Here is a 72,089-nt window from a genome sequence, read left to right as displayed (position 1 = left end):
ATGACTGGAAGTTCTCAAATTGATTAAAAAAATAAATAAAAAAAGACCCACGAAGACTTCTTTTCATTTGGCAAAATAGGGTATGCAAGCGGCCATTCCTCTTTTTTAACTGCAGGTATCAGATGAAGCATGAGAGGGGATCAGTCTCCAAACCCACTTTTGTTTTTTAAACATTTGAATATGTCAACTTAATTAAGTGTTCCCAGCAAATTGACTCTTTGTAATTCCAACTTATGGCCTATTTGGATGGAGGGGGGAAGGAGGGGGAGTGGTGGAGAGTAGAGTAGTGTTGGCTAAAAATAAGTTAATTTTGTGCTAAATTTATTCTACTCTACTCTACTCCCTCTTCCTCCCTCTCAATTCAAACGGACCATTAGTTCTTGTCTTGCCTTCTCAAGAATTAATAAGTTTATGGGTTCCGATTCTTCACCTGTTATCGTTCGTTGATTTCCCAATCTTTAGAGCTAATCTTCTAGACTTTTAACGGATAGGATTGTATATATTGGATTTGGATCTTTAATCATGGAAGAACTTTGGTAGATGCGCAAGGTAAAAGAAATAACTTGTAGCCAATGAAAAAACAAGGAAGTCATTTAATAGTACCAAACAAATGAAACCCCTTTGCATGCTTTAAGTTAAACCATACCAAATTATATGGGAAGAAATTTTGAATAGTTTCTTGCTTTCAAGGAGATGATTTCTTCTGCTTTTTAAAACACCAACAAAACTTTTTTTTTATACCCATTATTTGTCCTTTCTAGTCAGAGTAGGGTGGAAATTTATGTTAGTGGGTGTTGTTTGTGTTGTGTTGAGGTAAAAGTATTTGAATATATAATTCAACCCTAACTAGAGATGGAACCGTGTGTGGACTAGGGTCAACCTCCTCACTCCCAATTTTTATTTAAAAAAAAAAAAAAAATTCACCACTTTATATAAATACAAACACAAAAGTTTTGCAATTGGGCAGAAAATTTTATTCTGGACACCTCCTCTCCAAAAAATTTATAAATTGACCCGAGAAACACCAAAACAAATTATGATATCCCTTTTGATTTCTGGATTTGTGATTTTTGTTTGTTTATTTGTTTGGTTTGTCTAAAGGATTCTCTAATTCTTGGGGCTTTAAACAAACCAAAAGGCCAACACAACAAATCAAAAATCCGGTCTAAACAAAATTGATACCAAGAAAACAATCATAAATCATAAATAATTAAATGTAAAGGGCAATGTGTGTTGGGTACTGTAATTGATCAATATTGGAATCATTGATATTTTCATTGAAAACACCGGAAAACACCAACTATTTGAGCTATAAGACCTTGGCTGAGAGAACTTAGACTAGTTATTTTTGAATGCCTTCCCTCTGACTTTGCTGTTTTAGGTTCTTTAACGTGGCACCTAGGATGAACTTACGCAAGTAATTTACTCCTCATTAAGAAAAGAAAAGAGAAGAAAGAGTAAAGTTCCTTTTTAAAAAACTTTTTATTTCTTTGAGAATAAGTACTTTAGTTAAAGTTTGATGACAATTATACTTTACACATTCAACGTTGAGGAAAAGAAAATAAAGATTAACTTCTTGGTGGCCAGCTATAGGTCCTGTTTATATTGCTTTTAAAAAAAAAAAAATTATGCATGTTTATATTGCTTTTTGACGGGTTATAAAGTTCTATTTGTATTGCTTTCTTTTTATGTCTATTCAAAATAGAGATGTCTAGAGATGTCACCGTGATGTGTCATGCATAAATGCTTATTAGTGAAATATGCAAACTTTATGAGTAATTCATCCTTTAATTAATTTTGTTTAAGAAAGGGTACAGTACATAATTACTCAAAAGCAACTTGAAACAACGCAGCATTCTAATCTGTTATTTTTCTCTTACTAGACTGACTATTTATTTTCCCACTAACAATAGAACCTCTTTTTATTTTCCTTTAAACAGAAGTAGGTGTGCAAGTCACCCTTTTCTTCCAGGAATTGTCCTAGCAAAAGCAAAACTACGACAACAATTATTCTTAAATGGTAGTGTCTTATAGCCAAGTAATTTACTAAAATATAAAAGAAAAAGAAAAAAGAGAGAGTTCCTGGTAACCGGTATAAAGTTTTTTTTTTTTTTTTTTTGTGTACATTTTATTTTTCTTTTTTGTAAACTTTTTTTATTATTTTTTGGAGGAGAAGTACTTTGGTGGAAATTAGATGGAAATGAAATAACACTTTACACATTCTGCATTCAGGAAAAGAGAAAGAAAGATTACTTCTTGGTGGTGGTCAATTATAAAGTTCCGTTTATATTGCTTTTTGACACTTAAAGTTGTATTCCTATTACTTTCTTTACGTTTATTCAGAATAGAGATAAGTCATCGTGATCTGTCATGCATAACCACAAAACGTCAAACCCATGTAAATCAATTCTAAAGTTTCTAACATTTTCCTCAGATCATAGCAGGTGGGCTGGATATGAATGTCACTGGGTCAACACCGAATAGGCCCACCAATGTGGCACACGGGATGAACTTACGCAAGTAATTTACTCCTCATTAAGAAATGAAAAGAGAAGAAAGAGTTGGTTCCTTTTTTTAAAAACTTTTTATTACTTTGAGGATAAGTACCTTAGTGGAAGTTTAATGACAATTACACACTTAACGCATTCTGAATTGAGGAAAAGAAAATAAAGATGTCATCATGACGTGTCACACATAAATACTTATTAGTAAAATCTATAAACTTTGTGTAATTCATCCTTTTAATTAATTTTGTTTAAGCAGTGCGTAAATTAGCTGAAGAAAGGGTACAAGCAATACATAATTAATTACTCAAAAGCAGCTTGAAATAACGCGGCATTCCAATCTGTTGTTTTTCTCTTAAAATAGAACCCCTTTTTATTTTCCTTTAAAAATAAGTAGGTGTGCAATTCACCCTTTTCTTCCAGGAATCGTCCTAGCAAAACAACGACAACAATTATTTTTAAATGGTAACGATTTTACTTTAATATACATAGAGGAAATTATTTATAACTGAAAAGATAAACCCATCTCAATGTAATTGGTTGATTAAAGGGCTAAGCATTCACGAATCACACCCTCTAACTGTTATGGGTCAAGTCAACGAATCTTTCTTTTCCATTTTCTTTTGTCAACATACCATTTCTTTCGGCATCCTCCAGTCAAAAGGATGACTGGAGGTTATCAAATTGTTAATAAAATAAATAAATAAATAACTAATAATAATAAAAATAAAATAAATAAATAAAGACAAGACTTCTTTACACATTGTGTGTACAGGAAGAGAAAATAAAAAGAAATACTATTTCTACAATAATTTTATAATATTTTTACAATAAATTTTAAGTAGTAAGTTATTAAGGGTTGTAATTGGTTGGGTAAAAAAATAATTTTAGTGGCAGGTTTAAATTGGAACCAATAACAACTAACCACCTATAATTTGTTATTAATTAAAATACTATAAAATAGTGAAAATATTATAGACGTAGCAATTCTCATAAAATAAAAATAACTTCTGAGTTGGAATGAGCATCCACTTGGAATTATATATACTTTCATCTTTGCCATTCGCTTTCTTTGCAGATCATTTTCAATCAATTTATAAATTAAATTGATTCTCAAAAAAGTTTATAAATTAAATTATATTCAATAATGTAAGCAAGTAGTTAAATTATATATCTGTTTTTTTAATATACAATAACTATCAACTTGAGGTGTCCTAGTTGCATTGGACAGACCTCCAACTGCCCTTACTAGTTTATAAAATATATTATTCATCATCTTTAAGCTTGTCAATTCATCTAAGCTTAAAAAATAATCCTAGCATGTACAACCAAAGTCACCCACGCAGCAATAATGTCCCATCGCAAAAGGGTATGAACCTAACCTAAAAACAAGGACTATATCTACTTATAGGTCAAAATAGCCAAATACCACGTTTTGGCAAAAATTTTGACAATTTAACACTATTTCGGAACTAATTAGTAATGTACCACTTTTTAGGTACTCAAGCTCACTAAACTCGAGTTCTAAATGGTACTCGAGTTTAGTAAACTCGAGTTCAGTAAACTCGAGTTCCTAGCGAACATTCCACCATGGTGCTGGCTGAGCTGGCATTTGGGCATTAAAAAATGCCACCTAATACTCGAGTTTAATAAGCTCGAGTATTGTGTTATTGTGGTACCCGAGTCCCTTATACTCGAGTATGGCTCGGGTTAATTACTTCCACGATGCTGACTCATACTCGAGTTCATTGCACTCGGGTATGGCCGAGCTACTTAAAACACTTTTTCAATCTTACTCCCACTCAGTCTTACTCTCTCATCTGTATATATAAAAAAGTCTTACTCTCTCATCACTCTCACTTTCTCAATCTCCCTCTCACTCTCTCAATCTTGCTCTCACTCTCCAATACACTCTCGATCTCCCTCTCAATCACATTGCACATTGATCGCTAGGTTTCTTAAGGCTGGAAAGTACGCCGAGTGTGTTGGTGTCAGTGCTCCAGTTTATCTCTTCACCGTGCTCGAATATCTCACTGTTGAGATAACTAAACATTTTGGCTTTTTTTGGTGTTTTGTGGGATGGGAATTTTTGATTTTGGGGGTTTGGGTTTTTGGTTATTTGGGTATGATTTTGATTGGTGGAATGAAATTAGGGTTTTTTTTTTTTTTTTTTTAATGATAAATTTGGTTTGTTTTGATTTGATGAATGTTGTTTGAATTTTCATTTTCAAAATTAGGGTGAAGGATGTTGATGACTTGATGGGAATATATATATATATATATATATATATATATTTTGGGTAATATTTGATGTGAAAATTTTGATTTTTGACAAGGGTGATAATATGGGAACAAGGTAAGATGGTGTCGTTTTAGGAATGTGAGAGAAGACAAAGGGTTCGGCTTAATTGTGTTAGGGCTTCATCACATTGATGCATTATATTATGTTGTTGTTCTGATTAACAATTTCTATATTTTATTCAACTATTGTGATTTTGATAACATGATAGGTTTGCACTTTCTTCAGTGATGGTTGCTCTAATTTGTTTGTTAAGAGAAATTTTGTTGGCAAAATTCATTGTCCACTACTACGGGAAGTGAGGGAGTGGCCAAATTCGTATATTTTGAAAAAAAAAAATTATAATTTGGGAAATTTGTTGGGATTTTAAAATTTTAGATATGCATCAGTATCTCCTTTCAATCATTTTGGTTTCAATGTTTATCCTGTATTTGGGTTGGCTTCTAAGATGCATATTGTTGTATTTGATTGCTTTTAAGTACAATGGGTCATTAATCACCTGTAATTTATGCCAGATATGGACCCACATGGAGTGAGACCCTCTATCTAACCTTTGTTGACGAGGCAGTCTGTGCATCGTTCAAGTTTGCTTTGGGATGCTCCTTCGACAGGCGAGGTATGCACTTGTCCAAAATAGTAGTGTAGTAGAAAGATTTTTCTTACAATGCACTTGTCCCTAGCATTGGCATTTAAGTTTAAAGCATGTTTATTACGTGCTTAGTGAATGCTATTACTAATACAATGTTGCTTCATTTGCAGGAAGTACCAGGTGTACTGACTTGTTGTCACTGATTTATTAGTGTGCTAGAAGGTGGGTTAGATCCATGGATTTCCGCTTATATCATAGATGTGGGGTTAGAGGGGCTACTTCGAGTCCCAAATATAGACCTTGACCATGCATTGATCACAGTGTTGGTGGAGAGATGGTGGCCGGAGACGCACTCATTCCACTTGCCCCACGGTGAGATGACCATCACGCTACAAGACATGGAAGTTATAATAGGGGTACTTGTAGATGGCTTGCCGGCGGTGGGATTTACCCATATGCAAGATTGGGGCAACCTCTGTGCCGAATTACTAGGACATAGGCTGCTGAACAGACAAGTCGGTGTTGGTAAGAACATTGTGGTGATGGAAGGGCCGAGGGTAAAAGCTAAATGGCTAGAGGAGCAGTTTAGCAACCCTCTCCCGGCTGACGCCATTGAGGAGCTTGTGCAGTAGTATGCTCGGTTTTACATACTAGGGGTGTTGGGTGGTATGCTATTTATGAACAAGTTTGGCGAACGGCTCTCAATTATGTATTTGCAATTTTTCAATCCAATCAGCAACGGAAAGAATTATAGTAGGGGTAGTGTAGCACTAAGTTGGCTATATAGACACCTCTGTAAGGCATCAGAGAATACAGCCAAGCAGATTGGCGGTGCACTGTTATTAATGCAATGATGGGTGTGGGCATGGTTTCCACACATATGTCCTGTGATGAGGCATCCACACCAGGCACTGCCCCCCCAGGTCCACTTACTATTAGGTATGTAGGATCTTAGATGGTTACCATTTTACATTTCCACATTAACTTTTTCGCATGGGAATTATGTAAGTAACTAATATGAAGGTTATGTTTGTGTTGTTTGCTAGATGGAAAGGGGCTGAGATAACAACTGAACATTTAATGCACGCCCTACGTACCTATCGTGTGTCGCTTGCTTTGCTATAGCCAAATCAAGTATCGTGCCTTACAAGTGGGAACTGCTTTGGCATGTAGTTGTTGTACTTACAATTCACTTTGGAATGAATAAACATTTATTTTATTTTATTTCGGAGTTAAACATTATTACCATGTATTGTTCACATTCGTTACACATTTTTTATAATTATATTATTAATATGGTTGTTTGCATCTGTTGTATCAATGCAGATTGTCTGGGAGCCATACAAAAATTATTTGGCTTCCCTGCCCACATATTGTAAGGCAAGCCAACACATATGGAGGTTTATCGTGCCGCTCATACATTTTTGGGTGGTTAAAGGCCATCACCCCGAACGTGTTCTCTGACAATTTGGGATGAAGCAAGGCATACCGGTCGATGTTGATACTTCAACTGAACTTCACAAGATAACACTCTAGGGCAAGTAAGACAGAAACTGGGCTAAAGTACATGCCACGCATATTACTAGATGGGATGCCCATGCTGCAATTGCCGATGCGCCACCCTTTCATGGGGAGATGAGCTACAATGATGAGTATATGGTGTGGTTTCATCTCTGCACTCTACGCCATATTACAAAAGAGACCTCGTATTGGGACATTTTGGTAAGTTTACAATGGTTGTTCTATTATAAATGTACATTTCTTCGCATAGTTTAGTTCAACCTACTAACACTACTCTTGTATACTTGTGACAGGTTGAATCACAGTTGAAGATTATGACAAAGTGCGAACCAGGGTCTGAGATCTACATCGACTGTATTAATGCCTTGAAAGCTATTGAAGAGATCAGTCAGTTGACCTTGGACGATGCACGCATTGCGGGCAACACAAGTGAACCGGCTGTAGGGCATGGTCAGCAAGCAGGTGGACATCAAAGGCATGGAGGCCGTCAATCTAGTTAGCGTCATACATCTAGTTGACGTCCCATATCTGGTCAGCGTCACACATCTGGTTGGCGTCACATATTCGTGCATGACCACACTATGGAGGAGGCAAGTTAGATAGCAAATAAGATTTGTTTGGACACTGGTTATGACATGGGCTTCATGGCCCACAATGATGTGGGTCCATCGCATACATTTGCCCATGGGGACACATCTCGGTCCCCATCCATGGTTCGCGATGATACCTGCCCACCCATATCCTCTACTACATCTCCATTGCCCACCACTCGTATGTCTTCCCCACCGACTACCGGCACTGCACCCGTAGATGTATGTGGTAGAGATGAGATGAGATTCATGCCCACCTTTGGGCGACCCACCATTGGTGTTGTCTCCCCTGAGTTTATGCATAACAAGTTCATCCAGACAAAGATACCGGCACCCCCCACCCACAAGAGGCTCACAATTAAGGATCGGTCACAGAAAGGCCACAACGGACCAACAGATTAAACACCTCTGTTGACTGTTTGGGAACTGGACATGGTACTAATACTTCGATCCAATACCAATTATATATACATCTCCTTATAGTTAAATGATTTGCATATTAGTATTTGCTTATGTTCTTTTCAGGCAAGGTGAGACTAGTCAAGGAACCAGTAGGGAGAAGAAAACGGTGATGATTTTCGATGGTCAATTGGCATAGGTGGAACCAAAAATGGTGCCCTCCAAGTGGTGTGTTTCTCTTAAGAATACAATTCTGAATTCAACTGTGGGCATTTCTTAAAGGGGTAGAAAAACCATCTTGAGAACATATTGATGTCCTTTAGTCATATCTATGCAAAGTTGAGATGATGTTACCCATATGGGTGAAATTAAGTGATATCTTTCTGTCAAGTAGGAAATAATTGAACTCAAAGATTCCCAATTGTAAAAGTTTTTGACATCCTCATTCAGAGTTGGTGCATACTCACTCAAGGCTGTGAATGTTTTAGCTTTTCTAATTCACTTTTACACCCATTTGATCAAGTTGTGGGGGTCTTAACAACAAGCAAACCATAGTTTGTAGGCAAGTGAAACTGTAGGAATTGATAAGAACTTTGCAAGAATGAGGAAGCATAAAACAATGTCTTAGTAAGTGGACTAGACTAGAAGCACTCATGATGGGTGTGTTGAAAATAGTAATTTGAGAGGCAATATCTCATGGCCAAATAGTCAATTGACATTTAAAGATACATTTTATAGCTGTGTTTAGTACTAGGTATTGTTTTTTCCAGTTGCAACAATATCTATCTCTTTTCAATTATGAAATTGGGAAAACAAAACTTTTTTCTAAGACATTACAAAGAGGAGCAGTTACCTACCTAAAGAGCTGATAAGTTTGATTATTAACTTAACTAGTCGCGGACCCGCGTGTTGCACGTGATTATTTTTTTAAGGGAGGTCTCATTGTTATCATTATTTTGTAATTTGAACTAACTTAATGAAGAGAAATGCATTTCATAATCATGTTCATCGCAAAATAATTTTTTATTATTGTAGAATTGTTTTATTTAAATTTTGAAACCTTAATTCTACCATAGTTGGTTGACTAATTTGTACATCTCTAAGTCAATTATACACATTTTACATGCTACATGTAAACCCTATTTTCCATAAGGTTGAGATAATGTGGGAAACATTTGATTCTATGGAAGTTAAAAACTAAAATTCTTATATCTTGTCTTAATGTTGCCTCAATAATGTTAAATGAAATGTCAAAAATAGGATTTTGAAAATTTCCATCTTTATTTTTTATATATCTCTATTATTATTGAAGAATATCTTCTTTTTAGTTTTGATAAGAAATATGGTTTTCCATATTAGAGTTTGATTAGTTTTAAATTTAAGGACAAAGTTTAGCTACAAAACCAGTTGTAGCCTAAGGCTACAAACTGTTCTAATAAAATGACATGTGTAAAAAATAGCATGTGCATTGCACATGATTACTTAAGTAAACTTAACTCAACTAACCCTAGTTAACTACACCACCTATTAAAAAAATATAAAATAAAATAAAAACTAAAAACCCTAAAAAAGTCTATACATATGATCTCTCTCTCTCATGGACTTCTCTCTCTGTAAAATGTAACCCAAAACCTAGCTCCAACTTATCACCCATAGCCTCCTATCTCCACTGCCGGCCGGCCAACCCAAATCCTCTTGTCTCCACCGCCGGCCGGCCAACCCATAGCCTCCTATGTGGAATCGTTTCTTATGGAATCGTTTGTAGTTCACAAAGTAGTTTGGGAGTTTCATTTTCTGTCAGTGGTTCATCAAGCTCTACGGCAGTTGAGATTCTGATATAGTTCCTGCTCCAGGGTACCAGCAAGGTTCTTCCAAAGAACATGACAGACTTGAAGATGATTTGAAATTGATAGGTGAAGCCCAAAATTTTGGGGAAGGAACAAGGGTTGAGAATGAGAGGGTGCAGAAAGGAGTGGCTAAAGGGAGAAGTTGCTCTAATACCTTCAGGAATGATGGAGGGGAAGAGGAACTTGAGCTTACTGGATTTGAGGTTGTGGGTCGGCGATGGAGATAGTACAGGATTTGAGGTGGTGGGCTAGCAGTGGATACAGTACTGGATTTGAGGTTGGCCGGCGGTGGAGACAGAGGGTTTGGGATGGTCGGCCAGCGGTGGAGACAGGAGGGTTTGGGATCGGTGGGAGCTGGTTTTCTTCGTTGATTTTGGAGCTCCTCAGCAGCTTATCTCTAATAGTTAACCCAATGTCTGGGTTTCTTCGTTGAGAGAGAGCGAGAGAGATTATGTTTTGGTTTTTTAGGTTTTCAGTTTTTATTTTATATTTTTTTAATAGGTGGTGACTAAACTAGGGTTAGTTGGGTTAAGTTTACTTAAGTAACCATGTGCAATGCACATGCTATTTTTTACACATGTCATTTTATTAGAACAGTTTGTAGCCTTAGGCTACAACTGGTTTTGTAGCTAAACTTTGTCCTAAATTTAAATTTTGTATGATTGTATTTAATTATATGATTTAATTAAGTGAATGTAACAATTGATTTTATTGACATTCGTAAGATTATCTTTAATTAATTTTTTACTCCTATCAAGCTCTTTGTTTTCCAAGTAACGGTTACTAATTGACATTTGATTTCTTGATGATAATTCTAATGTACTAAATATGCATTGTAATGTTTATTTTTATTTTATTTTTTTTCATTCCAATTTACTGCCATTAACTTAGTGTATCCATAACTATTAGTTTGTTAATGATATGTTTGGTATGATGTTCTATTGTTGTTGTTGTTGTTATTATTATTATTATTATTATTATTATTATTATAAATTTAGTGTTTCTAAAATAGCATGTGTTTGAAGGCGACTCAAAAACAATTATCAAAGCCATCAACTCTGACTTTACGTGTCTTGCTTCCTTTGGCCATATTGTTGATGATGCCAGAACCTTGGCTTTATTTTTTAATTCCTTTTCTTTTATACATGTTAAAAGGAGTGGTAAGAGCATTTGCAGCAGTGGAGCTAAAAAGCTATAATGCTATTTTAGCTCCACCAATATAGCAAAATAAGCTCACAGCAGTGGAGCCAAAGCCATAAAATTTGGTTGATTTGCTATAGTGCACATCTATTGATAGATGTGCACTGTAGCACTCATCTAAAAAAAAAAAAAAAATTTAATCATCAGCCCGATTAAAATAATCACTCCCACTCACTTTTATTCATTCTTTTATTTTATATCTCTCCGTCCCTTCACTCTCAACTCCTTCTCACTCTCAACTCCTTCTCCCTCACTCTCAACTCCCAGATCACTCCTCCCTCACTCATCACTGTCGCTGCCACAGACCAGCCCAGCCCACGCCGTCCCTCGCCGTCCCAACCCAGCCCAGCCACGCCGTCCCAGCAGCATCTCCCTCACTCATCTCTCTCACCCATCGCACTCCAGATCACTCATCTCCCTCACTCATCACCGTCGCCGCCACAGACTAGCCCAGCCCACGCCGTCCCAGCCCAACCCAGCCCACGCCGTCGCCGCATCTCCCTTACTCATCTCCCTTGCTCATCGCACTCCAGCTCATCTCCCTCACTCATCACCGTCGCCGTCCGTCGCCGTCACAAGCTTTCATCTCACTCATCAAGCTCTCCACGCCGTTGCCGTCCCAGCCCAGCCCACGCCGTCGCCGTCCCAACCGATCCACTTCAAGTCAGTGCTCTCTCTTTTCTTTTGTAGTGAATTTTTTCTGTTATTTGGTCTCTGTGCAAATGAATTTTTTCTGTTTTTCTGTTTTTTCTGTTCTGGGTTTAGTGTGATTTTGTGGTCTCTGTACTGGGAATTTTCTGTTATTTTGTTGTGTGGATTCTGTGCTCTCTGTATTGGGAATTTTCTGTGTGCAGGAATTGGTTGTGTGGATTATGTGTCTCTGTATTGGAAATTTTGTGTTTGGAAATTTTCTGTTATTTTGTTGTGTGGATTCTGTGCACTCTGTATTGGGAATTTTCTGTTTGCAGGAATTGGTTGTGTGGATTATGTGGTCTCTGTATTGTGAATTTTCTGTTTGCAGGAATTTGTTGTCTAGATTATGTGGTCTCTGTAATTTGTGCGGGAAAGCTATGTTTTGTTGTTAGTGTAAATTGTTGTGTGCACAAAACCATGTTCCTATGTTGCATAAAACCAAAATTGACTCATGGCTCATATAAATGTCTCTATAATATAACCTATCAAAAAAAAAAAAATGTCTCTGTAATATAAATGTAAGTTTATTATGTAATTTGTTGTGTCGATATAAATGTTAGTTTGGAAATTTTCTGTGTGCAGGGAAGTTTATATATATTTTTTCTAATTTTATGGAGTCACGTAGGGACACGGAGTTACGTAGAGATCTAACATTTATCACGGGTATCATGAACGGGGATATAGAAATTGACTCTCAATTTTTGGGAACGTCTTAAAATACTCCTGTGTCAGTTTTTGATTCTCCACCTCCACCACCACAAGTTGAAAATACCTCTTCTACAAAAGGAAAACGGGGCTCTAACTTTACTGTAGAGGAAGATAAACTCTTAGTGGCAGCATGGCTCAATACTAGTGTTGATGCCATAAGCAGTAATGAACAAACACAAAATACCTTTCGTCAAAAAGTTTGGGAATATTTTATGCAGTACAATACATCCGGTACCACACGCACTGTTATCTCCTTACTAAGTCGTTGGGGTACGATTAGTGAAAAGACAAATAAGTTTGCTGGGTGTATGGCTCAAATTAACGCACTTCATCAAAGTGGTATAACCGAAGAAGATAAGGTATAAATTATATTACAATAGTATTAAAATGTTCATTCACCTATAGTTTGAAGATATTAATCATGTTATATTTGTTTTAAATTTTTTTTAGATTATCAATGCGAAGGCTTTGTATTTAAAGAAGCACAAGAAACCCTTTCTTCTTGATCATTGTTGGCTCATGTTAAAGGACCAATCAAAGTTTGCCGATCCTAACAATGCTAGATCGAGATCATCTGTGCCTCCAACTTCAGAGGCAATATCTATTAGTGAAGGGGATTGTGGGTCCGGACTTGGTGACACTTCTAATTTTGAGAGACCTATTGGTAGGAAGGCCGAAAAGGCCATCCGAAAGAACAAAGCCGCCGGAAAAGATGTAGGGGAATATTTGAACAAAAAATTGAAATTGATTGAGGATATAACTCGGTTGGAAGAGGAAAAAATGTCTTTTGAGAGGGAAAAACTTGCAATTGAAAGGGAAAGTAGGGAAGAAAAACTTAAGATTGTTCTTGCTATAATATGTATTTTATTTTATATGTTTTCTTATAAATCTATGGACTACATTATAAAATTCCTTCATTTCATAGTTCACATTGTTCCAAGGTTGCTTCCGGATAATTGAGACGATAATACGTTATCATGATAATTGAAAAATTGTTTTAGTAAAAAAAAAATGTACGAGTATAATTTGGGGTTAAAAAAAAATATAACACTAGACAATTATTTGCTATCATGCGGCGGCGGCGGCGGAAAAAGATTCGTCGGTGGCGGTGGTGGTGGCGGCGGCGGTGGAGGCGGCAACGACGACGACGGCGGTGGAAAAAAAGTCGTCGGCGATGGCGGTGGCGGTTGAAGGTGGTTGTGGTTGTTGTTTATTGTATAAGATATATTATTTTATTGTAGTGGATATATTATTTTATTGTAATGAATATATTATTTTATTGTGATGTTTATATTATTTTATTGTGTGAAAAGCTAAAATAGATCCACTGCTGTAGCATGTATATAGGTAAAATAGATAAAGTAACTTTTGGTGGAGCTAAAAATTACTGCTGTGGATGCTCTAATGGTGGAGGCAAAGCTATATTTTTGGGTCAGTGGTTTTTTATTTGTGCATTCACACTGCTTTTGATTATTTTACTTATTTTTATTTCTATTCTTTTGTGTTCACATTGATATTGTTTGTACGATCACACTTCTTTTACTCATTTTTTTTCTTTTATTTTTCTTTTTTTATATAGCAGTGTGAACGCTATATATTGTTTGTGCGTTCACACTGCTATTGTTATTTTATTCTTATATATTTTTTTCTTTTCTTATATATTGTTTTTTTTTTTTGTTCACACTGCTATTGTAGTAGATATATTATTTTATTGTGATGTTTATATTATTTTATTGTGTTGGAAATTAAAATAAATTCACTGATGCTGGATGTCTGTAAAGTGAGTACGTAAAATAAATAATGACAAAACTTAAATACAATATTTTAGATGCTGTTCCTTAGATTCCTCTCTTATGATTGAGTCATGTAGCTACTTAACTAAAAAATACACTTTAATCCCATGAGAAAAAATCTATATGGCAAAATCTTAATAGGGGAATCTAAAAAATAGCATTTAAGTATTGTACCTAAATTTTGCTAAATAAATAAAACAGTTTTTTGTTGTATCAAATAGCTAAAAAAATAGCTCTACCAACACGTGGATGCTTTAAAAAGAAAAATAGAAAAAGGAAACACAAAAAGAGGCCTAGGCCAGCAGGCCCAGCACACATGAAACGCCTCCGCATTAACTATCAAGTTTTGTTTGGTCCTACGGTGAAATTACTTTTTGGCTTTCCGCAACAACATGCACTGTCTTGCTTACAAAGAGAAAAAAAATTGACTAAACCAAAGTAACTGTAGAAATAGCTATAGACACTTTTTAGAAGTAGAAAATTTTCTAGGTATTGTAGAGAAATTGAGGGACCAAACTGTGAGAGACCATATGATGATTGTGAAAGGGCATGAGATGACAAGATGCTCTATTGATTAAGGAAATTGACTGCAGAGGGCACGTTGTACATGCGATTGTGTCCACATTTCTATTCAAGGCTACTTTTACAGCGAGTGCATCATTACTCGCGATTTTTAATAACAAGTGTTTTAGCACTTATTAGTGGATTTTATTTCCACAATTGTTTGTTGCTTGGATAGAGGACTTGGGTTTTGGAATTTTCAAATTAATCCAAATAATGAGCAGATTTACAGTGAACTTACCTTGGATGTTGGGGCATCTAAGATGAATCAAAGTTGGGATTTTTAATTGGAAAACCTAGTTTATATCATGAGGAATGTCTCCTAAAGTTTGCTTAGGATGAGATGCAAGGTTCTTTCCCAAATAGTACTGATGCCAAGACTTAAGTGGGCTTGCTAACATGCACATATCTTCACCAATGGTTTGGTTTTCCAGATTTCTTTCATTTGCAACAATCATGATTCACTCACTTGTATTTGCAATCATATCTATTTTGGATAAGCCAAACATCATAATATAATGGTTTATCCCAAATCGGAATTACTTATCAAACGACTAGGAAGAAGAAGAAGTAATATTTTTATAGAGAGTCACAGACTAGCAACAGTGGCAGTGGGTAGTGGGCAAACAAAACAAAGCAAATAGCTTCATAAGCTCTATATACCAAAGCTCGTACAAAGAATAAATTCCATATCTTCATTGAAAAATTAGCATATATATAGTCCAAAATATGACTTAGGCCCTTTCTGCATACAAACTTAAAGCAGTTTCAACTTTCAAGCATACCTATATTACAGAAACGAGTATATTTCAATAATTTTATAAATGGCAAACCCTAAACATATGCAAGTACAATAAAAAATAACCATATATGCAATTATAAATGTGCTCAAAATCATAAGCCTTCTATTCGATATGTTGAAATATACAATTTGAATTATTGCTTAAGATCAAGAACACAATTTTGTGTCTTGTATAAATTGCAGAAGTTAGATATTAAGCTACTAATTGTTCATGTTGTTTCACAAGGACATAAAACTGAGATAAGATTATGTTGGCTAAGTATTTATAATACACCATGACATTTCCATGTTCAAGAATGTGCACGTCAATCTTGAAACAAAAATCAAGTGACATATAATACCCAGAATCTCTCAAAAATCCACTAGCACACCCGTTTCAATACAAGACTCAACAACATCATACTCCATCACCCATTTTTAGCATACATCACTATCTTCAGCTAGAGTTTCACCAAAAACAATCAAAGCTATTGATCCCTTGAACACTACAAGTCTTTCAAAGATCAGAAGGAATCCATTTATCAATTCTTTAGCAGCATTATCTCTTGAAATCTCTCACCAGTGACATCAAAGGAAAAATGAATTGGTGGACTCGAATATATGCTATAAAGTGCATGTTTTATTCATTAAACTAATTTTTTTTTGATAAATAAATTATTATACTAATTAAGTTAACTAAAATGAAAGAAACTATAATTTGGTGAAAACAATTTACAACAAAAATGGTTCCAACATTGAATCCATTTCAAAATTGCTTCCCATTGGGTTCCAACTTCAAGTCTGGCACAACGTGTCTCTTAAAATTTCCAGAACTAGCTAAATCCTTAAATAAATCATTCAATAACATTTCTTCTGATCCTATTGGTGCAGCCCCTATTCCAAGACATTTTTCTAGAACAAAGCAATTTATCTTTTTCTCTCCTTGCTTGCCATGCCAACAACAGTTGATGGCCTAGCATGGCCATCAAATCAGTAGCACTGTCAAGCTCTCTACATAAAATTATTTGAAGTTCGAGGGGACTGATCAGGCATACATAAACATTCTAGAATTCCATTTGAATAGAAAAAATTGTGAACATTTCGGCAATGCAATTTCATTTTAAAACAAAGCCTATTAATTGAAATTGCAGTGCAGATAGGGTTCCACCTTCAACTTTTTCCCTAAACCTAAATATGTTTTTTTCTTATGTAACTTTTGCAACCTCATAAGGAAGACTGTAAATAATGTGTTTGTGATTAAATTAGTATTTTACCTTGGGTCCGGTTAACAGGTGTCCTTAACATAATTGTTAATAAACTATAAGAAAGTTTTGACACAGCTTTTATAGGAAATATGAAAACCCATAAAAAAAATTAATTGCTTTTTGTTCCCGATAAAAAGTTTCTAAAAATATTTTCTAAACCAATGCATTTAGGGCATCCGTTAACTTTTCCCTTTTACCTTATATCGAAACTTCCGCTTGTGTCTGTGAATTAAATCACAAATGCTCATCAGTATCCATATCCTTGGTGATGCAAAGGGGCTGTGCAGGCATTCCACTTCTGTGACCAATTCAGTGGCCAAACCACCATTAAGCCCTATAACCTGAAGATTGAAGTAATCATCAGCAGAACAGAGTTTTCCAGTTTCTTTTCAAACCTCTAGTCATAGGGGTCTACAACATAATTGCTCCATTGCTGGTTCAAATGGAGGAGAATACATCTACTTGGAAAAGTATAGATTTACTTAATGAAAATTGGAAATATTAAAGGTATTAATTACAATAAGCAGAATAAGATGAGCAATTTATTCATGACTTTAGCTACAATGGAGAGTTGTGCCAAAATTGTTTGGAGCCAATTCAAAAAGAAATTGTGACTCGTCATCATAACATCTCAACTAAGCTCCACCTTTTTATGCTTGCATAACTCCTAACTGTATATGAAATCTAATTCCAAATTCATTTCCAAATCACATAGAGATGGAAAGAGCAATTTCATCAGACAATTTCAACTCAATAAGGCACAGCCAAGGGAAGAGGTTGGATACTTTTTCTTTTTAGTAGGAAAACAACCCTTACGTTCACATACTACTGAACATACCCTAAACATGAGCAGCAAGTGAAATTTATTTGAAATCATCTAAGGGTGTTCTCTTTAATCACTTTCCATAGTGATGCTAGTTTGCAGCACTGATAGAAATTTCTTTTGTGGGAGGAGGTTCTCTAGCTCAAAACTTTGCGTCATGTGCTAGTTTTCACATGTTCCTCTAGACAGGGAACAACTTGTGAAGTGTACTATGTTCTACAGAGAAGCTTAGCCCCGCTCTACTCTTTGATTAAATAATTTTAAAATTGTAAGTTTCTACAACAGGACATACTTATGCCATCACTCCAAAGGATCCAAAATCCAAATATTTAGAACAAGCATGAACTGGCAAAATTTATGCACAAGATTAAGGCTCCTGGCTAAAGAAAAGTTATTTCTTCCATTTGTTAAATAATGTTATGGGAAAATGAAAGTAGGTTCATAACCACATGCAAGGCATGGGATGATTTATGGTTTGGGAAAGTGATTTCCTGCCACGTATATTACAATTTCTATTAAACTGTCTCTTATAGGGCAAAGCCATTTTTAATACCAAGTTGTGCAAATCAAATCTACAAATCTGAGTATTCTAAAACTATGTAAGAGCTTTAAAAAGTTGTGTGATATACAAAATCCTAAGAAGTTAATACAAAATAATAACAACAACAACATCAACATTTCTAATGAAATTACATTATATTGACATTTCATCATGATATTCCTTGTTCTAGAATGTGGACAACATTTCTAATCCCTCCCCTCCACTCCCCAACAAAAAAAGTAGTTAATAAATGATAGGTATTCCTTTTTTGTTCTATATAATTTAGTCCTCCCACATCAAAGCAATACTTTCATGTCAGCAATAAAAGGAAAGAAGACAGAACACAATAACAGCTTCAGTTAACCGCAAATTACATAGAGAACAAACCTCCTAACAGCTTCATATGATGCAACAACTGTGAAACGACAACTTCGATTTCATAAGGATAGGCACTTGATTAGAAACTCCAACCTACTAATCTTTCTATTCGAGTAAAACCAAACTCTCCATTAAATTACTTGTGAAACCTACCCATAAAGGAAATTGAATTCCAAGACTATTCTCTTCTAGACTCTCATGATCAAATGAGAAAAGGTGCCCATTGGACATCTCAATGAGAAATTCACCATTGTCGGTGCAGCCATAGAAGCTGTCAACCCAACCTAGATTTACAATCTTTGAAGTCCAAGACATGGACACCCCATACTCCCTCATCACCCATATGAGGCACTTAAAACTACTTGCAACAGCTGGACTCTTACCAAAAACAATGAAAGTCAACAATCCCTTGGATACTGCAAGATATCGAGAAAATCCAAGTAAATGTCGAAAAAGTCCATGAAAGTAATTCCACGGCAGCATTATCTCTCGGAATTTCTCATCATTGAGATCAAAGGACAAGATGAAATGGTGTCCCACAGTAGTACATGCTATAGAGTGCAGAGCTCCATTTAAAAATACACAGGGTGAAACATCAATACCACTAATAGATCCATTGAGTCCAGACCCAGTTGATGATTCAACTGATATGACAAACCTTCTCCACGAATCCGTACTCAGTGTATAAACCTCAGCCTCAGCAGGCTTATTACACACAATTCTCAAAACCTTGAAGTCATTGCTTTGAGAATGATACGCAAAACCAACAGCAACCTGAGTAGAAAAGTTGGCGATGTTCACAGTAGCAGCGAGCATCTTAAACTTCCTAATGCTTGGGTTCCACAAATACATTATATGTCTACAGTTTTCCACATAACTAGCAAAACAGAACATGCCATTAGAAAAGCCCATTATCCGAGAATGACTAAAGGGTATTTCGATCCTAGAAATGTTGTTGCTCAATGCGCCATCGCTATTGCAAACAACAGTACACAAATTTCTGCTATTAAGAAGAGGATCCACATGTAGTGGTGTATATAGCAAATAACCATTATGATTGTTGTTGTTTTCTTCATTGGAAAATAGTGATTTGGCTCGGTTGAAGTGTGTGGAAATGAAAATGGGGTTTGTGATGATTGAGTACCCAGATTTGGAAACGCACCTGAATCGGATTAAGGATTTCGCTGGTACCCAACTGAGGATCTCGTCAATGATGTGGTCTGGGAGAAACACAGACGATAATTTAGGCTTTGTTCTCGGCTCAGACATTGCTAATTCATTCGATAATGTGCGTTGTTTGGGATTCTCTCTTTGTGATTTATTTACTGGGTAAAAAGTAAAGTGAAGTGAGGTTGAGACCCTACTGTCCTGCTCACTCCTCACACAACGTCTGGCTTTTATTTTATATACATATATATATATATATATATATATTTTAAAGATATTAAATATATGGGGTAAAGTTCTGCTACAATATATACTAAAAAATTTAGATAGTTACATATTTTAAAAATATAACCGTTAGATTGTATATTTTTATATTCTCAACTTGCATGTTAAATTTTATACCAAATAGATATTATTTATTATTCGATTCATAAATTTATTTTTTATGTATATTTTTGAACATATAATTTTTTTGCAAGAATGAGGGATATAAGAAGCAAATGTTATTCAAATGAGAGATTTGTAAAAATCTACATTTAATAAAACGATATTAAGTGAAATTGTATTTATTGATTGCAACCAAGTTTGTAGTTGTTAGTTCTCCCAAAAAACAAAAAAAAAAGGCTAGTCAAACGGTAATTACCCATAGTAATGCTAATAGTCTGTAGTTGTGCGGGAAATTATTGTATACTCCCGGAGTATCATAAATACGTACTCCCTCCTCTCACATAAATGGTGGATCCCACTAATTAAATTTATGGTGGGACCCACCATTCATGTGAGAGGAGGAAGTATACATTTATGGTACTCCGGGAGTACCTAATAATTTTCCGTGTTTGAAGGAGATTCGAAAGTTGTCCTTTTAGCTTTGAAGATGGTTATGAAATTTGTTGATTTTGAAGGAGATTCTAAAGTTTTTCCTTTTCTCCTCCAAAATCTTTAGCTCTCTTTTCTAGTTATATTAGGTTAACTCTAAGTTCTTTGCTCTTTTGGACTTTGTTTTTGTTTCCAGACATGTAAATTTTTTGTCTAATAATATTGCCCCTTGGGCAACATTTTGTAATTAGGATTGGCCTATTGCCATCCCTTCCCTCCCACTGGATCTTTCTCTCAGAAGTTAGAAATGAGATTGGCCCTTTTACCCTCCTTTATGATATATAAAATTTTGTTTACAAAAAATACTAAACATAGAAAAAAGTGGAGTAATTTGTTTTATATTTTATTTAATTTATAGATATAAATATCAAAACCGCTAAATAATGACTATACTTTATAATTAGACCAAAACACCAATTAGTTTTGTATATGTGAAGATTGAGATTCACATCTCTTATTTAACGATAAAAGTTTTTACCAAATGTGATAATTAGAACCCAAATTTCAGTTAAAATTTTTAAAAAGTGTCAATTGCAGCATCTCTAGGACTTTTATATACTATTGGAGTAAGAGCTTCTTAATTTTTTTTTTCATCTTTGCCAATGTAAATTGTAAAAAAAATAAAAAATAAAAAAAATAAAAAATAAAATACTAACCCCGTGTGAACTTTTATGATGTTGCAATAAAACCTTTTCATTTTCATTTAAAAAATAATAATAATTTGGTGCAAAAATAAGAACATCTATTGCTATAGTACCAAAATTTATATACTAAATTGACGGGAAAAAAATACCGGTCTTACAGCAAGAACTTAAACGTACGTACAAGTGGTCTCACTACATATTACCCAATTGTAAATATAAAATAAGTTCTTTTTTTAAATAATTTTATGTGGGTTTGTCATGTTTATTTCTGTAGGTTTTTTAAATAAAAATGTATTTTTAAATATAAAAATTAGTTAGTAAGTAGTTGCAATATATATATATATATATGTGTGTATGTATGTATGTATGTATGTATGTGTGTGTGTGTATTAATTTTTAGTAATTTGGTACAATAAAATTATACTTAGCCCCTCTTAACAATATCATTTATCTTTTTAAAAACCATAAAAAAAATTATAAATCTAAAATTTAAAATAAAATTAACAAGTCCAAAAAAATTAGCCCACCAACAACAAAAATTACCAATAACAAACTTTCCCAACTAACAACACATAATAAATTTACCATTGCACAATGCACGCCGTGGCATGATAATCAATCTATATGTTTAAGTTCTTGTGGGGTGGGAGGGGAGTCGGGGTCAGAGTTTAAGTCTCTAGAAGAAAGTTTTATACACATATATACTAAGATTATGATAGAGCAAAATTCTACCTGAGAGGGGAAAAAAAAAAAAAGAAGATAAACCGGACACCCAAAAAGAAAGAAAGAAAGAAAGATAGAAAACCCAAGTAGATTGTAACTAGGAGAAACATGCAAGACACCTAAAATACAAAAGGAAAACCTAAGAGCAATCACACTAGTGATTGTAAAATATAAAAAATTATCAATTTTACACATTTTTGCTCAAAAATTACCCACATTAGTGGGTCTAAAACACAATTCCTATGCAAAATTTCTATAGTAACCGTGTATATATACAGAGTTACTATAGCTTTGTATCCCATTTGTTTATTATTATTTTCTCTCACATCCTCTCTTGTCTGATTTCCCTGTACTCTCTTCACCGTGAAGAAGAAGAGAAGATTTAACCTTCATAGTGAAAGAAGAAGAAAAAAAGAGCCAACATCAACCTCCACCAACCCACCACCACCATAGCAACCTAGCACCACCCAACTATCACCACCACAAGCCATTTCAATAGTTGATTTTCCAAACACGAAATCAATAAAATAAAAACAAAAACAACTCAAAAACAACCCAAACCCCACCGAAAAACCCAACCCAAATCCAACTCAAAATCAACCCAAAAAAAAATCAACTCAAAATCAAATCCATATGAAAACCCACCAGAAATGCTGTTGTATGACCTCGCTACTGTCACGGGAGCCCTACCAATATTGCTAGAGTTGATGATATGACCTTGCCATGTGTGTGTGGGTGTGGGGGGAAGGGGTTGGGATGAGAGAGGCAGAGAGAATAAAGTGAGGAGAAGTGTGTTTGGGATGAGAGAGAAATATATAGACATCCTTTTAGAAAAAATCCAACTCTGTAACTCCACTGCCATCAAGAAATCTATTGCTCAAGTCATTGTCACTTCAGTTCACAAACATTAGTCCTCCTGGTTCACATAATAGTTAAATCCATTCCTCAAAACTCATCTACAGGCTTTAGTAATAGTGGTCAACATTTGTGTGATCCTCTCATTGGGTTGAGACTTGAGACCCTTTCTTGGGGTGGCTCCTTCTTTAGAACCTACAATTGTCCCTCTTCTTTGGGACCGTCCTTTATTAATTGGCACTTAGCTATAGTAGTGAGCTATCTAATCACAAATGCCAAAGGGGGTTTGAAAGGCATCAAAGTGTTAACTGTTAAACTATATTATTAATTTTTTGATGGAAAAAAAAAAACTATATATATATTTATATAAAATTTCTATATTTCAGTCATTCTATTATTATTTTTTATATAAAAAATACGGTTGTATTAAATGTCAAACTCAACTATTCTCAAAATAAAGAATGAGTATATGCATCATAATTTTGTAATAAACAAACTTGAAAATGGAACTTTCCATGAAGCAATGGATGTTAAATTAAAATTATGATAAAAAGAGGGATTAAGCCTGATATATTTAATTACATATACCACCCTTTTGTTTGGATTTGACAAAGATGGGAAGGATAAGTCTGCTTTGAAGGTTTTTGAGGAGATGAGAATTGCTGGTTACAAAACAAATATTTGCACCTTTAATGCCCTAAGACGCATGGTAACTGTGGAAACCAAAAATCAGTCGAATAATATCTTTTGCCGCATCAGATATCACAGTAAAAGCTAAGCAAAACTTCCTAAGAAAGTGCAAAAATAGAGCAATATCTCATATTCAAGCATATTAGAAATGAATTTTATTGAGTATTCCATTGCATCTTGACAACATCTCAAAACGTTTTGTTTCAGATTACAATGCGTTGACAGCTATTTTCATGTTCTTTGCGCAATGTCCTGGAAAACCGCAAATGAAATAGTTTCCTCCTTGCACAAGCTTGATCTGATCACTTCCAGATTGAAATGTTTGCCCTGATGATGCCGTGCATGTATCATAACCATTTTTACCTACACCAACCACATTGTGGAATGCTGGGTTGTAGTTGAACACTGTAACATGAAAACAAGAAAAATAATAAACCTTAATAGAAAATCGTCAAACATTATGATAGAGAGTTGATACTGTAGGACGTGAAAACAATCTATACCCATAATTATAATGTTAAAGAAAATGATAAAAAAAATGGTGATTGAAAAAGTATGAAGTTATTTATATATATCTATATATATATATATAGAGAGAGAGAGAGAGAGAGAGAGAGAGAGAGAGAGAGAGAGAGAGAAAATAATGATTCATATTTACCGAGTACATCACCAGCCCTAAAGGTCTTTCCATTAGGCCAACCCACAACATTGAAGGTCCATCCACCAGCATCTCCAACAGTATAGGTTGCTGCCAAAACGTTACCACAGTGAAGGAGCATACCTAATAGCAGAATTGAGACAACAATTGCACTACCTCTTCCCCGGGGTGCCATCTTAATAAAAAAAAAATTCCCAACAAAGAGAAATACTCAAAGATAAGATTGAGTCAAGAATGGAGGATACCTTGACCCTATAGAAATGTGCGTTTTATAGAGTTTTTGCCACCAACTTTTTTGTTGTTTTAGGGATTAGTTACCAAATATGGTAATGAAGGTGACAATCAGAGTAACATAGAGATAAGGATGGATATATAGAAATGTGCATTTCATTGATTTTTTAAACATTTTTAAGGGACCAATCACCTAATGTGGTAACGAATTGAAGGTTTACTTTATATTTGGTTGCTTATTGTATCATGTCATAAATGGATAGTTGAGATATGAGGGATTTGAACTCTGGATAATTACTTTATAGAGTTTTTGCCACCGACTTTTTTTTTTTGTTTTAGGGATTAGTCACCAAATATGATAATGAAGATGACATTCAGAGTAACATATAGATAAGGATGGATCTATTGAAATGTGCATTTCATTGAGTTTTTGAACTTTTTTAAGGGACCAATCACCAAATGTGGTAACGAATTGAAGGTTTACTTTATATTTGGTTTTTTATTGTATCATGTCACAAATGGATAGTTGAGATATGAGGAATTTGAACTCTAGATGATTACATTGAAAAGGATGAGAAGTACCAATCATTTGAGTTATAAGACTTTTGGTTGATATCATATAATATGTAATCTAATAATAATAAAAATAATATAATAAAAGTTGAGTTACACATTGTACGACATGTTTCTATATACATGGACAGTTTCATAAAATCCTCCCTTCTTCTTGTATTTTTTGTAAAAAAATAATAACAATAATAATTTTGGACAAATTTGATGCGTCTGTTATAGGTGTACCTATAACAGTGGTTTTAAAATCGCCCATATTTAGGAAAATAGAAGTACATCCTATACCAGCAATTTTAAACTACTGTAATATGTACTGTCTATGCCTGCGCTTTTAAAACCACCGATATAAGTCATTTAAGAATATAGAAATAAGCCCTATACCAACATTTTTAAAACACTGTAATAGGCCCTTCTTATACTAGCAGTTTCTGAAACGCCACTACAGGGTATTTAAGGAAATAGAAATACATCCTATACCAGTGGTTCTAAACCACTACAATAAGTGTTGCCTATGCTTGCGCTTTCAAAATTGCTGGTATAGGACATTTAAGGATATAGAAATAAGCCATATACCAACGTTTTTAAAACGTTGTAAAAGACCTTACCTACAATTAATTCTTTAAAATACCGTACAGTGCGTTTGGAAGACTCACTTTCATTAAAGGCATTTCTATAAAAAACACCAAGCCACTTATCCACCAAAAAAAAAACACAAACCCTAATACACAAATGCCATATTTCCCGATCGAAATTTCAAACTCACTCTAACTTCCACTTCTTTGCTGCAACTCCATAGACACATAGATTAGAATACCCCGTGTTCCAAACCAACAGGCATATGAAAAAAGGAAATCCAAAAGGAAGCGAGAAAAAAAAAAAAGAAAAAAAAAGAACTTTGTTAGTCTTCTGCAATAGTGAAAACTAAGAAACTTTGTTCGTCCTCTGCAACAACAAGTGATTCAGAAAATAATTCAGAAGGTAGGGATTTTTTTCCTCTTTTTTTGTTTTCTATTCAATTACCATTTGTAGGGTTTTGAAAAGGCTACCTTTTTCCTTAATTTCCAATCTATTTTTACAATTCCTTGAGTTCTGTTTGTTCAATTGTTGTATTTTTTTTTTGTAGTTTTTTGTTATGTTTGTGCTTTTTTTTTTGGATCACCCCTAAAATTTGAATTAATTTATGTTTTGTGCAGATCTATGTTTACCCTTGATTTTAATTGTGATATTTCTAACATGGATTGTTTAAAATCTGAATGCTTGGAGAATACAATCGCCTTTGTTGTTTTCCTTTTTGATATTTAATTTTATTATTATTTCTCTATTGATATTTATTTTCATCTTTTTATTTAATAGAAAGTAGGAATTGCTTTAATTTTTTTAACCCTATTTCCAATAGCCTTATAAAAGGTTGGAAATCTCCTCAAATTTTTGTTCACTATGCTTTCTAATCAATTTCACTTATTTGTGTTTGTGTTGGTTGATTTTTGAGACATTTTACTTTGTAATAGTGAGGGTTGTATAATTGCTAATTACAATTTCAAGCCAGTTTTGTATATTTAGTTTGTGGTCCCTAGCATAAAGTGTGTTTCATGTACAGTAGCTGTTGATTTTTATAATTCACAAAATTTATCATATGTGGATGCACCAACCCTTCGGTGTTAGTTTTCAAGTTTTTATTGAAAATTTAGTTTTGCAATTCAATGAACTGCTCAAATGTATTTTTTTTATTGAGATCCAGGCAGGAGTGTACCAACTATAGGTTTCACAATAGTAACTTTTTGGAATACAGTTTCTAGAATTTTGAATACTACCTAAATTTTAATGGTTGGTTTTAAACTTAATAATTACATTATAGTTTTTGGTTTTTTGTTTTCTCTCTTACCAGTTTTGTTATTTGTAAGGGGGAGTGAAATTGTGGAATTTTGAATATTTGCTCAAGGTCATTTTTTGTTTTCCATGAAGAGTTTGTTAATGACCATATTTAATTATGAGACAAATTCTTTAAGTGACGTGCATGGTTTATGTGAAGGGAGTATTTTCCTACAATTGCATTCTTCATATCTGTTTGGTTCTTTAATCTGCTTCTTCAACTGCTTTTTTTTTTTTTTTTAATTATTATTATATTTAGGGATTCCAATCATAGTATACTTTTGACAGTTTTGTTACTGTTATAAACTTTAGTATGTGTGTAACTAACTTGGTCCTATTTTTTAGTTTCTAAGTTATTTGGTCTCATTTTTATTTTCTTTTTAAAAATTTAAATATGCAGTGTAGCCTATATCCTACTTCTTTACATTTATTTTCCTCAACTTTCAATTCCAAATTTCTATAATCAAATATTTTCTTTTATCCCCTTCTGAGTCTAAATGGCCTTCTGTACTAAAAAGAAGGCAAATTCTAGTGTCTATTTACTCTTTTGAATCTATAATTTTTTTTATGTCTCTGTTTCTCCATTGCTTTATTCTTTGGGGCTTGATTAAATTTTTATTTCATTTAAAGTTTGGTTGAGTGGGCTGTTATATGAGTTGCATTACTACATAATGCTTATCAATTTAAACTTTGCTCCTGCAATATGCCTTAATGGCTATTTCTTTTTTCTTTTTTTTAAGTAGAATTACTTCATGCTTCCTGAATTTCATACGAAGAAATTTAATGACTAATTGATATTACTTGAAATTGATTTACTTAATATTAGATTTCTTCCCTTTAAAATTTGTATGATTTTTATTTTAGACTTGCTTGAATTAGTGTAGGATAATTGTGGCTATCAATACATGAGGTGAGAATAGCCAAATAGGCAGTTTGCTTAGCTATAGGTTATTTGATTAGTATGAACTTTAAGAAAATTGGAAAATTGGAATCATCACTGTAATGGATGGGCATTTGCATGGGAAATTATAGGTGAGACATCATCAATACTTCGAAGCATAATAGAAATGATTATACATGGGGGAATATTACTATAAAACTGGTAGAAGCAGATGGTAGATTAGTGTTATGCTTTATTTCAGTCTTCCTTTTTTTTACATTTTTTCTCATAAACTATTTTTAAAAATACCATTTAGAGGAAAGATGTTAGGTTCTAAGGAATTAGGAACTAATGTATTAGAACTTTATTTTGTAATGTTGGCAAACCATGATCAAAACGTTTTAGTCTTATTTAGACTTGCTCAAAGTATATGCTTTTTATGTAAAGTTGGAATCGAGTTGCTGTAGGATTTACTGTCTAAATTTGCCTGGCTCGATCGATCGAAAGTCGTGCAGATTGTTTTTTCTATAGAATTTCCAACTCAGCCCAAGCCTGTTTGACATGTTGGGTTTTATGTTTTGCCTTAAGTATAAAAGGGAAAACCCTAACCAGGTTTTAGGATGCTCCTTATGCTGTGTGTGTGAATCTTTTGTGAGATCAATAGGTGGTTGCCTTCACACATACTTAGGGTTTCCAAGATTTAAGATTATGTCAAGAACTTGGTGATCGATTTAGTTGCTGTTTCAAGAGATTAAGGATACACAAGCGGGAGTGCTTGTACTTGCTAGGAATCCACGAAAGAAGTAATCCATGGACTCGGAGCTGTCACGTTGTCGTGATAGTAAGTTTCCTACTCAAGGTAGCAATAAGATGTTAGTGGTCTAAGTCGCTATTGTGTAAACTTCAATTCTTTCATAGTGGATTTAGTTTTACCTTGAGGATAACTAAGTTAAATCCTCCCCAGGTTTTTTATCGGTTTGGTTTTCTTGGGTTATAATATTGTTGTGTTCTATATTTTTTCGCACTTGTCAATGATATGATTTATATGTGTTAACCTAGATCTGCATAATTTACCTAAGTTAATCGCTTGACTAAATAACTAGGTTAATCTGATTGTGTTTAAGGGGTCTAAAAACAAACAAAAGAAAAACAGAGTTCTCCTTCCGTTAGAGACCGAGAGGGAGATTGAAGAAGTTTGATATTTTTAATTTGATTTTGATTGTCAATTTGTCACTGCTACAATTATTGTTTCTTTATGTCTTATTGTTATTTCCTTTTATGTATGTTTTGATCTCAAATTGGATTAAAATTATAGGAATAAATAATTGTGCTACCCATGTTCTTAAAATTTTCTATTGTATATGACTAATTGTTAACAGTGTTCTATTCAATTTTTATCTATTTTAGATTAGTTTTATGACATTTTGTATGCTGTTTCTAAAATCATTTCAAATTGTAGAGTGAATATATGTGGAGTAAATTCGAAATTATTTTCTAGGATGTTTAAATTCTCATTGTAATTCTGTTTTTGAAAGATAATTTCCTCAAACGAATTTTCAAACAGAATAACAACTAAAAACATCATCTTTTAAATAACCTTTCTTAATTTTTTGAACTATTTAACTGCACCTTCTTTAAAGAACAGAATAATAATAAAAATACTACATTTACTTTTTTTATAAGAGAAATCCAAAGATGACCATGTGAATGAGAAAAAAAAAATTGTTATAAATTTTATTTCTTAAACCTTTTTGTATAATTGATACTTGCATTTGTAATTAGTATTTTGCAAAAACAGTCCTTCACTTCTTTTGTAATAAAGGCATTCTCTTTGAAGGTGTAAAAACAAAGCCTTTTGGTTGATGTGCTCATCCAAAAGTACGCATTTATAGGCTTTCAATTACTATTAAAAGTGCGACGAAAATTATTAAAATATAGCAAGATGCTAACTTCTGTTTTTTGCTTGACTTTGCGATTCATTAGATTGATTAGAAAAGCTTTGAGGAATTAAAAAGTTTTTTTTGGCTTTTGAAGTGGTGCTTCAGTTTTATTTGTGTCTACATAATTTCAAAATTGTAAAGTTGTGATTTACAACTATTTTGTGTTGGCTTTAATTCCATGCCAAATTTGATTGTAATTTTGTACAATCTTTTGTACCTTGTATTTTATGTGGGCTTTCATTGTAAGGGTTGTGTGTGAGAGAGAGTGTGAAGACTCAAGACAGTTGAAGACCAGAGAAGTTTTCGCGGGTATCTCGCGAGTAGCCTTCCCGCGAAGTGAAGCATGTGCTCAGCACATGATTGGAATGCGAAGAGTCATGACAGATGGTGACAACTGGTTTTCGCGAGTGTATCGTGGGTAAGGCCTTCCCGCGAGATACCCGTGAAACATTCTGTTTTGCCAATTTGTCATATCTAATACACCCTGTCTATACCCACACTATATATACCCACATTACTCACATATGTTGAGGAGTGTTTTTTCAGAGAGAAAACCCTAGCCACAACCTTTGAGAGTTAGAGATTGTTATACCCACAATCCTCTACACAATCAATTATGGTTTTCCTCAACTCCAACCTCTCCATTTCCAAATCCTTGAGAGGTTGATAGCCCAAACACTTACTACACCCATTCTGAGTGTAAAGTGAGGTTTTGGTGTTGCTGGGAAACATTGGAAGAAGCCATTTGTTTGGTGGATGCAATCGGGTTGAATTGCATGATCCAGAGAGCTAGAGAAGACCCTTGGCGAAGTTAGTTGATAGTAGGAGCTTGGAGGGCTTAAATACATGGGGTAGATTAGGCTTGGAGAGTCTTTTGTTATTCGTGTACTCCAACTTATTCTCTAGTAGATCGATTTACCGCTTGGAGGGTCTTTTGTTATTTGTGTACTCCAACTTATTCTCTAGTGGATCGATTTACCGCTTGGAGGGCGGCGGAGAGGTTTTTCGCCAAATTCTATGATTTCCTCTTCAATAACACATCGGCGTGTTATCTTGTGTTTGCATGAAAGTTAAAAGAGCAGGGAAGAAGAATGCAAACACAAGATAACACACCAATGTGTTATCGAAGAGGAAATTGAAGAACTTGGCAAAAAACCTCTCTGCTACCCTCCAAGCAATAAATCGGTCTAGTAGAGAATAAGTTGGAGTACACAAATAACAAAAGGTCCTCCAAGCCTAATCTACCTCATGTACTCAAGTCCTCCGAGCTCCTGCTACCAACTGACTTCGCCAAGCTTTGTTTTCTCTAACTCTCCGGATGACGCAATTCAGCCCAGTTACATCCACCAAACAAATGGCTTCTTCCAATGCTTCCTAGCAACACCAAAACCTCACTTTACACTTAGGATGGATGTTGTAAGTGTTTAGGCTATCAACCTCTCATGGATTTGGAAATGGAAAGGTAGGAGTTAAGGAAAACCATAAGGGATTGTGTAGAGAATTGTGGGTATAACAATCTCTCACTCTCAAGGGTAGTGGCTAGGTTTTTTTCTCTCAAAAGCACTCCTCAACATATGTGGGTAATGTGGGTATATATAGTGTGGATAGAGACCTGGTGCATCACATATGACAAATTGGCAAAATAGAATGTTTTACGGGTATCTCACAGGAAAGCCTTACCCGCGAGACAATCATGAAAACCAGTGGTCACCATCTATGATGACTTTTCACATTCCAGTCATGCACATGCTTCACTTCGCGGGAAGGCTTCTCGCGAGCTACTCGCGAAAACTTCTTTGGTCTTTAATTTGCCTTACGTCTTCACACTCTCTCTCACACACAACTCTTACAATGAAATCTCACATAAAATACAGGGTACAAAAGATTGAACAAAATTACAATCAAATTTGGCACGGAATTAAAGCCAACACAAAATAGTTGTAAATCACAATTTTACAATATCCATTTGGAATAGCTTTTAACTTTCAACTTTAAGCTTTTTAACTATTTTAAAATTTCTAATTTCTAATTTCTAATTTCTAATACATTAAGGTAGAAGTTAAAAGTCGATTGTGGAAAGATAGGTTTTAGGAATTTCTTTTGTTAGTTTGGATTTTTTTTTTTTTTTTTTTTTTTTTTTTTGTGAGAAGAAGTTTGGATGACATTTAAAGATTAAAAATCACAAAAATTACATTCAATAAGGCCATTGCATATTCCCAAATTAGACAATTGCCAAATACACATAAATCTCAGGAGGATTCTGGCCTTTTGCCCTTTTTGCGAAACATATTTGGCATAATGCCCCTGTTTCAAAACTATATAGGTGCGTGCCCCTGTTTTGAAACTCGATCTCCGTAAAGGCGAGTTACTTAAGTAACTCGATTATGAAGAAACCGAGTTGTAGCCAGGTTCTTGCCACGCTGGTGTTCCAACTTGGCTTTTGGGCAATAAAATATTCCCGCGTTACTGTTTGGAACTCGTCAATGGGGAAAACGAGTTATATGCGGAATATGAACCAGTTTTTGAATGTAACGTCTCTAAAACTGTTTGTCTTCCTTCCTCTGCAGTCTACAGTCTCTCTCCCTTCCTCAGTCCGATCAGTAGCCACCGCCAGTCTGTTCAGTAGCCACCATCAATAGCCACCGTCAGATTCTCCTATTTCTACCCGCACCCAAACCAAACCGTTCAGTAGACCTTTTCCGAAGTTAAATCGAAACCCATACCCATACCCACACTTTTTCAATCTCAGCACGGCCGAAGCTCAACCCAATCTGTCTTCGGAGTTAAAGGATTACAAACGTATTAAGGTAATTTGTAAATGCTGAGTTCAAATTTTAATTTTTTCCCTTTGCATGTAATCTGATTTGAGTGTCGCTTCCTAAGTTTTTCACTGTTAGATTGTTGTCTATCTGTATTCATAATTATTGTTGCTGTTTTAGCTTTGTTGGGTTTGGTTTTGAAGTGGGTTTGGTTTTGAAGTGTTTTATGACGCACATCTAGGGCAGAAATTCATGTAAAATACAGTTAACATGACAACGGTGTTCATTGTTAGGGGAAATTGGTTTGTAATTCATATAGTTTGAAAGTGTATCAAATCAATCTCTATTTTTTCCAGAAATTATGTCACAAGTTATGTCATGATTTTGAATTAGGGAAAATTTCTTTTTAATTCAATGCTGAATGATGTTGAATTGGGAAGCTATTGGTTTTACAAGCTTCAAAGTTACTGGCTTTTACAAGCTTCCACTCTGTTTAGTTTTTATTATAATAGATATAATGTGTGTATAATGGATATGCATGCATATATGTACACACAGACCATGGACATCCTAAAACCTTTGCTGCCATTTACTCTGCTTAGGGCTCTAACTGTGCCATATTGTTTTTATTCAACATCTAAGTTTTGGTTTGTAATTTTTTTTGTTTCATGTCATTATCCTTGTAATATCATACGGGAACATATAAACCTACTTACCACCTCAGTTGAAAGTCACTTACATTTTGTGTACAGATGCATAATTGATTGTCTTAAGAGACTAGAATTGTCTTAGAAGTTCTTAAAGAATTTTTTTTGTTTTTTTTTTTTTTTGGTTATTAGTATTCCTAGCCTTTGTAAGAAAGGATTTAGAAGTAGCCTATATAATGAACATTCCAACTTTTTTCAATCGCAATTGCTATCTCGTACCTAAATGTGAGTGCTTAGGAAAGCCTAGGCCTAGGTGTGCTTGGCCAATGTTTTATCTTTGTTTATTTGATGTTCTTTTTATTGTTTAAATACCAAACAGCCATCAACACAATCAATATGTTATCAAGAATCTAGTTTAGTGTTGAAATTCCTAAAAAGGCTACATCAAATTTGGTATTAAAGCCCGTTTAAGCTCCTGTCTTGTGTCAGATTAGCAGCTTCTGTGGGTTATGTTTGGTGACTAAGTACATCGAATTATTATTATTATCATCTATTACATTTGGGGTTGAAAAGGGAACTTAGTGGCCTTAGTGGCCTTTTAGGGTCACCCAATCCTTTCATAATAGGTTGGGTTAGGTTAGGGAGCATTGAGATTTGTGGTGGCTTTTGGGAATGGAAATAGTACATCCTCTAGGGTGCTTCTGACGGACCTAGGGCTTTGTTTATTTATTTATTTTTTTGGTGGTTTGGCCTACTATACTTATTTCCCTAGGGTATTGATTTCTGTGTGTCGGAATTAATTTTTGACTCTATAAAGTGTAGGGTTTTGAATGGGGTTTGATATGTAATTTAATTAATGGAAAAAAATGGAATATGAATTGCCACTAGGCTTTTGATGCAGATGGAAAATTGCAATAAAGAAACAAAAGTAGGAATTAAATTGAGATTTTGAGAGAGAGAGAGGTCATGTAGGTTGGCAGTGATAGTGGGGCAGGGTGGGTTGGTTGCTGTGGGGGGATGGGGGTGGTCAATGGATTGGGAATGAAAAACAGCAAAAATAATTACAAAAAAAATGTTCACTGTGGGTTATCTTGGCTACAACTGGTGGATTGCTGGTCTAATCTTTTGTGTTGGAAGAGCTTTATTGGTCGACTTGTGCAATGGTTTCTCTTGTGGTTTGGAGTGGTTAGCTTAGGGAAGGGAGTTGGCTACTTACTCGAGGGTTGGAGGTGTTCTGTTGTGCTCTCTAAAAATGTTTTATGTGTTTTAAGGCCAGGCCTAAAACCTTTTAGGCCTCTCTTAATTGTGTTTTCCCACCCAACCTAAAATATTTTCAGGAAAACTAGGATTCACCTGCACGAAACACATAAAAACAATGAAAACATTTTTGGAAAGCGACAATCTTTTGCGTTACTGTCAACATATTAGGCTTCACGAACTATTCCTTGTTTATATTTTAGTGTTTTACTTTAACTCTTCCTTGATATGATAAATCGATTGAAAATCAGTGTATATAGATGCATGATGTATAATTCAGTTTAGCAATTATATGTTTTCAATTTTCTGTCAAATCTGTCTTTCACTCTGTCTCTCTGTATTTGTTTCTGTGAGTTTGTTGTAGAACATTCAATTACTTGCCTGTGTTTACTTGCAAAAGCCAAGCTTTTCTTCACTATTACTTGCCTGTGTTTACGTGTCTAACATGATTGCATGCGTGTCAGATATGCAGCAAGTGGGAAATGTGGATCCTGGACCGACGGTTGGTACACAGTTGACGCGGCAGCCGGTTCATCGATCCACGCTACTTTGGGAGACGCCAGCCGGTCAGGTGTGTAGTTGTACTGAACTTTTGACATGTCAAAATCATTTAATTTTATTTCTGTACGGTTCTTTGATTCTTTGCAAATAGACGTTGGACATGGTAGAATGTTTTGGTTTACGCAGAATTGTATTTAATCCAAAGAGAAAATGGCATGAAACATAAATAATCAAGAACATTGTATGGAGCAGAAATGTTCAAAGTCAGTACATGTCATTTAGAAGCTATAGTAATCAATAAGAAATTGAATCCGCTACTATTCTTTTTTCCAAACATGCGCACACAATTACGCGTGGCTACACATAAGACAACTAACGACCTTGATTCCTAATTCCCTACTCCATTTGACATAGTGAGGCACTTTGTTCATTCATTTCAAAACATGATGCCCATCACCTTAGTGCTAATTTTAAACAATGTTATTCATGTTGAATTTGATCCTATCTGCTATTGAGGTAGAGCGAATAAGCAATTAACATTGTAACTAACGTTTTGCAAAATGTTCGGGACTAACTAGTTAGCCTACTGTTTCTTGCATATTATTATTATGTAGCATTGTTATAGTTATTTCGTGTGCACTATCCTAAGACAATGCTCTTTCGTGTGCAGGTAGTGCTAGGCATGTTAAACTGCAGACGCCGAAGTTGCAAGTTACCCGAGCATGGGCTTGACCCACGGATTGCTCGGTACATAAATGAGGCGGGTTTTGAAGGGTTATTCAAGGTTCCAAACTTGGAAGTGGATCATGTGTTGATCACAGCTCTAGTTGAGCGATGGCGTCCGGAGACGCACACATTCCACCTACCGCATGGAGAGATGAGCATCACCTTACAAGATATTGAGGTGATGCTAGGGGTTCCTGTTGATGGGTTGCCAATTACTGGGGCTGTGAAGATGGAGTGGCCTACATTGTGTCTTGAGTTATTGGGTCATTGTCCACCAGACTCGATACCGCATCCCCATGAGAACACCTCTATCCTTGCTAGGGCGAGGCTCAGATTCACGTGGCTGGATGCACTATTTAGTGGTCCCCTAGCTGTGGATGCTACTGATGAGGTAGTGCAGCAACATGCGCGCTATCACATACTCGATCGGTTGGGGACGATTTTGTTTATGGATAAGTCGGCAGACCGGGTGTCGGTGCTGCCTCTACAGTTCCTAAACCCAATCAGCAACGCGAAGAGGTACAGTTGGGGTAGTGGGGCATTAGCCTGGTTGTACAGGCACTTATGCAAGGCATCGGAGTCGAAGGCGAAGCAGATTGGAGGAGCAGTAATGTTGGTGCAGCTGTGGGCGTATTCGAGGTTCCCACTGATATGCCCTGTTATGAGGTTGCCACTACCGCCAGTGGAGGCAGGTCCCTTTGCCAATCGGTATGTTATTTGAGTAGTTTGATACAATTGTCAAGTACTATTATTTTTTTTCAATAAATGTTTGGTATGATTTGTGGTGCCTACATATATTTGTAAGACTGTCTTGCTTTTATGATTAAAGCATGCTATTTTGCGAAAGACAAATTTCTTCACCTTATGTCAATCATTATATTTGCATGATTATTATTTTGGTTAGTCTGATTCCAATTTAAATTCCAATATCTTACTGCATTTAGTTAATATTAGAAATGCTAAAATGTATTGGCAATGCTAAAGCATTGCTGTTTTGGCCAATGTCCTTTTCTGCCTGGTAGTAGTTTTGAATTTGCAAGATAATTAGGGCCATAACCTAGCCAAGAGCCTTGTAGTTTAATTGGCACCTCCTAGTGTTTTTGACGTAGACATGCAGGGTTCAAATCCCCCACTCCAACTATCAAATTATGAAAAAATAAAAAATAGAATCAGGGCCATAACTTAACTTTACCCTATGCTTAACTATTTTTATATGGTAAGACAAATAAGTATATATTACATGTATATAACACCTCTAATACAGAAGAAGAAAGAAGAGATTAAATCATATACTTTCAACAAATCCCCAAGTCAAGAATCTCTCGATCTTTAGATCTTTCTAATTTTTAGTAAAATAAGTGGTGGAAACCCATAATGACTTGTGTTCGATATCATAGATAACCTTGGGTTTTCACTTCTCAGATGGTTTGGGTTTAATATTCCTCCTTCAAATTTCAATCTAATGTGTTTTTGATAATTGTGTTTAGAAATGAAGTATTGGTTTTTTGGTTTTCAAAAATCATTCATCATAGAATATACATAAATTGATATATGAGATGTAAATGAGTCAAGAGCTCCTTGGCACTAATTGTAGGACTTGGCTAACCAATATGCATCACGGTGGGTTAGTAAGAGCTTAGAAATTAATTTAAATCCTCTTAGCTTTTCCATCGATGATTCTTATTCTTGGAATTCCTTTATCGATGTCTCTAGATTGGGTGGTAGAATATTTTTCTGCCGTATGTCATTGTTGTTTAGTCTAAGGTTAAAGACCTCATGAATTATTTGGTATCACTTTTGATGTGTAGCATAAACATTTTATGTGGATTGGTAGTTGCATACATTGCCTGGTAAATGGGATCAGCAAGATAATGGAAGTTCTGGTAAGTTTGAGAGTCTTGGATTTTTTTGGGGTTGATGGTAACTTTGATATGTTAATGAAGCTATAGGCCTATTTCAAATCAAAATTGCCTCTATTAGCTTAGGGACTGGCCTCTTGTCCTAAAAGGGTCCATGGTCATGAGATGCTTACTAATGCCATAGGTTCAATCTGCCTTTTGTAGCTTCTAATGCAGCATTTGAGGAGACAACTGCAAATAGATTTTAAACTTTGGTAGAATGAATTCAGTCCAAATAAATTTTTTTGACTACATTATTTTGAGAAATAAATTTTGGTATCATGCTAAAACACTTACTAGAAAGTAAATATACTAAATGAAATTATGTACGGTTATGTCATTGGAGAATTTATATTTTGTCAATAAATAATATAAAATATTATTCAATATGACAATTTCTCCAATTTCTCTATAATGATCCACAATTTCTATAATTGCTCTACTACCCGGTGAAGGACAAATACCAGACCAACCCCAACCAAATTATCCAAATCCCAACTTTATCCACCACCGTGAACGACCCATATTCCCTAATCACAAGTTGGTTTTGTGATTGTGGGGTTCCATTGTCGAATGAAAATGTTACAAACGAAAAGGGTAAAGAAAATTCAAGAAATTGAAAATACATTCACATGGAGTTAGTCACCATTTCTATCTAGTTTCCAATATGCTGTCTTCTATCCAAAGCTGAACCCATTGAGAATACAGTAAATCAAACAGGGCAGGGAGACAATAATTCCCAATCCTGCAATTGCCTAACATAGAAGGGTACTAATGCACTACTTTACCCCTAACATCCAAATAATCACTAACCCTAGCATGTTTGTTAGCTGCAATTTGGAAAGGATCATAAACTAACGTAAGCTAACCAATTAAAAGACTTGTTCCCACACCATGCATCAAGCCATATACCCTCACCCTCATGCCATCCCCAATTTTAAATCTAATAAATTTATAGGACTCCCAAAACCTGCTCTTATTCCTTTCCACAGTCCCACTCCGTGTGGAAATTCTACTCCGTCTGTAGTCCACTGGGAATCTTGCTCATATTTAATTCTCAGAAGGCATCTCCACAATTGGTCATTTCCCTGAGTAAAACACCGTATTCACTTATCCAACATTGCAAAGTTGAAGGAGCTTAAATTTTTGAAGCAGACCAGAGCGGCCAGTGTGACGAGTTGATTAGTTTTGGTTTTGAGCAGTTTGATTAGTTTTGGCCCCTTTTTTAATTACTAAATTTTTTTATTCTCTTACAAAAGAAAACCTTGTATATTATTTTTTTGATAAGTAACAATCTAATGAAAACAAATATATATATATATATATATATAAAAATAAATAACCCTTATATGTTAGGTTTACACATAAGCTAGCCCAACATTAAAAACTAAAGAATGTCAGGCCCTTGCAAAAACTAAACAATGTATTCATGTTTGAAATTCTTGATGTAGAGGTATTTATTGAGGAGGAAGTATAGTATCCCCTTTCATTTCAATATGGGACTTTCAATAAGTCTTTCTTAGAAAACTGTTTTGTCCCTCATTGATTTTGACTTGTTTTTATTTGTATTTTTTTAAACTGGTAAGTTATAGGTGCACCCAATGGGAATCCAAGATTGAAAAAAGGAGCCACTCTTTTTCTGTCTTTCATTCTAGAGAAGAAAAGTTCCAAAGTTAGCATGATATTTTTTATTTTTTATTTTTTTGATATATAACGTTAGAACTTTTTATTAAAGAATAGCCAACCCAAGTACACTGAAAATGTACTACAGTGGCATGAATATTTGCATGATAATTATTTGGAATATATTATTTGCATGATAACTAATGAGCATTGTTTGAAATTATATGTTTACTAGATGGAAGGGGCCGAAGAGCACGACAGAGCATGCGACACATGTGCTAGTTGCGTATCGTGCGTCACTGTCGAGTATACGGGCACACCAGGTATTCTACCGCTTCATGTCACAAGGATATAATTCTCTATTTTATTTTGGTTTTGACTTTCTAGGGTTGTCAACTACTGCATGTGTATAGTTAATAATGTAACTTTGGTCGATTAGACCATAGATATACAAGGCATTAGTTACAAATTATATTTGAAGGTGGGAAATCACTATAAAGTACCTTCATTAGTAATTTTACACTAATTTGATTCCACATATATTTAGCTGTGTACGCTTCAATTTTCTTCCTCGGTTTTAGCTACTGCAACCAGTAGTATCCGGGTGCATCTAACCATGTCAAATCCAATAAGAGGGGGAAATAGAATAAGAGGGGGAAATAGGTCAAGAATGTCTTACGATTTTTAGTGAAGTGGTTCTTCAATGGTCTTATACATGTGTGCTCACATTGAGGATTGACACAAATAAGTACGTATTTCACTTGTTAAGAAAAAGTGTCGGCACACCCAAATATGCTTTAACATATGATCATTTGCTACTAATTAAACAGCTGCATCCTGAATTAGCTAGACTTTGTGAAACAATTAAAAGTTTGAATGCTACTGCAACTCTAGGCTTATGTCGACACTGCCTCAACAAGTCAAACATGGTGGTCAAGTTGCAGAACCTTGACTTCATAGAAAGGAAAATGAGTCAGAACAAAAAGCAAGTAAAATTCATCAAGAACAAGACAGGATAGCTGTATAGTTAGCCTAACAACTTCGAAACTTTTGCTCATCAGAAACCAAACACCCTCTACCCATGTCTTGTGAACCAACAGAAAAGAAATTTTTTTGGATAGGATGACTCTGCTAAAAGCATCAATCAGAGAGCAGTGAGCAGTGCTCCTTTTCTAGTTGTCACGAGAATAGCATTAGCTTGATTCGTCAGCAACCTCCAAACATATTACTGAAATACAGTTAATCAGTCAAGAAGTGGCTTCAATAATACACAATTTGATTCTTTGATGAGGTCATGACATAATCTAGTGGGGCAATGGATCATAAAGTCTCAACATTAGGTCCTTCTGAAAAGTACATTTGGGTGCAGCTAAGAAAGCATGGGAAGAGAAAAAGAAAAAGTGATTCTGATCTAACTATTTATTAGTATATATATTTATATCTAGTCATATCCTTAATTTGGTAACCAGAATCTTCTTAACTGCCAATCTTAATTAAGCTTCTAAAGACAACTTAATTTCTCACCTCCTAACCACTGGTGTTTTCTTCCTTCCACCAGCAATTGTTGCTAATATAACTTCAAAAAGAAGTTAAGACCACCCTTTTCATTTGTTCAATGCTTGTGGTTTCAACAAGATCAATCTGTTCTAGTCCTTTTTAATCCTTTTTCCTTTTACAAAAACAACAATCAAGCATTAGTTTCAAAATTTTTGGGTCGGTTCTAGATATACTCAACAAATTAGTCAGGTCGACCATATGAACTCTTTTTTGCTGGTCATTTTATTGAATCGAAATCATACTATTTGTTACCTTACTTCCTTAATGGACATATCAAAGTTTACAACTTCTATTAATGTCATTTTTGTCTTCCTCTATCTTTTTTTACTTCCCAACTTCAAACAAGTCACTTGTTGTAATTAGTGCATTAATCATTTTCCTCTAAAATAATCAAAGTATCTCAAACGACATCCTCTCATATTTAAATTCAAGAAAATTTCTCATGTTATTATGTGTGCAGATTTTGAATGATGTCCTTACTAGCTAGCTTTAAACCACAGTTTTATATGATCAAAATCTTCAAAAAGGTGTAAGGAAAAATATAGTATCTCAAAAAATGAGTGCAGTTTGTTCTATAGGAAATCTAGATAACTGTGTATTTGCTATCCACAGCAAAAGTTGGATGTCATTGATAGAAATTTACAACCTTGACGGGTAACATAACATAATCACTGTGGTGAGTTCATATGGACTCACAACATCAGCAGAATCTAATTCATGATAAACTGTACTCCGACCTATGACCAATTTCATCATGGATACCTTGTCTTTTATCTTTTATTTGGTTACAATCATATAAATGCAAGAACCATCAATTCTTTCATAAAGTTGAAGTGCATGATAAAGATGTAGGACACACTAGCTGAGTTATCAAAGTAGTCATCATGACAAGTACAACTAATTTGTCTTTTTTCACGTTGTCCACATATGATCGTCGAGTGATACTGTTTGTTCTAATTGAAGTGCAAAGAATAATATGTTAACTCATAAATCCAACACTATAAGAAATTCTTGGAGAAGAATTACGTTTAATTTTGATTGTGAATCAATGTCTGAGAGTCTAAATTATATATCAGGATTTTCTCAAGTCACCTTCACTTTATCCGACAAACAAACCTTTGCCAAAGTCAGAGATAATTAGTGGGGAACCACATTCATGCATATCATGATTCATGACCATAAATATAAAATTATTGGAAATTCAATGATACATAAAAAGTAAGCATGCATGCTATAATTGTAGACATATTACTGATGCCAAGTTATAGCTCGAGCCAATAAAGGAATACGTATACAGATAAGAAAATGTTTTGGCAACAGAGTTTTCCATAAAGTGTAAAAACATTGATGATGACCTTTGTTGAGACAATAAGCTGTGTAAAGACCCTTTATCATATAAGTTACCGGGCATGTACACACATAAAACTGTAAATATACTATTACGCAATCAGGGGAAGAAGAAGATGTAGAACCAAATCTGTTTTGAAATTCCTTTTCTAAACAAGTTTTTTGAAATACATCATGGAAATATTAATGCATTATCAGAACTCTCAATTTCAATTCAAACACTACTACAGTTTCCTCGCAACTTGTTATGAAACAGAAAATATACATGCAATATAAATCATAGGAAAGAAAATAATTATATAATTACAGAATAAACATTCTTCACCAAGAGGAAGGAAAGCATAGGCAGATGAACGAAAAGAGTAATCAAACCTTAGAAATGGTTGGAATTCGTTCTGCATAGCATAAACCAGGAGCAGTTAAATTCTAAGTTTCCTTGCAACATCAATGCTAGGAAAACAAATAAATTATACAATTAAACAATGTAATTTTTTCACAACAGCGAACGAAAGCATAGGCAGATGAAAGGAAGAAGTAATCAAACCTTAGGAAGCATAAACCAGGACCATTAAAATTATCAGTTTCCTTACAACTTGTTATGAAACGGAAAATAAACATACAACATCAATCATAGAAAAACAATCAAATTATATAATTAGACAACAAAATTTTTTGACAAAAAGGAACAAAAGTTTAGGCATATTAAAGAAATGAGTAATCAAACCTTAGGAATGGTTGGAATTGGTTTTGCAGAGCATAAACCAAGACCATTAAAGTTGTAAAGAAAAGTAAAATCGGAATAGATGGAGAACCTCTTCCTATATAAGATACATAAATAGCATTCATTGAAAAATAGGGGAGCTGTATGTTAAGGTGGCTTAATCAGTGTGGTAACTGCGACCATGCACCGTTAGTTGAGTAGGAGAGGAACAATCTTGGGTTTTGATTATTGTAGAAGGAGAGGTGAACCTGAAAATACACGGGTGTGGGGGAAAAAAAGTTAATAAAAAAGGAGCACTGTGGAAATTCACCTAACTTCTATCAGCAATAGTAGCGTAATTACAATTGATCCCAGTTAAATTTAGATAGATGGAGGAAAATTAGACACCAATTTCATATTTAAATTGGTGGTCCCCACAAGAATCTAGACACATGACATTGGTAACAGTTATGACCCTCTTCATACAGTGTTTTTCTAGCCTGTATTGACATGACAAGCTCTACTAAATTTTGATTGTAATGCTTGAACCATGAAATAAGGTTATAAATGCACCACAATAATGACTTTCTTTCTACTCCCACTAAATTCCTAGATTGAGTAAACTATGAGTCGCAGCGTCTCAATGTCAAATCGTAAAATGCGAAACAAGTTTGGATCTACTTCAACATATGGATCATCAGAAGCTCCAGCAGATCAACAACTACAAACATACACAGACCACTATGGAGGGAAATGGGTCGGAAAGAAGAGGGATTTCATTAATATGCCAATATACACGTACGAGAGTCTTGGAAGCGTCGGACACATCATGGTCGGCAAACCCACAAAATTAAGTACAGATACAACCGTAATAGAGTTCACCGTAGCAAAACCACCATGGTCAACCCTATACGAGAAGAGCTGTGAGTTGGAGGTGTATTGTTGATGGCACGGGTTACGAGTTCCTAAGGCACGCTCAGCCGAGTTACCTAGAGATGAACCTGCCAACATACTTGCGCGTCTTGAACAAGAGAACAATCAAATGCAAAGGCGACTAGACCGTTTTCACGCAATCCAAAAAGCTAGGAAGCATCTAAAGGGGAAGGCGCAAGAGCGAGCCATGAAGTCTATTAATGAAATTACTGCGTTAGATGATGAAAGAGATATTTCAGACTTCTCAGATTCAAGCAATGATGACTTCCAGAAATTTCTACCAACAAACATTAGACGTTGTTGTTAATGTCTACACATTTTGTGCAATACAAAATGTTGTTCTTAACGTCTGACAAATGATGATTATGTACGTTCAACTTTTGCATTACTAAAGAGAAACTGTTCATTAGTTTTCGCTAAGTTTAAATGAAATCAGTTTATCATTTTTTACCTGCTGTTCTTTGTTGCTACATATGAAAATTTAAACTGAAAATTTCATACATTCTACAATACAGACTCTTCCAAACCACACACACCAACCACTCTTTGACAGAAAAACCATATGGTTCCTAAAGTAAGGACTCGCCGAAGTAGAGTGGGGCCCAACTGAGACCATCACCGGCGAGGTGTAAAAACACACATTTGTTCAAGATAATACTCCCTTCCAACATACATTCTGTGAAACTGGTACTGTATTACATTGTTCTGTTTGTATGTTGCAATGTTTTCAATGGATTAGCTAAGTGTATATGAAATCGTAATTCATTCTTTCCCTGTTGTTCTTTGTTGCTACATATGATTCTTGTGCTTTGGTTGGAAAATGTCCTCTGCTTAGATATGTTGATGTTTCCAATATTCTCTTTGTGTAAATTGGAATGTTACCCACATAACACTCATCACCCAACTTAGATTTATTGCACATTACTTGTAGGAAAATTTAATAGATCCAATACATACAGACTCATCCAAACCACACATACTAACCACACATATGATTCAATAATACAAATAATTCATATATATGACACCATCAATTGCTGTATCATATACCCGAATCCGTGTATCTTAGTTCTGCTACTGTCCTACTTTATATAAATACATTACATACAGACTCATCCAAACCAGGCCAACCACTCATTCTGTCTTCCTCTTTATGTAGAAGAAAGTTTTTTGTTACTTTCGTAACAAACTTTAGTCTGGCTTCATGTTTTATGGGCAAATCAGCTAAGGGATATGTTTCTATCATCTTCATATAAATCTATTATTTCTAGCTGATGATCTTCCAATTTACAGTTGTTATTGAGTGGATATTGAATCTCAGTGGTAGTCTTATCAAATATAAGAACATGGAAGCTTGATTTTCCGTCACATCTGAAAACTAGAAAATAAACATAACAGATAGAATGGTATTCAACGAAATCCTGCCAACCATTACAAAACCAAATGTTGTTATCAACTTTCTTCAATCCCACTTGCCAAATACCACCATAGGGAACAGTGAGTGTAGCTACCATGGATAGCTCAGCACTGTTGAACCCTGACCACAAGTACCCATCCACACTCACGTGAAAATACAGAGCATCCCTTCAAAGTTTATGCATTAATTTTGGGGGTGAGCTGTCCACCATTTCTACTTATACACTTTGCAGTGCTGCATGTGCTGCTCAACAGTGCGTCACACTGTTGAACCCTGTCCAGTCATATCACTTACACGCACATGCGCACACAGATATGCATCCTTTCGCAATGCACCGTTTTCAAGGATGCAGAGCATTCCTGAAAAGTTTATGATACATTTAACACAGCTCGACACTGTCTCGTCAAGTCATGTCAGACAAGGCACAGGAATGCTGAATAGTCTTCACGTGAACCCTATCCAGTCATATCACCTACACGCTCGTCAATACACAAATATGCAGATTTTTACAATGCACTGTTTTCAATGATGCAGAGCATCCTTGAAAAGTTTATGAAACATTTAATGCAACTCGGCACTGTCTCGTCAAGTCATGTCAGATGAAGCATAGGAATGCTGAATAGTCTTCACGTGAATAAACACACAACCTCCTTTGCAGTACACATCACCTGCCTTCTACTGTAGCATAAGCTATAGCCATATCAAACAGTTGCCTCAGCGAACCACGTGCACCAACAGGTGCCACTGTATAGCCAAGTCATGTTCGCAGTTAGTATGTGCTCCTCAACACCTCACTAAACAATACAATGTCCAGACATATCATCTTTATTCACGTGAATACTTACCCTTACATATAATCACATCCACGTGGATATTTACCCTTGCAAAACTCCTATATAAAGTCCTAGTCCCATTTACATCTACCCTTGCAAAACTCCTATATAAAGTCCCACTCCCATTTACATCTACCCTTGCAAAACATCTACAGATACCGATCATAAGTCACATTTTCCAATGTCAATGCGCAATTAGATGCTACCTCGTTTTCCAGATAACTATAGGAGGGAGAGAGATTCCGACGAGAGGGAATACTATGCCGGACTGCAGTGGGAGTGGGACTTTCGTGTGAACGAGTCCAACGCTCTGCACGATGATCTCGTGCGAATTGGAGCGCCTCTTGTTGATCGTGTCTCACTCACACTATCACGACAAAATATGCATCAATATGAGCGTGCAGTGACAAAAATAAAAAAAGAGAATAATCTCATGATACTCCGTAGGTCCAGGTATCACATGCTACAGCTAGCGGAAGAGCTGGCCGCCGCCACGAACCGACAACTCACTCCGACGGAACGTAACAATGTCCTTAACTACGAGGACTACCTGTCAGAGTGAATGCCTATGTGGTATGTGTGTTATGTCTAGGTTAAGTCAATAATGTTAGTAGCATTAGTGTTCAATATGCAATGCATGCATATTGGTGACATCGTGTAAGTTACTTTAAGTTTTCTGTATTATGTTGTAGGTGCTTATTGTTATGTTCTAGGTGCTTATTGAAAAACATCATGTGTGGGAATATTTGACTTTTATGCGTTCTATGGGAATAAACTAGATTACGAATAATGTGCATGGTCCTCACAATCAATAATAAGGTTTACATAGTACAAATGCAACAACAGTGACCCACATACATTTAAAACATAGTTAACAAAAATAGTTAAATAACAAAGTCTAATTACACCACGACACGATTAGTCTTCATCTGACATCTCCACATCTGACTGATAAATGGGATCAGCAAGAAGTGATTGCATGAATTGTGCGTGCTCGTACCACCCTCCCTCCACTGACTCTCGAATCTAGACTTGGGTCCGATATCGATTAAGACGTATCTTCATTCGATTATTTTCTTCTCTTATGCGGTTCAATGCTTTACGAAGTTCGTCAATCGTGTCTCTAGGCATCTGCGATGCGAGTCGCCGAGGCACTGGCAACTTAAAACCAGTCAACTCATCATAAAACATTTGTTGTTCACAAAATAACCAATCCCACTCCTGTCTCATGGTATTGTGAACATAAGCACTATTTCGCAGATTTGGATTGATTGGATAGCTAAACTCATCTTCCAATACCCAGCTACGACCCATAGCAGTGAACACATCGTGAGGCCTATAGAGTTGTGGGTTGCCAGAACCAGACATTGACACTGAATACAATAACATCAACTGATCAAGTTAACAGTGTGCATCAATTGTTGGTAAATAATGTAATGCTGCATAAGATGCTACATGACAGTGGCGGAGGTAGGATTTCAATTCAAGGGGGGCAAGCTTAGAAGTCAATATTAACAAAAAAAAATATATATATATATATATATATTAAAAAAACATTATAAAAACAACTATAAGTGTCATACAAAAACTATGTAAACTATATTTAGACATTTAAGTTAATACTATAAAATAAATTGTGGAAATAAATAAATTTTAAAATTATTTAAAATATAGCAATTTATTTGCAAAGTTGTATACACATCTCACTATCTTTTCTTGATTGTTTTTGAAACTATAGGAAAAGTTCGACTTTCTTTTTATTTTACAAACTAATTAAAATTCTAGTTCATAGCATAAACCCACAATTTAAAACTGAAATGTCAACAAATTGAGGACCAAAAAACAAAAAAAATTGTGTACAATATAGGACTATCGATTGACATAAGAAAGACACTACAATGCATTATTATTATGCTAGGTGTGTGTTATTGTGCCTAACGGAAATTCTTCTAATTAAAAGCTAACATCTAACAAGTTAAAAGCTCTTGGTGTGTGTTATTCTGCCTAACGGAAATTCTTCTAATTATTTTTGCTTCTGTCATGAAACTTTTGGGTTGTTTCCTATTTTTTTTCCTTACACGGTGTCAATGACTTAGGTAAGCTTGTCATTTTCCCTCTATTTCAGCAGGGCCAGGAAGCTTTTTTCCTGATTTCTGTTTATTTTCTGCATCAAGCAGGGTAGAGCATTCTAAATATTCCCTAATAGTAGTACATATGGAATATTTTTGGACAACTCAAGGGGGGCACTTGCCCCCTCTCCTCCCCCTCCCCCCTGGCTCCGTCTCCGGTACATGACAAAGACATTCATCAATTTGTGTACTATTACATGCTAAAAATTAAATACTAACACTCAAATTTTACCATAACCATTACACACATAACACGCAATATAACTCAATGTACACACATAACATTTATCACCATTTCTATAGCTTATTGTACGTTTCTTGTAACATCAAACAACTAATATACCTCTAAAATACCATTCAAGAAAATACACATAACACTCATTCAAGAAAATACCAAAGCATAAGTAATACAAATTATTAAATGAAAATTATACTCTAACAAAAAACATACATTATGATTGATAAATTTTTATAATATCTACAACTATACCAAGACAATAATAAAATCCTCAATGTATTTCAAAGAAGAGAATGAGTTAGGTAAACCTGAGATGATGGAGAGATAACACCAACTTCTGACCGAAAATTCTTAGAATGAGGAGAATATCTAAAAATGATGAGGAGAATTGCTTGAGAAGTAGATATAGCAGAATAACTCGATTATAAGAGAACCGAGTAATATTAATAACTCGATTTCCTATTAATCGGGTTAAGCTTCACGTGTGAAAAACTGATGTGAAATGGCATCAGAATAGCATAAAACTCGGTTATATGAGAACCGAGTAACACCAATAACTCGATTATCAGTTATTCGGGTTTTACGTACTCGTTTTCCCCATTGACGAGTTATAAATAGTTACGCTGGAATATCTTATTGCCCAAAAGCCAAGCTGGCACACCAGCGTGGCAAGAACCTGGCTACAACTCGGTTTCTTCATAATCGAGTTACTTAAGTAACTCGGTTTTACGGAGATCGAGTTTTAAAACAGGGGCACGCCCCTATATGGTTTCGAAACAGGGGCATTATGCCAAATATGTTTCACAGAAAGGGCATAAGGCCAGAATCCTCTAAATCTCAGAATTAAAGTTCCAAATAAATTCTTATTGTGGGTTTATAACAATTCCCAATTTCCCATGTGGGTAGGCCCATACCTTAAGCTAAAAAAGCCTAATCCATTTCATCTAATAACCATGAGACCTATGGAGTTATGTGGAAAAATCATATATACAATAAAAGCCAATCCCAAGCCCAGCCTCACTCATGGGAAAAAAAATGTCATTGATTGTATGATACAATTTCTCTTACTGAAGTAAAGTAAGCCTCGGATGAGAACCATAATTGGGCCCGTCGGGATAAAAAGTTGATGAATCACCCATGGTCATTATTATTATTATTATTTATTTTGATAAAAATAGATTTTTTTTTGGAAAACCCAAAAATACACTTTAAAACCTGTGAAGCTTCCAGGAAAAAAATAAAAATAAAAAAATAAAGCGAAAACTTATAAACACCATTCAAGTGGTGCGATAACTTAAAATCTTCACACTTATTCAGCCACACACAAACACAAATAGAGAATCCCTCTCTCAATTGTTTCAACCGCCATTCCTTCACTGCAACAGCAAACTATTAAGAAGCCTTCTCTGCAACAACAAACTATTTAGAAGGTTTTTTTTTTTTTTTTTTTTTTTTTTTTTTTTTTTTTTTTTTTTTTTCTATTCAATTACCGTTCCCATTTGTCTATAATTGCCCACAGATTATTTTCCCTCTATTGAATTTAATTTTCTAGGGTTCTTTTATCTCTATTGAAAAAAAATATGAGTTCTTTTTTATTTATTTATTTATTTATTTAGGAGATATTTGTTAGGTTTTCACTTTTCTTTTATGATGGTCTTTATGTTTTGTCGAATACTGAAGAGTATAGATTTGTTGATGGTTTTCCTTAAACTAAAATTGTGGTTTCCCTAGAATTATTTATAGCATATCAAATTCTGTTTTTTTGCATTACTCAATAAGTATTAGGTTTGGCTACTTTTTTCTCTAATTTTCCATTTATTTTTTCAATTTCTTGAGATTTTTTTGTTTGATTGTTGTATTGATTAAATATTGTTTTTGTTTTACAGATTTTTATTATGTAAATCAAACTAAAACATTGAAATAGCCTCTTTTTTTTTCTTTTTTCTGTTTATGTCATTTTTATTTTGATTCAATTAAAACTTTATTTTGGATTAAATTGACAATTATAATTATTATGACCCAAATAATTTATTCCCCTTTTTTTCCAGTGGCCAAATAGATGGTCACAGAATGTTAACATTGTTTTTATTGTTGAACCTGCCATATTAATATTGTACATAAAGAAATATCAAATGGTCTATGCAGACGTAATAAATACTGTTCATTATTTTGAAGCTGTCAATAATATAAGTAAGATTGTCACTTATGTTGCAAATGATAGATTTTACTCCACAATTATATATAAATTTTTCTGATGTTTAAATTGTGCAGATAATACAAATTCAAATGAATATGGAGTACACAACTTTGAAGCAGATATCGAGGGACAAAGATAAATCAAAAGTGAAAGTTAGAGTTTTACGAATGTGGGATGCAATTAAATAGCAAACAACCATTATCTGATCAGCCTCGATATGATATTGGTTGACAAAGAGGTAAATTCATAATTGATTTCCTTTTAGAATAAATTTTACTAATATTATTTTATTAAAACTTGCAGCCAATCAATGTAAATTGGTTGTTATGTACTGCTCCTATTGATTAAGGGATAATTCATTTGAAATGTTCGTATGGAACATTGATACATGCAAGCATCAGAAAGAATCTTGCTCAAAGTTATCATCCACAACTAAATGAAGAGAGCATATATACAATTACAAATTTCTTAGTTGAAGAAAATAAAGGGAACTATTGTCCAGTACATAACAAACTCAAAATACTTTTCAATTCAACAACTTCAGTCTCAAAATTCAGCGGATTTGATCATTCAATACCTCAATCCCAATTTGAATTTGCTGATTATGGAACAATAGCTTCCCGTTGCTATGACACACCTTACTTGACTAGTAATTTTAATTGTTTTACAAGTCAAGCTTCTACTTTTACAGAGCTAAAAAAATAACGCAATTCATAACTTAATACTGACTATTGTCTATAAAAAAAAATATGTTCTTACCAGATGTGATTGGCATATTGGACTACATTGGAGCCATTGAGGAGATCAAAACAAGAGGGTGTCCAACAAAGATGAGAAACATTCAACTATTGTTAGAAGTGTAAGATCTATATACATTTTTTAAAACTTATATGTTATAATTTTTAAATAACTCAAACTTACATATAAACAACTTTAGGAACAAATCAGTTCAAACAACTTTGTGGGGAAATACTGCAAAACAAAGAGATGATGATTTCTACAAAACATATAAAGGGCCATTCATTGTAATAGTCACTTCAACTATTATGAAAACTTTAAGAGGTAACAGTTGATTGAATCATTTATCAAATACATAACATTTATGTATCAATAATGCTTATAAATTTTTACAACTTTTTTGTAGGTGACTATCAACTATCATCCACTTTTGCAACAAAGTTGTATGTCAATTTAGACATTCCAAAAGTTGCAGAAATTAGAAACAAGTAACTACTATTACATTTTTTCTTTTAGAGTATGTACCTACTTTGTGATACTTCTTAAATAATAGATAGCATAAAACTGTATAAAACAGATGCTATAGAAGTTTTCTTTTTAAAAAGAGACCAGCAGGTATTTTTAAGAAGACATGTTTATTTCAGTTTGTTTAGATATATAACATTGTTTATATCTATCCCTTTTTACGATTTGTACGACTATGCTAAAAAATTGAATATTCAGAAGAAAAAAAATATTAAATAATGCTAATGTTGATGCATAGATTGAACACCACAATGGACAAAAAGGTAAAAGAAATACTGCCAAAGGGACTACCTAAAGTACAAGATGGAGAACTTGCCTTACATAATAAAAAAAATAGTTGCTGAAATAAAAGACTTGGAATGGAACTTAGAGACAAAGGTATCAACTATACTCTTATATTATGAATTTATTGTAATTGGTAATTGTTTATGTGTTTTATAATAAGGTATAATTTTATAAACTAACTAAACTTTGTATTATAGGACTTACTGGTAACATGCAATGCCGAAATCATTAATACCAACAACAAATATGGATGGTATTATGTTGCATGTCTTATATGTAAGACGAAAGTGAAACAAGTCAAAGGAGTTCTATGGTGTGAATGTTGTAAAAATGAGCCAAAGTTTGCAGTTCCAAGGTAATGAAAGAAAAAATGATTTGTAAATTCACAAACACACACAATATATATATATATATATATATATTCTACTACCAAATTTGTATCTAAAATAGCTATAGAATACAAGTCCAAGTACAAGATTAGACCAGTTTAACCACATTCATATTGTTTGACAAAGAGCTGAGAAAATTATATCTAAAACTGCAAAAGAACCTGCAGAGATGCAAGAAGAGGTATTTTCATATATAAATATCAGCCCTATATCTTTATTATCTGAAAATTGAAGTATACATATTTTGTACAAGACATGACGCATGTATGTATACATATTTTGCGAATTGTATGATACTTTGTTCATACAGATTTTGAAATTAGATGAGAATATTTTACCAAAAGAGATTCAGAAAATAATTGGCAATGAATATTTGTTCCAACTGCATCTTGATGAATATAATTTGAAGTATGGAAAAAAAAATTACATGGTGACGAAGATTTTGGAGACAGAAATTTCACATAAGCATAATGACTTACATAAAGTTGAAGAACATCAGGTAATTGAAGCATACTTACATCACTTTGCTTACTATATGATTTAAACATTATTCTACACATAACTTACTATACATATCTAACTGATACATAAGAATGAAAATTATTGCAAGACGCAATGGAGGAAATTGTAAGAAAATCCAGGAAGGACAAGTACATAGTCAGTCAAAAAATAGAAATAGGAGAAACATTTGTTGTAAGACCTGAATTAACTGCTCCTATAACTATTGAAGATGGAAGACCTGGTCATAAAAGAATGCCGCTCCAAATGCTTCAAAAACGTCAAAAGGGTACTAAGTAAATTGCATCAAAGAAGAAAAAAATCTGAAGACTTTAGGATCTAAATGTATTAGAACTTCAATGAGTAATGTTGGCAAACCATGATTAAAACATTTAGTCTAGATTTAGGCTGCTCAAAGTGTGGTTATGTGTAAAGTTGGAATTGAGTAATTGCAGGAAATTATTATTCAATTTCTACAAGGCTCGATTGATCGAAAATTAGACTCAATCAATCGAAGCTCATGCAAATTGTTTTTTCTACAAAATTTCCAACTCAACCCAAGCCCATATGACGTATAGGGTTTTATGTTTTGCTTCAAGTATAAATGGAAAAACTCTAGTCACATTTTAGAGGTTGTTGATATGCTGTGTGTGTGAATCTCTTGTGAGATCTAGATGTGTTTACCTTCATACACACTTAGGGTTATCAAGATCAAGATTGATGTCAAGAGCTTGGTGATCTCTTCAGTTGATATTTCAAGAGCTTAAAGAAAACACAAGTGGGAGTACTTGTGGTTGCTATGGATCAAGGAAAGAAGTAGTCCATAGACTCGAAGCTGTCACGTGGTCATGGTAGTAAGTTTTCTACTCGAGGTAGTAGCGAGCATCTTAAACTTCCTAATGCTTGGGTTCCACAAATACATTCTATGTCTACAGTTTTCCACATAGCTAGCAAAACAGAACATGCCATTAGAAAAGCCCATTATCCGAGAATGACTAACGGGTATTTCGATCCTAGAAATGTTGTTGCTCAATGCGCCATCGCTATTGCAAACAACAGTACACAAATTTCTGCTACTAAGAAGAGGATCCACATGTAGTGGTGTATATAGCAAATAACCATTATGATTGTTGTTGTTTTCTTCATTGGAAAATAGTAATTTGGCTCGGTTGAAGTGTGTGGAAATGAAAATGGGGTTTGTAATGATTGAGTACCGACATTTGGAAACGCACCTGAATCGGATTAAGGATTTCTCTGGTACCCAGCTGAGGATCTCGTCAATGATGTGGTCTGGGAGAAACACAGACGATAATTTAAGCTTTGTTCTCGACTGAGACGAAACACAGACGATAATTTAAGCTTTGTTCTCGACTGAGACATTGCTAATTCATTCGATAATGTGCGTTGTTTGGGTTTCTGTCTTTGTGATTTATTTACTGGGTAAAAGTAAAGTGAAGTGAGGTTAAGACCCTACTGTCCTCCTCACTTCTCACTCCTTACACAACGTATGGCTTTTATTTTATATATAAATATATATATATATATATATATTTTAAGATATTAAATATAAGGGGTAAAGTTCTGCTACAATTTATACTAAAAAGAATTAGATAGTTACATATTTTAAAAATATAACTGTTGGATTGTATATTTTTTATATTCTCAACTTGCATGTGAAATTTTATACCAAATAGATATTATTTACTATTCGATTCATAAACTTATTTTTTATGTATATTTTTGAAAATATAAATTTTTTTGCAAGAATGAGGGATATAAGAAGCAAATGTTATTCAAATGACAGATTTGTAAAAATCTACATTTAATAAAATGATATTAAGTGAAATTGTATTTTTTATTGCAACCAAGTTTGTAATCTTTAGTTCTCCCAAAAAAAAAAAAAAAAAAAGGCTAGTCAAACGGTAATTACTCATAGTAATACTAATAGTCTGTCGTTGTGTTTGAAGGAGATTCGAAAGTTGTCCTTTTAGCTTTGAAGATGGTTATGAAATTTGTTGATTTTGAAGGAGATTCTAAAGTTTTTCCTTTTCTCCTCCAAAATCTTTAGCTCTCTTTTCTAGTTATATTAGGTTAACTCTAAGTTCTTTGCTCTTTTGGACTTTGTTTTTGTTTCCAGACATGTAAATTTTTTGTCTAATAATATTGCCCCTTGGGCAACATTTTGTAATTAGGATTGGCCTATTGCCATCCCTTCCCTCCCACTGGATCTTTCTCTCAGAAGTTAGAAATGAGATTGGCCCTTTTACCCTCCTTTATGATATATAAAATTTTGTTTACAAAAAATACTAAACATAGAAAAAAGTGGAGTAATTTGTTTTATATTTTATTTAATTTATAGATATAAATATCAAAACCGCTAAATAATGACTATACTTTATAATTAGACCAAAACACCAATTAGTTTTGTATATGTGAAGATTGAGATTCACATCTCTTATTTAACGATAAAAGTTTTTACCAAATGTGATAATTAGAACCCAAATTTCAGTTAAAATTTTTAAAAAGTGTCAATTGCAGCATCTCTAGGACTTTTATATACTATTGGAGTAAGAGCTTCTTAATTTTTTTTTTCATCTTTGCCAATGTAAATTGTAAAAAAAATAAAAAATAAAAAAAATAAAAAATAAAATACTAACCCCGTGTGAACTTTTATGATGTTGCAATAAAACCTTTTCATTTTCATTTAAAAAATAATAATAATTTGGTGCAAAAATAAGAACATCTATTGCTATAGTACCAAAATTTATATACTAAATTGACGGGAAAAAAATACCGGTCTTACAGCAAGAACTTAAACGTACGTACAAGTGGTCTCACTACATATTACCCAATTGTAAATATAAAATAAGTTCTTTTTTTAAATAATTTTATGTGGGTTTGTCATGTTTATTTCTGTAGGTTTTTTAAATAAAAATGTATTTTTAAATATAAAAATTAGTTAGTAAGTAGTTGCAATATATATATATATATATATATATGTGTATGTATGTATGTATGTATGTATGTGTGTGTGTGTATTAATTTTTAGTAATTTGGTACAATAAAATTATACTTAGCCCCTCTTAACAATATCATTTATCTTTTTAAAAACCATAAAAAAAATTATAAATCTAAAATTTAAAATAAAATTAACAAGTCCAAAAAAATTAGCCCACCAACAACAAAAATTACCAATAACAAACTTTCCCAACTAACAACACATAATAAATTTACCATTGCACAATGCACGCCGTGGCATGATAATCAATCTATATGTTTAAGTTCTTGTGGGGTGGGAGGGGAGTCGGGGTCAGAGTTTAAGTCTCTAGAAGAAAGTTTTATACACATATATACTAAGATTATGATAGAGCAAAATTCTACCTGAGAGGGGAAAAAAAAAAAAAGAAGATAAACCGGACACCCAAAAAGAAAGAAAGAAAGAAAGATAGAAAACCCAAGTAGATTGTAACTAGGAGAAACATGCAAGACACCTAAAATACAAAAGGAAAACCTAAGAGCAATCACACTAGTGATTGTAAAATATAAAAAATTATCAATTTTACACATTTTTGCTCAAAAATTACCCACATTAGTGGGTCTAAAACACAATTCCTATGCAAAATTTCTATAGTAACCGTGTATATATACAGAGTTACTATAGCTTTGTATCCCATTTGTTTATTATTATTTTCTCTCACATCCTCTCTTGTCTGATTTCCCTGTACTCTCTTCACCGTGAAGAAGAAGAGAAGATTTAACCTTCATAGTGAAAGAAGAAGAAAAAAAGAGCCAACATCAACCTCCACCAACCCACCACCACCATAGCAACCTAGCACCACCCAACTATCACCACCACAAGCCATTTCAATAGTTGATTTTCCAAACACGAAATCAATAAAATAAAAACAAAAACAACTCAAAAACAACCCAAACCCCACCGAAAAACCCAACCCAAATCCAACTCAAAATCAACCCAAAAAAAAATCAACTCAAAATCAAATCCATATGAAAACCCACCAGAAATGCTGTTGTATGACCTCGCTACTGTCACGGGAGCCCTACCAATATTGCTAGAGTTGATGATATGACCTTGCCATGTGTGTGTGGGTGTGGGGGGAAGGGGTTGGGATGAGAGAGGCAGAGAGAATAAAGTGAGGAGAAGTGTGTTTGGGATGAGAGAGAAATATATAGACATCCTTTTAGAAAAAATCCAACTCTGTAACTCCACTGCCATCAAGAAATCTATTGCTCAAGTCATTGTCACTTCAGTTCACAAACATTAGTCCTCCTGGTTCACATAATAGTTAAATCCATTCCTCAAAACTCATCTACAGGCTTTAGTAATAGTGGTCAACATTTGTGTGATCCTCTCATTGGGTTGAGACTTGAGACCCTTTCTTGGGGTGGCTCCTTCTTTAGAACCTACAATTGTCCCTCTTCTTTGGGACCGTCCTTTATTAATTGGCACTTAGCTATAGTAGTGAGCTATCTAATCACAAATGCCAAAGGGGGTTTGAAAGGCATCAAAGTGTTAACTGTTAAACTATATTATTAATTTTTTGATGGAAAAAAAAAAACTATATATATATTTATATAAAATTTCTATATTTCAGTCATTCTATTATTATTTTTTATATAAAAAATACGGTTGTATTAAATGTCAAACTCAACTATTCTCAAAATAAAGAATGAGTATATGCATCATAATTTTGTAATAAACAAACTTGAAAATGGAACTTTCCATGAAGCAATGGATGTTAAATTAAAATTATGATAAAAAGAGGGATTAAGCCTGATATATTTAATTACATATACCACCCTTTTGTTTGGATTTGACAAAGATGGGAAGGATAAGTCTGCTTTGAAGGTTTTTGAGGAGATGAGAATTGCTGGTTACAAAACAAATATTTGCACCTTTAATGCCCTAAGACGCATGGTAACTGTGGAAACCAAAAATCAGTCGAATAATATCTTTTGCCGCATCAGATATCACAGTAAAAGCTAAGCAAAACTTCCTAAGAAAGTGCAAAAATAGAGCAATATCTCATATTCAAGCATATTAGAAATGAATTTTATTGAGTATTCCATTGCATCTTGACAACATCTCAAAACGTTTTGTTTCAGATTACAATGCGTTGACAGCTATTTTCATGTTCTTTGCGCAATGTCCTGGAAAACCGCAAATGAAATAGTTTCCTCCTTGCACAAGCTTGATCTGATCACTTCCAGATTGAAATGTTTGCCCTGATGATGCCGTGCATGTATCATAACCATTTTTACCTACACCAACCACATTGTGGAATGCTGGGTTGTAGTTGAACACTGTAACATGAAAACAAGAAAAATAATAAACCTTAATAGAAAATCGTCAAACATTATGATAGAGAGTTGATACTGTAGGACGTGAAAACAATCTATACCCATAATTATAATGTTAAAGAAAATGATAAAAAAAATGGTGATTGAAAAAGTATGAAGTTATTTATATATATCTATATATATATATATAGAGAGAGAGAGAGAGAGAGAGAGAGAGAGAGAGAGAGAGAGAAAATAATGATTCATATTTACCGAGTACATCACCAGCCCTAAAGGTCTTTCCATTAGGCCAACCCACAACATTGAAGGTCCATCCACCAGCATCTCCAACAGTATAGGTTGCTGCCAAAACGTTACCACAGTGAAGGAGCATACCTAATAGCAGAATTGAGACAACAATTGCACTACCTCTTCCCCGGGGTGCCATCTTAATAAAAAAAAAATTCCCAACAAAGAGAAATACTCAAAGATAAGATTGAGTCAAGAATGGAGGATACCTTGACCCTATAGAAATGTGCGTTTTATAGAGTTTTTGCCACCAACTTTTTTGTTGTTTTAGGGATTAGTTACCAAATATGGTAATGAAGGTGACAATCAGAGTAACATAGAGATAAGGATGGATATATAGAAATGTGCATTTCATTGATTTTTTAAACATTTTTAAGGGACCAATCACCTAATGTGGTAACGAATTGAAGGTTTACTTTATATTTGGTTGCTTATTGTATCATGTCATAAATGGATAGTTGAGATATGAGGGATTTGAACTCTGGATAATTACTTTATAGAGTTTTTGCCACCGACTTTTTTTTTTTGTTTTAGGGATTAGTCACCAAATATGATAATGAAGATGACATTCAGAGTAACATATAGATAAGGATGGATCTATTGAAATGTGCATTTCATTGAGTTTTTGAACTTTTTTAAGGGACCAATCACCAAATGTGGTAACGAATTGAAGGTTTACTTTATATTTGGTTTTTTATTGTATCATGTCACAAATGGATAGTTGAGATATGAGGAATTTGAACTCTAGATGATTACATTGAAAAGGATGAGAAGTACCAATCATTTGAGTTATAAGACTTTTGGTTGATATCATATAATATGTAATCTAATAATAATAAAAATAATATAATAAAAGTTGAGTTACACATTGTACGACATGTTTCTATATACATGGACAGTTTCATAAAATCCTCCCTTCTTCTTGTATTTTTTGTAAAAAAATAATAACAATAATAATTTTGGACAAATTTGATGCGTCTGTTATAGGTGTACCTATAACAGTGGTTTTAAAATCGCCCATATTTAGGAAAATAGAAGTACATCCTATACCAGCAATTTTAAACTACTGTAATATGTACTGTCTATGCCTGCGCTTTTAAAACCACCGATATAAGTCATTTAAGAATATAGAAATAAGCCCTATACCAACATTTTTAAAACACTGTAATAGGCCCTTCTTATACTAGCAGTTTCTGAAACGCCACTACAGGGTATTTAAGGAAATAGAAATACATCCTATACCAGTGGTTCTAAACCACTACAATAAGTGTTGCCTATGCTTGCGCTTTCAAAATTGCTGGTATAGGACATTTAAGGATATAGAAATAAGCCATATACCAACGTTTTTAAAACGTTGTAAAAGACCTTACCTACAATTAATTCTTTAAAATACCGTACAGTGCGTTTGGAAGACTCACTTTCATTAAAGGCATTTCTATAAAAAACACCAAGCCACTTATCCACCAAAAAAAAAACACAAACCCTAATACACAAATGCCATATTTCCCGATCGAAATTTCAAACTCACTCTAACTTCCACTTCTTTGCTGCAACTCCATAGACACATAGATTAGAATACCCCGTGTTCCAAACCAACAGGCATATGAAAAAAGGAAATCCAAAAGGAAGCGAGAAAAAAAAAAAAGAAAAAAAAAGAACTTTGTTAGTCTTCTGCAATAGTGAAAACTAAGAAACTTTGTTCGTCCTCTGCAACAACAAGTGATTCAGAAAATAATTCAGAAGGTAGGGATTTTTTTCCTCTTTTTTTGTTTTCTATTCAATTACCATTTGTAGGGTTTTGAAAAGGCTACCTTTTTCCTTAATTTCCAATCTATTTTTACAATTCCTTGAGTTCTGTTTGTTCAATTGTTGTATTTTTTTTTTGTAGTTTTTTGTTATGTTTGTGCTTTTTTTTTTGGATCACCCCTAAAATTTGAATTAATTTATGTTTTGTGCAGATCTATGTTTACCCTTGATTTTAATTGTGATATTTCTAACATGGATTGTTTAAAATCTGAATGCTTGGAGAATACAATCGCCTTTGTTGTTTTCCTTTTTGATATTTAATTTTATTATTATTTCTCTATTGATATTTATTTTCATCTTTTTATTTAATAGAAAGTAGGAATTGCTTTAATTTTTTTAACCCTATTTCCAATAGCCTTATAAAAGGTTGGAAATCTCCTCAAATTTTTGTTCACTATGCTTTCTAATCAATTTCACTTATTTGTGTTTGTGTTGGTTGATTTTTGAGACATTTTACTTTGTAATAGTGAGGGTTGTATAATTGCTAATTACAATTTCAAGCCAGTTTTGTATATTTAGTTTGTGGTCCCTAGCATAAAGTGTGTTTCATGTACAGTAGCTGTTGATTTTTATAATTCACAAAATTTATCATATGTGGATGCACCAACCCTTCGGTGTTAGTTTTCAAGTTTTTATTGAAAATTTAGTTTTGCAATTCAATGAACTGCTCAAATGTATTTTTTTTATTGAGATCCAGGCAGGAGTGTACCAACTATAGGTTTCACAATAGTAACTTTTTGGAATACAGTTTCTAGAATTTTGAATACTACCTAAATTTTAATGGTTGGTTTTAAACTTAATAATTACATTATAGTTTTTGGTTTTTTGTTTTCTCTCTTACCAGTTTTGTTATTTGTAAGGGGGAGTGAAATTGTGGAATTTTGAATATTTGCTCAAGGTCATTTTTTGTTTTCCATGAAGAGTTTGTTAATGACCATATTTAATTATGAGACAAATTCTTTAAGTGACGTGCATGGTTTATGTGAAGGGAGTATTTTCCTACAATTGCATTCTTCATATCTGTTTGGTTCTTTAATCTGCTTCTTCAACTGCTTTTTTTTTTTTTTTTAATTATTATTATATTTAGGGATTCCAATCATAGTATACTTTTGACAGTTTTGTTACTGTTATAAACTTTAGTATGTGTGTAACTAACTTGGTCCTATTTTTTAGTTTCTAAGTTATTTGGTCTCATTTTTATTTTCTTTTTAAAAATTTAAATATGCAGTGTAGCCTATATCCTACTTCTTTACATTTATTTTCCTCAACTTTCAATTCCAAATTTCTATAATCAAATATTTTCTTTTATCCCCTTCTGAGTCTAAATGGCCTTCTGTACTAAAAAGAAGGCAAATTCTAGTGTCTATTTACTCTTTTGAATCTATAATTTTTTTTATGTCTCTGTTTCTCCATTGCTTTATTCTTTGGGGCTTGATTAAATTTTTATTTCATTTAAAGTTTGGTTGAGTGGGCTGTTATATGAGTTGCATTACTACATAATGCTTATCAATTTAAACTTTGCTCCTGCAATATGCCTTAATGGCTATTTCTTTTTTCTTTTTTTTAAGTAGAATTACTTCATGCTTCCTGAATTTCATACGAAGAAATTTAATGACTAATTGATATTACTTGAAATTGATTTACTTAATATTAGATTTCTTCCCTTTAAAATTTGTATGATTTTTATTTTAGACTTGCTTGAATTAGTGTAGGATAATTGTGGCTATCAATACATGAGGTGAGAATAGCCAAATAGGCAGTTTGCTTAGCTATAGGTTATTTGATTAGTATGAACTTTAAGAAAATTGGAAAATTGGAATCATCACTGTAATGGATGGGCATTTGCATGGGAAATTATAGGTGAGACATCATCAATACTTCGAAGCATAATAGAAATGATTATACATGGGGGAATATTACTATAAAACTGGTAGAAGCAGATGGTAGATTAGTGTTATGCTTTATTTCAGTCTTCCTTTTTTTTACATTTTTTCTCATAAACTATTTTTAAAAATACCATTTAGAGGAAAGATGTTAGGTTCTAAGGAATTAGGAACTAATGTATTAGAACTTTATTTTGTAATGTTGGCAAACCATGATCAAAACGTTTTAGTCTTATTTAGACTTGCTCAAAGTATATGCTTTTTATGTAAAGTTGGAATCGAGTTGCTGTAGGATTTACTGTCTAAATTTGCCTGGCTCGATCGATCGAAAGTCGTGCAGATTGTTTTTTCTATAGAATTTCCAACTCAGCCCAAGCCTGTTTGACATGTTGGGTTTTATGTTTTGCCTTAAGTATAAAAGGGAAAACCCTAACCAGGTTTTAGGATGCTCCTTATGCTGTGTGTGTGAATCTTTTGTGAGATCAATAGGTGGTTGCCTTCACACATACTTAGGGTTTCCAAGATTTAAGATTATGTCAAGAACTTGGTGATCGATTTAGTTGCTGTTTCAAGAGATTAAGGATACACAAGCGGGAGTGCTTGTACTTGCTAGGAATCCACGAAAGAAGTAATCCATGGACTCGGAGCTGTCACGTTGTCGTGATAGTAAGTTTCCTACTCAAGGTAGCAATAAGATGTTAGTGGTCTAAGTCGCTATTGTGTAAACTTCAATTCTTTCATAGTGGATTTAGTTTTACCTTGAGGATAACTAAGTTAAATCCTCCCCAGGTTTTTTATCGGTTTGGTTTTCTTGGGTTATAATATTGTTGTGTTCTATATTTTTTCGCACTTGTCAATGATATGATTTATATGTGTTAACCTAGATCTGCATAATTTACCTAAGTTAATCGCTTGACTAAATAACTAGGTTAATCTGATTGTGTTTAAGGGGTCTAAAAACAAACAAAAGAAAAACAGAGTTCTCCTTCCGTTAGAGACCGAGAGGGAGATTGAAGAAGTTTGATATTTTTAATTTGATTTTGATTGTCAATTTGTCACTGCTACAATTATTGTTTCTTTATGTCTTATTGTTATTTCCTTTTATGTATGTTTTGATCTCAAATTGGATTAAAATTATAGGAATAAATAATTGTGCTACCCATGTTCTTAAAATTTTCTATTGTATATGACTAATTGTTAACAGTGTTCTATTCAATTTTTATCTATTTTAGATTAGTTTTATGACATTTTGTATGCTGTTTCTAAAATCATTTCAAATTGTAGAGTGAATATATGTGGAGTAAATTCGAAATTATTTTCTAGGATGTTTAAATTCTCATTGTAATTCTGTTTTTGAAAGATAATTTCCTCAAACGAATTTTCAAACAGAATAACAACTAAAAACATCATCTTTTAAATAACCTTTCTTAATTTTTTGAACTATTTAACTGCACCTTCTTTAAAGAACAGAATAATAATAAAAATACTACATTTACTTTTTTTATAAGAGAAATCCAAAGATGACCATGTGAATGAGAAAAAAAAAATTGTTATAAATTTTATTTCTTAAACCTTTTTGTATAATTGATACTTGCATTTGTAATTAGTATTTTGCAAAAACAGTCCTTCACTTCTTTTGTAATAAAGGCATTCTCTTTGAAGGTGTAAAAACAAAGCCTTTTGGTTGATGTGCTCATCCAAAAGTACGCATTTATAGGCTTTCAATTACTATTAAAAGTGCGACAAAAATTATTAAAATATAGCAAGATGCTAACTTCTGTTTTTTGCTTGACTTTGCGATTCATTAGATTGATTAGAAAAGCTTTGAGGAATTAAAAAGTTTTTTTTGGCTTTTGAAGTGGTGCTTCAGTTTTATTTGTGTCTACATAATTTCAAAATTGTAAAGTTGTGATTTACAACTATTTTGTGTTGGCTTTAATTCCATGCCAAATTTGATTGTAATTTTGTACAATCTTTTGTACCTTGTATTTTATGTGGGCTTTCATTGTAAGGGTTGTGTGTGAGAGAGAGTGTGAAGACTCAAGACAGTTGAAGACCAGAGAAGTTTTCGCGGGTATCTCGCGAGTAGCCTTCCCGCGAAGTGAAGCATGTGCTCAGCACATGATTGGAATGCGAAGAGTCATGACAGATGGTGACAACTGGTTTTCGCGAGTGTATCGTGGGTAAGGCCTTCCCGCGAGATACCCGTGAAACATTCTGTTTTGCCAATTTGTCATATCTAATACACCCTGTCTATACCCACACTATATATACCCACATTACTCACATATGTTGAGGAGTGTTTTTTCAGAGAGAAAACCCTAGCCACAACCTTTGAGAGTTAGAGATTGTTATACCCACAATCCTCTACACAATCAATTATGGTTTTCCTCAACTCCAACCTCTCCATTTCCAAATCCTTGAGAGGTTGATAGCCCAAACACTTACTACACCCATTCTGAGTGTAAAGTGAGGTTTTGGTGTTGCTGGGAAACATTGGAAGAAGCCATTTGTTTGGTGGATGCAATCGGGTTGAATTGCATGATCTAGAGAGCTAGAGAAGACCCTTGGCGAAGTTAGTTGATAGCAGGAGCTTGGAGGGCTCAAGTACATGGGGTAGATTAGGCTTTGAGGGTCTTTTGTTATTCGTGTACTCCAACTTATTCTCTAGTGGATCGATTTACCACTTGGAGGGTCTTTTGTTATTCGTGTACTCCAACTTATTCTCTAGTGGATCAATTTACCGCTTGGAGGGCGGCGGAGAGGTTTTTCGCCAAGTTCTATGATCTCCTCTTCAATAACACATCGGCGTGTTATCTTGTGTTTGCATGAAAGTTAAAAGAGCAGGGAAGAAGAATGCAAACACAAGATAACACACCGATGTGTTATTGAAGAGGAAACCAAAGAACTTGGCAAAAAATCTCTCTGCCACCCTCCAAGCAATAAATCGATCCACTAGAGAATAAGTTGGAGTGCACAAATAACAAAAGACCCTCCAAGCCTAATCTACATCATGTACTCGAGTCCTCCAATCTCCTCCTACCAACTGACTTCGCCAAGCCTTGTTTTCTCTAGCTCTTCGAATCACGCAATTCAGCCCAATTGCATCCACCAAACAAATGGCTTCTTCCAATACTTCCTAGCAGTATCAAAACCTCACTTTACACTTAGGATGGATGTTGTAAGTGTTTAGGCTATCAACCTCTCATGGATTTGGAAATGGAAAGGTAGGAGTTGAGGAAAACCATAATGGATTGTGTAGAGAATTGTGGGTATAACAATCTCTCACTCTCAAGGATAGTGGCTAGGGTTTTCTCTCTCAAAAGCACTCCTCAACACATGTGGGTAATGTGGGTATATATAGTGTGGATAGAGACCTGGTGTATCACATATGACAAATTGGCAAAACAGAATGTTTTACGGGTATCTCACGGGAAGGCCTTACCCGCGAGACAATCGTGAAAACCAGTGGTCACCATCTATCATGACTCTTCGTATTCCAGTCATGCACATGCTTCACTTCGCGGGAAGGCTTCTCACGAGCTACTTGCGAAAACTTCTTTGGTTTTTAATTTGCCTTGAGTCTTCACACTCTCTCTCACACACAACCCTTACAATGAAATCTCACATAAAATGCAAGGTACAAAAGATTGAACAAAATTACAATCAAATTTGGCACGGAATTAAAGCCAACACAAAATAGTTGTAAATCACAACTTTACAATATCCATTTGGAATAGCTTTTAACTTTCAACTTTAAGCTTTTTAACTATTTTAAAATTTTTAATTTTAAAATTTCTAATTTCTAATACATTAAGGTAGAAGTTAAAAGTCGGTTGTGGAAAGATAGGTTTTAGGAATTTCTTTTGTTAGTTTGGATATATATATATATATATATATATATATATTTTTTTTTTGAGAAGAAGTTTGGATGACATTTAAAGATTAAAAATCACAAAAATTACATTCAATAAGGCCATTGCATATTCCCAAATTAGACAATTGCCAAATACACATAAATCTCAGAATTAAAGTTCCAAATAAATTCTTATTGTGGGTTTATAACAATTCCCAATTTCCCATGTGGGTAGGCCCATACCTTAAGCTAAAAAAGCCCAATCCATTTCATCTAATAACCATGAGACCTATGGACCTATGGAGTTATTGAATTTAATTTTCTAGGGTTCTTCTTTTACCTCTATTGAAAAAACATATGAGTTCTAATTTTCTCCTTTATTTTTATTATTTTTTCTTTTTCTTTTTCATTTAGGAGATATTTGTTAGGTTTTCACTTTTCTTTTCCGATGGTCTTTATGTTTTGTCAAATACTGAAGAGTATAGATTTGTTGACGGTTTTCCTTAAACTAAAATTATGGTTTCCCTAGAATTATTTATAGCATATTAAATTCTGTTCTTTTGCATTACTCAATAAGTATTAGGTTTGGCTACTTTTTTCTCTAATTTTCCATTTATTTTTTCAATTTCTTGAGAATTTTTTGTTTGATTGTTGTATTGATTAAATATTGTTTTTGTTTTACAAATTTATATTATGTAAATCAAACTAAAACATTGAAATAGCCTTTTTTTTTTTTTTTTTCTCTCTGTTTATGTCATCTTTATTTTGGTGCAATTAAAACTTTATTTTGGATTAAATTGACAATTGTAATTATTATGACCCAAATAATTTATTCCCCTTTTTTTCCAGTGGCCAAATAGATGGTCACAGAATGTAAACATTGTTTTTATTGTTGAACCTACCATATTAATATTGTACATAAAGAAATATCAAATGGTCTATGTAGACGTAATACATACTGTTCATTATTTTGAAGCTATCAATAATATAAGTTAGATTGTCACTTATGTTGCAAATGATAGATTTTACTCCATAATTATATATAAATTTTTCTGATGTTTAAATTGTGCAGATAATACAAATTCAAATGAATATGAAGTACACAACTTTGAAGCAGATATCGAAGGTCAAAGATAAATCGAAAGTGAAAGTTAGAGTTTTACGAATGTGGGATGCAATTAAATAGCAAACAACCATTATCTGATCAGCCTCGATATGATATTGGTTGACAAAGAGGTAAATTCATAATTGATTTCCTTTTAGAATAAATTTTACTAATATTATTTTATTAAAACTTGCAGCCAATCAATGTAAATTGGTTGTTATGTACTGCTCCTATTGATTAAGGGATAATTCATTTGAAATGTTTGTAGGGAACATTGATACATGCAAGCATCAGAAAGAATCTTGCTCAAAGTTATCATCCACAACTAAATGAAGGGAGCATATATACAATTACAAATTTCTTAGTTGAAGAAAATAAAGGGAACTATTGTCCAGTACATAACAAACTCAAAATACTTTTCAATTCAACAACTTCAGTCTCAAAATTCAGCGGATTTGATCATTCAATACCTCAATCCCAATTTGAATTTGCTGATTATGGAACAATAGCTTCCCGTTGCTATGACACACCTTACTTGACTAGTAATTATAATTGTTTTACAAGTCAAGCATCTACTTTTACAGAGCTAAAAAAATAATGCAATTCATAACTTAATACTGTCTATTATCTATAAAAAAAATATGTTCTTACCAGATGTGATTGGCATATTGGACTACATTGGAGCCATTGAGGAGATCAAAACAAGAGGGTGTCCAACAAAGATGAGAAACATTCAACTATTGTTAGAAGTGTAAGATATATATACATTTTTTAAAACTTATATGTTATAATTTTTAAATAACTCAAACTTACATATAAAAAACTTTAGGAACAAATCAGTTCAAACAACTTTGTGGGGAAATACTGCACAACAAATAGATGATGATTTCTACAAAACAAATAGATGATGATTTCTACAAAACAAATAAAGGGCCATTCATTGTAATAGTCACTTCAACTATTATGAAAACTTTAAGAGGTAACAATTGATTGAATCATTTATCAAATACATAACATTTATGTATCAATAATGCTTATAAATTTTTACAACTTTTTTGTAGGTGACTATCAACTATCATCCACTTTTGCAACAAAGTTGTATGTCAATTTAGACATTCCAGCAGTTGTAGAAATTAGAAACAAGTAACTACTATTACATTTTTTTTCTTTTCGAGTATGTACCTACTTTGCGATACTTCTTAAATAATAGATAGCATAAAATTGTATAAAACAAATGCTATAGAATTTTTTTAAAAAAAAAGAGACCAGCAGGTATTTTTAAGAAGACATGTTTATTTCAGTTTGTTTAGATATATAACATTGTTTATATCTATCCATTTTTACGATTTGTACGACTAAGCTAAAAAATTGAATATTCAGAAGAAAAAAAATATAAAATAATGCTAATGTTGATGCATAGATTGAACACCACAATGGACAAAAACGTAAAAGAAATACTGCCAAAGGGACTACCTAAAGTACAAGATGGAGACCTTGCCTTACATAATAAAAAAAATAGTTGCTGAAATAAAAGACTTGGAATGGAACTTAGAGACAAAGGTATCAACTATACTCTTATATTATGAATTTATCGTAATTGGTAATTGTTTATGTGTTTTATAATAAGGTATAATTTTATAAACTAACTAAACTTTGTATTATAGGACTTACTGGTAACATGCAATGCCAAAATCATTAATATCAACAACAAATATAGATGGTATTATGTTGCATGTCTTATATGCAAGACAAAAGTGAAACAAGTCAAAGGAGTTCTATGGTGTGAATGTTGTAAAAATGATTCAAAGTTTGCAGTTCCAAGGTAATGAAAGAAAAAATGATTTGTAAATTCACAAACACACACAAAATATATATATATATATATATATAATATTCTACTAACAAATTTGTATCTAAAATAGCTATAGAATACAAGTCCAAGTACAAGATTAGACCGGTTTAACCACATTCATATTGTTTGACAAAGAGCTGAGAAAATTATATCTAAAACTGCAAAAGAACTTGCAGAGATACAAGAAGAGGTAATTTCATATATAAATATCAGCCCTATATCTTTATTATCTGAAAATTGAAGTATACATATTTTGTAAAAGACATGACGCATGTATGTATACATATTTTGCGAATTGTATGATACTTTGTTCATACAGATTTTGAAATTAGGTGAGAATATTTTACCAAAAGAGATTCAGAAAATAATTGGCAATGAATATTTGTTCCAATTGCATCTTGATGAATATAATTTGAAGTATGGAAAAAAAAAAATTACATGGTTATGAAGATTTTGGAGATGGAAATTTCACATAAGCAAAATGACTTAAGTAAAGTTGAAGAACATCAGGTAATTGAAGCATACTTACATCACTTTGCTTACTATATGATTTAAACATTATTCTACACATAACTTACTATACATATCTAACAGATACATAAGAATGAAAATTATTGCAAGACACAATGGAGGAAATTGTAAGAAAATCCAGGAAGGACAAGTACATAGTCAGTCAAAAAATAGAAATAGGAGAAACATTTGTTGAAAGACCTGAATTAACTGCTCCTATAACTACTAAAGATGGAAGACTTGGTCATAAAAGAATGCCTCACCAAATGCTTCAAAAACGTCAAAAGGGTACTAAGCAAATTGCATCAAAGAAGAAAAAAATCTGATGACTTTAGGATCTAAATGTATTAGAACTTCAATGTGTAATGTTGGTAAACCATGATTAAAACATTTAGTCTAGATTTAGGCTGCTCAAAGCGTGGTTATGTGTAAAGTTGGAATTGAATAATTGCAGGAAATTACTATTCAATTTCTACAAGGCTCGATTGATCGAAAATTAGACTCGATCGATCGAAGCTCATGCAGATTGTTTTTTCTACAAAATTTCCAACTCAACCCAAGCCCATATGACGTATAGGATTTTATGTTTTGCTTCAAGTATAAAAGGAAAAACTCTAGCCACATTTTAGAGGTTGTTGATATGCTGTGTGTGTGAATCTCTTGTGAGATCTAGAGGTGTTTACCTTCATACACACTTAGGGTTATCAAGATCAAGATTGATGTCAAGAGCTTGGTGATCTCTTTAGTTGCTATTTCAAGAGCTTAAAGAAAACACAAGTGGGAGTACTTGTGGTTGTTGTGGATCAAGGAAAGAAGTAGTCCATGGACTCGAAGCTATCACGTGATCATGGTAGTAAGTTTTCTACTCGAGGTAGCAGCGTGCATCTTAAACTTCCTAATGCTTGGGTTCCACAAATACATTATATGTCTACAATTTTCCACATAGCTAGCAAAACAGAACATGCCATTAGAAAATCCCATTATCTGAGAATGACTAAAGGGTATTTCGATCCTAGAAATGTTGTTGCTCAATGCGCCATCGCTATTGCAAACAACAGTATACAAATTTCTGCTATTAAGAAGAGGATCCACATGTAGTGGTGTATATAGCAAATAACCATTATGATTGTTGTTGTTTTCTTCATTGGAAAATAGTAATTTGGCTCGGTTGAAGTGTGTGGAAATCAAAATGGGGTTTGTAATGATTGAGTACCGAGATTTGGAAACGCACCTGAATCGGATTAAGGATTTCACTGGTACACAACTGAGGATCTCGTCAATGATGTGGTCTGGGAGAAACACAGTGTAGGGAATTTGACCAAAAATTCCTAACCTGTGAGAAACAAAACAAATAGAGAAAACACACGTAAAAAAAAAATAATCACACGCACAAGACAATATTTACGTGGTTCGGCAATTTGCCTACGTCCACGGAGTTGCAGGGATTTCACTATTATCAGGGAAAATACAATAGTGCACAAGAACACTCTCAAGAAACCCAAATCCCAATTACACCCTAACACTCTCTCACAGAAAAAATAAGAATAGAAACTGGCTGCCTCTCTTTTCTCTATTTTCTCTCATGTGGCTGCTAACTAGGTTAATTGGAATTACACCTTTTCCTTTTCTCTGCCATGTAGCCGCATATATAATAAAGCAATATATATATATATATATGTTACTTTATAAAAGTCAATCAAGTGGGATTCCTTTTTCAACTTGTATGAGGTCACTTTTATGGCCGGATTGGGCTTGGTTGGGCCTTATGGGTTTGTGGCAAAATTCAAGCCACACTAACAAATCTCCACCTTGGCTTGAATTGATCAAGCTTCATGAGCAAACTCCTCCATCAGCTCCACCTTAGCCCTTAAGGGCTCACAAGCTGCAAACATTAACCACAATCCTCCATAACATAGTCCTTCATCCCTGCAACTCATCCTCTTGTCCTCAAGCTAGAAGACCAATTGAAGCTGCGCACAGCTTCAACTTTTCAATAGTGACACCCTTAGTCAACATGTCTGCCGGATTCTTAGATCCACAAATCTTCTCAAGCATTACCAGCTTATCTTTAACAAGGTAACGGATAAAGTGGTATTTTGTCTGTATGTGCTTCGACTTTGAATGAAAAGCTGAATTTTTGGCAAGAAAGATTGCACTCTGACTGTCACTGTGTAGAATGCCCATCTTCTGCTTCTTACCCAATTCATCTAAGAAACCATGTAGCCAAATCATCTCCTTTCCAGCTTCAGTTGCTGCAACATACTCAGCTTCTGTACTAGACAAAGTAACAATCTTCTGTAGATTTGAAGCCCATGATATAGCTGTACCACTCAGAGTAAAAACAAACCCAGTAGTACTCTTTCTACTATCAATATCACCAGCAAAATCAGCATCTACATAACCCTGCAGTTTCAAACTTGCACCTATGAAGCAAAGACATGTATCTGATGAACCCTTCAGATATCTCAGAATCCATTTGACTGCCTCCCAATGCTGCTTTCCAGGCCTACTCATGAATCTACTCACAACTCCCACTGCATGTGCAATGTCTAGCCTTGTACACACCATAGCATACATCAAGCTGCCAATAACTGAGGCATAAGGCACCTTGCTCATATGGTCCCTTTCTACTTCTGTCTTTGGTGACTGTTCCTTGCTTAGTTTGAAATGACTACCCA

General features: G+C 33.9%; 6 protein-coding genes and 1 long non-coding RNA gene across 7 annotated transcripts in view; 3 read left to right on the top strand and 4 right to left on the bottom strand.

The window, feature by feature from the left end:
• LOC115952619 overlaps window positions 1-17 on the bottom strand; it is a 1,665-nt gene extending 1,648 nt beyond the window's left edge. Inside the window, exon 1 of the long non-coding RNA XR_004083483.1 lies at window positions 1-17. This exon is cut by the window's left edge and continues 336 nt beyond it. This is a non-coding gene — a long non-coding RNA (uncharacterized LOC115952619).
• A 15,803-nt stretch (window positions 18-15,820) lies between these two features.
• On the bottom strand, window positions 15,821-19,857 carry LOC115952354 (F-box/kelch-repeat protein At3g06240-like). Its single transcript, XM_031069511.1, has 2 exons — window positions 18,502-19,857; window positions 15,821-17,091 (listed from the first exon to the last, which is right to left on the bottom strand). The coding sequence occupies exon 1, from the start codon at window positions 19,759-19,761 to the stop codon at window positions 18,598-18,600; it is 1,164 nt and encodes a 387-aa protein (XP_030925371.1). The 5' UTR covers window positions 19,762-19,857; the 3' UTR covers window positions 15,821-17,091; window positions 18,502-18,597.
• A 3,798-nt stretch (window positions 19,858-23,655) lies between these two features.
• Window positions 23,656-24,280, bottom strand: LOC115952362 (basic blue protein-like). The gene is made up of 2 exons (XM_031069519.1): window positions 24,106-24,280; window positions 23,656-23,852 (listed from the first exon to the last, which is right to left on the bottom strand). Exons 1-2 carry the CDS (start codon window positions 24,278-24,280, stop codon window positions 23,656-23,658), a joined length of 372 nt encoding a protein of 123 aa, XP_030925379.1.
• A 10,423-nt stretch (window positions 24,281-34,703) lies between these two features.
• LOC115951523 (serine/threonine-protein phosphatase 7 long form homolog) lies at window positions 34,704-40,025 on the top strand. The gene is made up of 4 exons (XM_031068705.1): window positions 34,704-34,829; window positions 35,430-36,193; window positions 39,242-39,329; window positions 39,837-40,025. Exons 1-4 carry the CDS (start codon window positions 34,704-34,706, stop codon window positions 40,023-40,025), a joined length of 1,167 nt encoding a protein of 388 aa, XP_030924565.1.
• Window positions 40,026-50,807: 10,782 nt separating this feature from the next.
• LOC115951522 lies at window positions 50,808-51,964 on the top strand. The gene is made up of 5 exons (XM_031068704.1): window positions 50,808-51,006; window positions 51,120-51,216; window positions 51,295-51,419; window positions 51,502-51,583; window positions 51,859-51,964. Exons 2-5 carry the CDS (start codon window positions 51,188-51,190, stop codon window positions 51,962-51,964), a joined length of 342 nt encoding a protein of 113 aa, XP_030924564.1. The 5' UTR covers window positions 50,808-51,006; window positions 51,120-51,187.
• A 5,953-nt stretch (window positions 51,965-57,917) lies between these two features.
• On the bottom strand, window positions 57,918-58,538 carry LOC115952366 (basic blue protein-like). The gene is made up of 2 exons (XM_031069522.1): window positions 58,364-58,538; window positions 57,918-58,114 (listed from the first exon to the last, which is right to left on the bottom strand). The coding sequence occupies exons 1-2, from the start codon at window positions 58,536-58,538 to the stop codon at window positions 57,918-57,920; spliced, it is 372 nt and encodes a 123-aa protein (XP_030925382.1).
• An 8,568-nt stretch (window positions 58,539-67,106) lies between these two features.
• On the top strand, window positions 67,107-68,160 carry LOC115952452 (replication factor A protein 1-like). The gene is made up of 5 exons (XM_031069628.1): window positions 67,107-67,180; window positions 67,318-67,591; window positions 67,704-67,800; window positions 67,879-68,028; window positions 68,111-68,160. The coding sequence occupies exons 1-4, from the start codon at window positions 67,160-67,162 to the stop codon at window positions 67,955-67,957; spliced, it is 471 nt and encodes a 156-aa protein (XP_030925488.1). The 5' UTR covers window positions 67,107-67,159; the 3' UTR covers window positions 67,958-68,028; window positions 68,111-68,160.
• Window positions 68,161-72,089: the final 3,929 nt, after the last annotated feature.

Source organism: Quercus lobata, chromosome 7 (genome assembly GCF_001633185.2).
Source record: "Quercus lobata isolate SW786 chromosome 7, ValleyOak3.0 Primary Assembly, whole genome shotgun sequence".
Lineage (NCBI taxonomy): Eukaryota > Viridiplantae > Streptophyta > Magnoliopsida > Fagales > Fagaceae > Quercus > Quercus lobata.
This window is presented reverse-complemented; position numbering and strand designations above follow the sequence as displayed.

Bases quoted from the DNA above. Each gene is read 5' to 3' on its own strand.
- LOC115952354 (XM_031069511.1), bottom strand. From the start codon at position 19,761: ATGTCTGAGCCGAGAACAAAGCCTAAATTATCGTCTGTGTTTCTCCCA.
- LOC115952362 (XM_031069519.1), bottom strand. From the start codon at position 24,280: ATGGCACCCCGGGGAAGAGGTAGTGCAATTGTTGTCTCAATTCTGCTA. The intron at 23,853-24,105 runs GTAAATATGAAT...TTCATGTTACAG, and splicing joins TAGGGCTGGTGATGTACTCG to TGTTCAACTACAACCCAGCA.
- LOC115951523 (XM_031068705.1), top strand. From the start codon at position 34,704: ATGATTGCATGCGTGTCAGATATGCAGCAAGTGGGAAATGTGGATCCT. The intron at 36,194-39,241 runs GTATGTTATTTG...TATGTTTACTAG, and splicing joins GCAGGTCCCTTTGCCAATCG to ATGGAAGGGGCCGAAGAGCA. The intron at 39,330-39,836 runs GTATTCTACCGC...CTAATTAAACAG, and splicing joins CGAGTATACGGGCACACCAG to CTGCATCCTGAATTAGCTAG.
- LOC115951522 (XM_031068704.1), top strand. From the start codon at position 51,188: ATGAGAAACATTCAACTATTGTTAGAAGT. The intron at 51,217-51,294 runs GTAAGATCTATA...AAACAACTTTAG, and splicing joins ATTCAACTATTGTTAGAAGT to GAACAAATCAGTTCAAACAA. The intron at 51,420-51,501 runs GTAACAGTTGAT...ACTTTTTTGTAG, and splicing joins TATTATGAAAACTTTAAGAG to GTGACTATCAACTATCATCC.
- LOC115952366 (XM_031069522.1), bottom strand. From the start codon at position 58,538: ATGGCACCCCGGGGAAGAGGTAGTGCAATTGTTGTCTCAATTCTGCTA. The intron at 58,115-58,363 runs GTAAATATGAAT...TTCATGTTACAG, and splicing joins TAGGGCTGGTGATGTACTCG to TGTTCAACTACAACCCAGCA.
- LOC115952452 (XM_031069628.1), top strand. From the start codon at position 67,160: ATGATATTGGTTGACAAAGAG. The intron at 67,181-67,317 runs GTAAATTCATAA...AAATGTTTGTAG, and splicing joins TGATATTGGTTGACAAAGAG to GGAACATTGATACATGCAAG. The intron at 67,801-67,878 runs GTAAGATATATA...AAAAAACTTTAG, and splicing joins ATTCAACTATTGTTAGAAGT to GAACAAATCAGTTCAAACAA.